The 72,089-nt window shown below is 35.8% G+C and overlaps 2 protein-coding genes, 1 long non-coding RNA gene and 2 pseudogenes across 3 annotated transcripts; 2 read left to right on the top strand and 3 right to left on the bottom strand.

Moving 5' to 3' along the window:
• Positions 1-283: 283 nt before the first annotated feature.
• Positions 284-3,667, bottom strand: LOC18110370 (terpene synthase 10). The gene is made up of 7 exons (XM_024591908.2): positions 3,415-3,667; positions 3,064-3,331; positions 2,612-2,990; positions 2,190-2,408; positions 1,915-2,053; positions 1,191-1,439; positions 284-731 (listed from the first exon to the last, which is right to left on the bottom strand). Exons 1-7 carry the CDS (start codon positions 3,640-3,642, stop codon positions 444-446), a joined length of 1,770 nt encoding a protein of 589 aa, XP_024447676.2. The 5' UTR covers positions 3,643-3,667; the 3' UTR covers positions 284-443.
• Positions 3,668-18,563: 14,896 nt separating this feature from the next.
• LOC18110372 (probable terpene synthase 6) lies at positions 18,564-21,712 on the top strand. Its single transcript, XM_024591895.2, has 7 exons — positions 18,564-18,713; positions 19,069-19,342; positions 19,659-20,031; positions 20,115-20,333; positions 20,447-20,588; positions 20,720-20,968; positions 21,214-21,712. The coding sequence occupies exons 1-7, from the start codon at positions 18,594-18,596 to the stop codon at positions 21,511-21,513; spliced, it is 1,677 nt and encodes a 558-aa protein (XP_024447663.1). The 5' UTR covers positions 18,564-18,593; the 3' UTR covers positions 21,514-21,712.
• Positions 21,713-24,039: 2,327 nt separating this feature from the next.
• On the top strand, positions 24,040-25,891 carry LOC127904749 (uncharacterized). The gene is made up of 2 exons (XR_008058166.1): positions 24,040-24,136; positions 25,054-25,891. It is a non-coding gene; the product is annotated as an uncharacterized LOC127904749 (long non-coding RNA).
• A 6,343-nt stretch (positions 25,892-32,234) lies between these two features.
• On the bottom strand, positions 32,235-41,419 carry LOC112325324 (probable terpene synthase 6; annotated as a pseudogene).
• A 468-nt stretch (positions 41,420-41,887) lies between these two features.
• Positions 41,888-44,606, bottom strand: LOC112325226 ((-)-alpha-terpineol synthase-like; annotated as a pseudogene).
• Positions 44,607-72,089: the final 27,483 nt, after the last annotated feature.

The raw sequence follows: 72,089 nt of genomic DNA, 5'->3' as shown, positions 1-72,089 counted from the left end.
ACCAGTTTGGTGTAAAATTTAGGTAATCAAAATAGTCAAGTCTTATATGGTTTCTTGTGGGTTAGTGAGTTCTATTGGTAGGAATGAAGAAGAAAACAAAACTGTCCACATAAAGTGATTATAGGGTTTTTGCCGAGTATATGTTCTCTAATTTATATCATATTAAGAATACTTGTAAATAATTATATTTTTCTTTGACACATAGAACAAATTTATATAAAGAACAAGGTAAAATCTAGATCTTAATTATATATTGATATCTAGGATATAATCAAGCTATAGGTGACTAAACTTCTAAATAAAGAAGAAATATATAGTCCTTTATTACATATTGACATTTAAGCTAGAATGAAAATACATGCTTCTCCAACTTAGTCTAATAAAACATATAGATCAATCTTATGAATTTTTTTATATCAAACTAGTCCTTTATTTTGATGAGATTATAAAGGCTTTATAAGTAAGGATTTCACCCTATCCTTAGTCTCAAGATGTCCAACACCATGTCCATCTCCATATTGATACATGCATTGCGCCATTCGTGCAAGGTTCATTGCAATTCCAATGAAAGTTTGGGAGATACGGGGATTAACAAATTGATAATCATTTATTTTCTTCCATGTATTTCCAATTAAACTTTTTATGTGTTCACGAGCTTTTTCTTCGGATACTTCGGCTTCATGCATATAACATTGAATAGATTTGGAAATATCTCCTCGTTTTAATTCATCCTATAAATAAAAAGAAATAGAAAATTAGCATGCATATACTTAAAAAAAAAAAACCATCACAAATAACAATCTTTACCAAAATGAAAATGAAAATGAAAATGAAAGATTGATATATTTACAAACTGAGATAAATTAATTGATCTAGAAATTTACTAAAAAAATACACCATCCATCTTTAGTGTCAATGGATTTTAAGATGAAAGAGGAGATACCATGTTGGAGAGCGGGCCTTTACCAACAAGTTAAAAGCAGTTTCTTGGGCCGAATAATAAGTAAAAAGTGACCCATTTATAGTTAAAGTAATGCATTATATGTTTCAAAAATCATTCCATTACTTGGGCCAGTTAGCGGCCTATGCCTAGAGAAAGAGGATCTGTGGACTAATATAATTTACCATAAAAATGAGAAAAAAAAGGGAAGGACGAGACTATGTCGAGGAGAGGGAGAAGTCTAGCATACCGTGGAGGTTCCAAGATCATCAGCAAGGCGTAAAATCATGGATGACCATCGAATTATATCTAGGTATTCCTCCATGAATTGTGAGGCCTCCTCTGTTGTTGGATTGGAAACATAAAAATATGCATGAACTAGAATCACTGGTGCTGAAATTGAAATCCATGCATTGTCCATGTATTCTTGAAGAGTTGGTGTATATCCACTGAAGTACCACTTAGCCTCCAATAAATATGATTTACATAAGTCTGCCCACTGAAAATTAACCATAGTCTTATATTCCCAAAAGAAAAAAGAGGCAAAGATGGAGAGAGCATATTTAAAAAATATCTATAGTTATCGAATCTAGCCCGATCTAATGAGTTGATCTAGTGATTTAAAATCTAACTTGAGTTGAGTTTTTTTTTAATTGGTTTTATCAAATCTAACCCAACCTAACTCATCAATCTATTGATCTAAAATCTAATTAGAGTTAGATTTTATTGTAAAATGTTTTTTACATTAACCTAACAAACTCAGACAATATAACGATTGACTTGTTAACTTAGTTAATTTGATTACATTAAAATTAAATTCAAACCTAGTCTCGTTAAAACCAATGAATTATTTTTAAATAAATTAAAAAAAAATGATAAATCAAGATTTATCCAATGACCAAATAACTCAAACTTTAAACCAAGATTGACAACTATGAAAATAACACTAAAATTAAAAAAGAAGAAGCAAATACCTCTTTTTTCAAGTAAGGAAGGATGTCAATTCCTTGATATTTAAGAATATTATAAGCCATTTCATTAACTGAATTGTAAAATGCGAGGAAACATAATTTCATATAGTCTGGAAGCCGATCCATGAAATTTAGATCCCATCTGAAATGAGAACATAAAAATATTAATTAGTTAAGGTTTTTTTTTAGTTTAAAAAAAGAAAAAAACAAGTGAGCAAATTCTAATATATAGCATTGTAAATGTGCCCTAGAGGCCAAGAAATTGGTGCTGCACAAACCTTACAACGGCATCTGTGAATAGCTCCAGCTCATCTAAGGTACCATAGACATCATAAACATCATCAATTGTTGTTATAAGTGAATTAACTTTTGTTAGCATTCTCCTGCAATTACCAAACTGAGGTTCAAATATGACCCCCACAGTCCATAAGAAATTCTCCACCAGCCTGTCCCTGGCAAAATCCAACTTTTCTCCAAGTCCTGTCCTCTTCCACCACCTGTTCATGTTAAGAAATTAAACTGTCACCATCAGAGAAAAGCTGCATAAAGTAAACTAGTGATATAGGAGGATCATCAAATCTAAAAAAGTTTAAATTATTACATACAATTTAATGAAATAATATTAATTTTTATATGCTGTTTAATTTGCTTCCAAATTGTACAAAATAAATAAATGAAGAATCTTATTAATTCTACGTACCTAGATGAATGTTTCAGATCTTCTTGGTGTATTGCTTGTACCATGTTGAAATCCAATTTAGCTAGTTCTAACAACACAGGTTCCATATCAGTTTTAGTTTCATACACATTGATGAACCAATTGGACTCCAATCTTAGCATCCTCCAAGCCAGTGGAAGCTCTAAGGCATGGCTCACCATCTTTGAAAGATATTCGGAAGGGTTGCACTTGTTGACATATTTTTCAAGATTTTTGGTGGTGAAGTCTCTTGCATCCTCCAAGATTCTCTCGCCTTCTACCAAGAAGTATGAAGCTTCATACAGGAATAGCATTCCCTTCAAATCGTCATGAATCCATGCCCTAAAGTTTCCTTGTTCGTCCTTGAAATGATTGAAAACCTCTTCAAGTGGAGAACACAACTAGTCATGAGAACGCATAGAACCATCAATATCTACATTGCTTAAGAGACTTACCTTGAGGTACCTTGTATCCATGCTGCCTTAGGAGTCGAAATTCTAGAGCAGTAGCATACAAGTCATGTACTGTCTTTGTATTCTCTATATGATTTTTATAGAATAAACTCTTCAACGTGCTCTTTATTTCATCAACAAAATGGTAAGATAACCCAAGTCTTTGCAAGGCATCGATTAGCTCAAGTTGATCCAAGGGTTTCGATGCGTTCGCCAGCATCATCCTTATGTTTGCCTTCAACTTTTCGCTTCGCGCTGTATATGGCTCTCCCTAAACAACATCAAATTCAAGAACTCAACTCAAGTTGTTTGAACAATAACATAACATGACATTATAATAGCTAGCAACTATACCTTATATTTACTAGTCAGTGACTGAACAAAATCATACTCCCATATGGAAGTTTGATAATTTGCCGACCGCCGGACAATTTGACCAGCAGCTTCGGTGGCAACCATGCATCGAACTTTGGTAGGTAGAGAGCGATAATTCTTGCTTGATACAGGTCCTGCTAAGGCGCGACTTGGAGATGCTAATGTTGGGAGAGTACAAAATGATGAAGCAAAGTGGGTAAGAGCCATTTCTCAGTGTTTTGGATTACTTGGAATTTTTGAGTTGAGGATGGAAATGACGATTACATGCCGATATTTATAGATGGATCATCTAGCCGTACCAAACGTCGACGTCAAAGGTTCCATGTTTAAATTCTTACAGCACTGTCAGCCGAAAAATCTACATCGACTTTTGCAAATCTACCTTAAGACAATACTTGAAGATGAACTCATACTAAGATAAACTTCAATCAAATCAAATCAACCAATGATAATAATTCAATATCATTGTTTGAATCGAAATATCAATTAAATTCCACCAATTTCTAACAACAAATTTCTATTCATCTAAATATAACAAAAAAAACATTTCTTATAAGATTTCTTTTTAGTTTATTAATATGACATTTAATTTAGGTAATGATTTTATAGAGTAAAAATTTTTAAAATTTTTTTAATCAAATTTGAACGGATTTTCTTATATATAGTACCTATATTTAAAATTTTATCCCGCTTAAAAAAACCTGCAAAGAACTACAATAATTAAACTCAACAAAATTCTTATATTTTATAATCATAAGTAGCTGAAGAAATACAAATTAAAACACACACACACACACACACATATATATATATATATATATATATATATATATATATATGTTTGTTATGTATAATATATCTACACTATTTTTATTTTGCATTTTTGTTTTAACTAGTTTTAAAAATGGTGGTATATGGTGACATTGTGTTGTTATGATGAACATGAGAGATAAGATCATATATATTTTTTTCTTATATATTGTGCTATCATTTGTATTGCATTTACACATGTTTAAAATGATAATCTTATTTTGTTACACTTTTATTTGTCAAAACCAAACAATGAATTCCAACAAACTTGTCCTTAATTAATTTGTTGGAACTATAAAAGTCTAGCCATCATGAATCAAACCTATCACTCTATATATTTGTTATTACAAGAACCTAAAATACATGGGAAAACCATTGTACACATGCCTAAAATCACAATGGATTATAATATTTCTTCCATTGACAAAAAAAATCAACAGAATTTATATTAAGAGGTAAAATAGATTTCTCATGAGGTTTATTTGTGATTCTATATTTGTTGAGTGGCAGCTCTATCTTTTTGCACTATTTTTTGTATAGTAAAATTACTTGAATATCTTTAAAAACAAGAAAAACACTTGCCTAAGAACATTTTCAGTTTTTTATTTTTTAAGCATGGTGTAAAGATCCAATTTCCCTTGTAATAAATTTTTTTAAAGAAATGGCTTCATAGGCTTTTTCATCATTTTATAAAGGTTTTTTCATAGTAATTATTTCGTGCTAGGAGTAATGTGATAATTTGATAAATAATTTTTTTAAAAATAGAGAAACCTATTGCCTCTTCTTAGCCTTTAAATAGCGTGTGCGACTGACTCTAATGGTTAAAAATTATTGTCCAATATGTTATTGGATTCCCTGCAACATCCTCGTTTTCAAGCGACAATGCATGTATATTGTTTTTAAACGGGTTATTGCAGACAATATTTTTATTTTTTTTCCCTTTTCTCTCTCATCCATTAAGACTCGCATTGACCATTTAATATTTTAGGGTAGCTCCCTTAGCTTTACATATTTGAGTGTCGGTCCTTATTTTTTTAATTTGTATTTTTTTGTCTTTGGCCTTTTATAGGTTTTCAATTCTTTTTCAATTCCATCCTTCATTCTAGATTTATTATTTTTTACTTATTTAATTTTGGTCCGTAGTATTTTTATTTTTTTTAATTTTTATGCCTTTTTTGTGAACTTTCAATTGTTTTTAATTTCATCCTTTGATAAAAAAAATTTATTTTTTTAGGTGATTTCTTCTTTTAATTATTTTGTGAATTTATTTTTCTTTTCAGTCTAACCCTTTAATCCAAAATTATCCATACTCTCATTTGTTATTTTTTAAAGCATTTTTTTTTTATCCTTGTTCCTATAATTGCTATGTTTTCTTTTTGATTATTTTGTATATTTTTTTAATTTTATTATTTAGCATTTAATTTATTAAAAATTAGGCTTCATGGTTTTTTCAAGTTTGGTACTTCTGATTAAATAGCATGGGTCACAGGTTTTATAAGCTAACACAGGTTGATATCATTTCCTAAAATTATTTTCTTTTCGATCTCATTACTAAATATTGATCTTTTTATACATAAAATAGGTTTTGTGGTTAGTGGTTTTGTTAGGTTAAATTGTTTTTCACTTAAAAAATCATCAAATTAATACTTTTAGATGTTTTTTTTTTTATGATTTTAATATATTAATGTGAAATTAAAAAGAATCTAAAAATACTATAATATATTTTTTAATTAAAAAATACTTCTAAAAAAAACCTTACATCAAATTACAAAAGATGATATAAATGTGAGCCAAATAATTTAAGAAACGTTAAGCTTAAGTTAAAGTTGGATCAATTAGCTACCTAATATCACAAGTGGCCCCCTCATAGTCTTCGATCAATTTGATACCTAACAACACTCTGTTTCCCATTCCAAGATTTTCCCATATCAAAGTAATTGTAGGAAAGGACAATGTCTTTTTCCATCACAAATTGATTGCACGGTTATTAGCAATTGATTAAATTAGTCCCTCCTTTTTTATGAAATTATAAAGGCTTGATAATCAAGGTTATCACTTTAAGCAAGGTTACCTCTAAAACTCTATTTTCTATAGCAAAAACATTTTTTAATTAACTTAAAAGCTAAAAATTAAAACAAATTAAAAAAAATCCGGCATTAAGCTACCTTATCAAATAAGAATCTAGAGACACCAGAATTGAAGTTGTTGGTAGCTAGAATCCAGCAACTCAATAGCTTTTTTTTAAAAAAAAAATTTTAGCGACTTTCTTGCTTCTCTCTTAATTTCTAATAACTAAAACATTATAAAAAATTGAGTTTAAAACAACAATATAATGAACTAAAATAACAAGAACTAGTTATTAAAAAAATTAAATTTTAGAAACCAGACTACAGTTATGTGCGCCTTTAATGGAAGAAGGCTCTATTTCTTCCATCATGTCAATTTTGGTCTTTCATATCTCAATTTTTTTTTAACAATGAACTAAAACTCTATCTCATGAAATTATTTGTTAATTTAATGTCAAATATTTTAATATATAAGGTAACCAAGAGAAAACAAATAAAAAAGAAGTAAATTATAAAACCATAAATGATAGAACTTGAAAGGACTAATTGAAAAAGAAAAAAAGTTCAGCAACCAAATTATAAAACAATAAAAATTTCAAGGACTTCCTAAAGGAGAAATAAACTTTTGTGAGAGGATGAACATTGGAATGTATAGTTAACACCCACCTTTTTTTAGTTGCTTTATATAATGGAATATATAGTAAAGAAACAAACCTTTCTCTTTCTAAATTCTAAGGCACTGTTATAGATGCTAACTTCAGATCTTCTACTGATTTTTTCAATGATTTAGCAGTGTACGAGAGTGTCGGCTAAGGAATTCAGGAGGATGTTAGGTTCTTTTCGTGAGTTTATTAATGGATTTATGCTAAATAAAGTTATTAATTAGTTGAATGATAAGCATTGAGAGGATAAGATTTGATCTCCTAATTACTTACTTTATATATATATTTAGCATAAATCCATTAATATATATATATAGTAAGATTGGATTTGGAGAGAGAAAGATCTGCATAACAAAAAGTGGACGAATTAATTGCTTCACATGATATCACCTAAGCTGAATATCAATTAGCACTTGAATTCAAAAACATGGTATAAATCTATTTTGACACGTGAAACAATTCATCCACCTTTTCCTTTGATTATTTTTGCCACGTTGTTTCGGTGATGGAGTTTTAAGATGTAATTCATCCTGCTTATGATGACCATCTAAGAATTATTTCTTTACAGCATATGGTGAGAAGGAGCAATGAGGTGTATAGCACTGAGGTGTAAGAACTATAAGAAATAATTGTTTATGTCCTGAAAATGAAGTTCTCAATTCTTATGAAGGGTCTCTATTAGCTAGATTTTGTAATTTTTTAAAGGGTTTCTAGTGGCTAGATTTTGTAATTTTTTAAAGGGTTTCTACTGGCTAGATTTTGATATGTTATGTGATATCATATTATATAGTTTTGTATTGATCTTAGCAAAATTGTAGTATTCATCAAACCTACAACTATCATATTAGTTTAGTTTATCTAATGGTCGCCATGTGACAAATCTCTAGAAAGTTGAATAAAAAAAAATTCACATATATAAGCTTTGGGTCATCCTAGTTATGACACTATCTAGCCAATATATTATATCATTTTCCCATCCTAAATAATAATTACTTCCAAGTTATAAAAAAAATTAAAAATTAAAACTACTTCACTGTTGTGTTCTAAAAGGTAGAAAAACACCATCTATGAGCAAATCCTTCCTTTTTATCATGAAATTATTTGATAACATCTGATTATTTGATAATTGAGTTTTTTTTTTATTATTATTATTATTAGTGGAGGAAAACAGCAATGTTGGAATCAAATCATTTTACACATTAAGCAACACTTTCAATGTTCAGAAGAGATGCAGAACGCTCTCATGAGCAATTGTATCAGACAAATCCTTCCTTTTTAATTATTATGAAATTATAAAGGCTTAATAAGTAAGGATTTGACCCGATCTTTGGTCTCAAGATGTACGATACCATACCCATCTCCATATTGATACATACATTGTGCCATTCTAGCAAGGTTCATAGCAACTCCTATAAAAGCTTGAGAGACATGGGAATTAGCAAATTGATATTCATTTATTTTTTTTCATGCATTGTTAATTAAATTTCTTATATATTCACGAGCTTCTTCTTCTTCTGAAGATTTGGTTTGATACATATAACACTGAATTGATTTGAAAACATCTTCTCTTTCTCTTTTTAATTTATCCTGTAAATAAGAAATAAAAAATTAGTATAAATACTAAGAAAAAAACCCATCACAAATAGCCATTTTTACCGGTATGAAAATGAAAGACGTAAATAATTACACCCTGAAATAACTAATTGATCTAGATATTTACTAAAAAATATACAAACCATGGATTTTTAAGATGAAAGAGTAGGTGCTAAGGTGGAGATCGAGCCTTTTACCAACATTTCGAAAGTAATTTATTGGGCCAAATGAAAACCTAATGAGTAATAAGAGACCCATTTATAATTAAAGTAGGCATAATATGCTTTAAAATTCATTGTATTACTTGGGCAAGCCAGAGGCCCAGGCCTAGAGACAGGGGATCCATGGCTGAAAATTGAGCAAAGCAAGGGGAAAGTTGCAAAACAAATATCTTCAATCATTTAAAACTCAAATAGATATTGTCAAACTATTGGAGGCAAGATTATCAAACTATTGATAATTTAATATTATTTTTCCCTCTTTTCAAGAACAAAATCATTTTCTCTATTTTTGATATATATGCTGTCTATATAATTTCATCAATGCTTTTACAATTTAATGCAAGTATTCACTAGTTTTCCGAATATAGAAGTATATATCTCAAATTGAAAATCTTTTATATCCTTAAATAGAAAAACATAATCCACTAAAAATAAAATCCTAATATACAGAATATCATAATAGGTCTCTCTTCTATTTAAATAAAATTAATTTTTTTGAGAAAATCTTAACAATTAAATAAAAATAATTTAGTCTAAAATAATGAAATTTCCATCCCCACGATCATTTTTTCCAAAAAATTAAAGCTTGGAGAGAAATTTCGAATTTTTTGTCTAGGCTTCCTTAATTGCCTTGGCTTGAGCCATAAAACAAAGAGCAGTTTCGAAATTTCCCTGTTTAAGTTTTTTTTTTAATTTCTTAATATCTTAAAAACTTTCAAAATTTCAATGATTGAATTTTTTTTTTAATTTTTTGAATTATTTCTATATTTTTAATTTTCTAATGTACTGTGTAAAAGTGAGGAAATCTCTTTCATATCGGCCACTTGTAGAATTGATTCAAACACAGTGAGCATTTGAGATAGTTAGATAGAGAGAGAGAGAAGCAGACTATCAATATGGAGTGGTACATGAAAATTTAAACTTAGGCGACTTCCCTGTTTGAAATGTAATCTATAAGGGCAAAAGAGTAGTCACAGTCCAAATGCATGTAAAACGTTGGCGGCTTCCCTGTTAAGAAAATTAGCTTATAGATGGCCATGATCAAGACTTTTGGCAATAATGTTGAATATGATTTTCGAAAAGATAGAATGTAAACCACATGTTTATATATAGGTGGGGGTATGAATCATAGACTTAGAAATCGATCAATTTTTGTTTTTGTCATTGGGATTGATTGATTTGAATTAGAGGCTTCATTAGTGTAATGTATACTTGTGTATGTATATATATGTATTTGAATGTAAGTGACATGCATGAAATAGAAGAGTCTTATCTTATCGGATAAAAACATATCTATTCTAATGTCTATATATAAAAAAATTAATTTTTTAATCTTGAAAATATGTCTTATGTATAAGTTTATAATCTTAGATACTAAAATAAAACAAAATATTTGTTTTGGTATTTTTAAAATATGGGCCTAATTCTCATGACTTTAATAAATTGGTTATTAAAACCTAAAATACACGCTAACATATATTTGTTTTGAATTTTTTTGTATGAAAATATAATATGATTTTTGTATCTTTGAAAGAATTAGTCATATGCACGAGAACAAGACTTTTATATATATATTTGCAACATTTTGAAGAATAACCGAGTATTTTAATACCGGATTTGTATCTTTACAATATAAAAATACAAACCAATATTAATCAAAATCAGTAGAAAATTCTACGAGAAAATCACAAATTTTTTGAAATTTTTTTGGAATTTTGTTGTTTTTTTTTTATATAATATTACATTATATATTATTGTATTATAATATTACATAGGGATGGGCTTGGCCCAATTATGTGGGTTGACCCCACCCTAGCTAGACTGAGATCGGCCCAGAAATAATTCGGCCAATTTTGGCCCAACAAAACTATTTCAAAGAAGATTGGGCCGGACGTGACCTGACCCAACATATTTTGGTGTGGGTCAGACCCGATCCGACCCATGAATAGTGGATTCTTCACTGTTCACATGCTACGTGAGTAGTAGAAAGTGAATTATAATTCACTCCACTATTCATTAGCAGAAGAAGGAGGAGAAAGAAGGGAAGGGGAAGCTAACCTGGGGTGGTGGTGTTGTCATTCACAGTGGCTTAAAGTGGCGGTGTTATGGCGTCAAGTGGGTGTTTCAGGTGATTGTTCTAGGCTGAAGTTCCTCTTTTTTTCTCTTTTGTTTTTCTGTTTTCTTCTTCTTTCTATTTTTGTGTTTCCGCTTCTCCTTTTTTTTTTTCTTCTTATTTTCTTCTCTCGTTTTTGTCTCTGCTTCCTCCTCTCTTTTTCTTCGTCTGCTTCCTCCTCTCTTTTTCTTTCTTTCCTTTAATTTTTTTCCCTTTTTGTTCTCTTTTTATTTCTCTATTTTTCTTTGTCTAATTGTTCTCTCCTCCTCTCAAAATGTTGTCCCCTTCACGGTGGCTTCCCTGTTTGAAAAGTAATTTATAAGGGCAAAAAAGCAGTCACAATCCAAATGCATGTAAAATGTGGAACCCTGTTAAGAAAAGTTAGCTTATAGATGGCCATGATCAAAACTTTTGATTGAGTGGAATTATAAATAAGATTGAACCTTATACAGTTTTTGGCAATAATCTTGAATATGATTTTCGAAAAGATAGAATGTAAACCACATGTTTAATGTATTGGGATGGATTGATTTGAATCATAGACTTAGAAATCGATCAATTTTTGTTTTTGTCATTGGGATTGATTGATTTGAATTGGAGGCTTCACTAGTGTAATGTATACTTGTGTATGTATATATCTATGTATTTGAATGTAAGTGACATGCATTAAATACAGAATTATATTTGAATTACACACACACTCTTGAATGTAAGTGATATGCAAGATTCTTATCTTATCGGATTTAAATCTAACTATTCTAATATCTATATATAAAAGAACTACCTTTTTAATATCGAGAATACGTCTTACGTATAAGTTTATAATCCTAGATACTAAAAGAAAATAAAATATTTGTTTTGGTATTTTTAAAATATGGATGTAGTTCTCATGATTTTAATAAATTGGTTATTAAAATCTAAAATGCATGCTAACACATATTTGTTTTGAATTTTTTTTGTTATTATTATTATTATTATTATTATTTTCTTTGGAAAAAGTTATGTTTAAGTACTAGGAATCAAAAGTAATTTGGTTCAATTCATGTATGTGACGAGTTCCATCTTATTGATAATCATTTCTACATTAAAATCATGAAAGTGACCTAAAGGGTTCATATTGACTTGGTAATGCTTTAGTCTTATCACACCTTTTGTAATTAGATATCTGCGTAATTATTCTTAATTAATCATGTAATGGTTTAGTACTTAATATTTTTTTTAATATATAATGCTTGTAATTTAATGAGTCATTAAATTAGAATATTTCATTATATTATAATTTTAAAAATTACTTAGCAAAAATTAGAAATATAATGGACCATCACATTACATCACATTACATTCCATTATATCTGATATCATTTACAATAAGGCTAAATTATAAAAAAAAAATTAAATCAATCTTTTACTCTTTTTATGATTTTTTGAAAATGTTTTGATGACTTTTCAAAAACATGTGATTTTAATTATTTTTAAAGTTAATTTTAGATTTTAATTATTTTTCTTACTTAGTGTTTTTATTGTTTTTTAAGTAGGAATTTACCTATATATCAATAGTTGATGTTTTATTTTTTTCATTAAAATTATGAATTAAAAAACCATTGAGATATATCAAAATTTTCTTTACTTTTATATAGTTTGAGGCTGTAATTATAGGGTTAAGAATTCTAATTCTATCTTTTCACTTTACATTGTGTCAATGCTCATATAAAATGTAACGTGAAAGGGATTGAGAAAAATATAAAGAAGAAAATTATCATGACTGGATTTTCGGATCCATAACCGATACATAGACAAGGTTTCCCTTCAAGGTTCCATATCTATGTGAACCCAAACTTACATACGAACTTATCCTTTAAATAATTCAATCAGAGTTCAACACAACAGTAACAACAAATTAACTTCATAATATAATTTGATTATCTTAATACAAATTCGTAGTTGTTGAGTATTAACTTGACATAAAAAAAAGTACAAATTACAACAACAAAAGTAGGTTTTGAAGGTCCAACAAAAGTTACCTACGAACAAGCTATAAGCCTAAAAAGCAAAAAATAATGAAAATGTGACTTCAACAGCTCAGTGAGTAGATAACGTTCAATATACATACACGAGGTAATACAACAATGAGGAATATATATATACAATCATGGCTCTATGTTTCTCAAATAGGCCATAACTAGAATATCATAAGGTAAAGCTTATCAGCAAATCAAAATGCAATGAACATAAGGCTCCGTATTGTGGGATGACCAGTTCACACATGTTGGTGACTTCCCCAACCAATTAAGGTTTCAGATACGATATGTACAAAGACTAACATTATCCTATTAGTATGGATATTCTAACTAGCATACCATAGGTTCATATCATATTCAAACAAATAGATTCATTTTTCGAGGTTCAACTCATGACATCAATCAAATGAGGAGCTATCAATTCAAAATATATATTGGTTCATATTAAGAATTCAGATTCAACAATTGATCGTTCTTTATCATAACAAGTATAATAATTAACATATATATATATATATATCAAGAGGCATGATCTAATTCATATTAACAACTCAAATATTTATAATATGTCTCATGCATATGAAAAATTATCCACTCACCTGACTAAAAAGAAACCAAACTCAAAAGCAGATATTGAAAATAATTCTACTGATGTCCCGCAAGTAGAATATCAAAATTATCTCAATACAAAAGGAGACATGCTAAAAAATGACTCAAAAAGAACTTACAAACCTATTTAATACACTTAACTAAGGTTTTATTCCATAACCCTATATGTTTTTGAGCTAATTAGTCATTTTTCCCAAAAACCAAAAAATTAAATGATTTTTCCAAAATTTAATTCATAAGAAAACAAATAATAAGACTTGATAATAATTCACTAAATAACCCTCAATTATTCATAACACCAATATGAAAAAGCTAATATTACATCTAGGGACCAATTTGAAATTTTATCATATTTTTAGGGGTCAAATTGTAATTTTGTCAAATTGGAGGACCAAACTAAAAATGTCATAAATTCATAACCATACTAGAATTTTGCCCATAATCTATCCTCAGTTCTGTACAGAATCTTAAATTATGCTCCAGGTACCATTATGTAATTTTAGCATATTTTTAGGGATCAAATTGTAATTTTGTAAAATTGGAGGACCAAACTGAAAGTATCATAAATTCATGACTATACTAGAATTTTGCCCATAATTTATACTCAGTTCTGTCCAGAATCTAAAATTATGCTCTAGTGACCATTCTGGAATTTTTGGCAGATTTTTAGGGTCAAATTGTAATTTTATTAAATTGGAGGACCAAACTGAAAATGTCATAAATTTATAGCTATACTGGAATTTTGTCCATAATTCATCCACAATCCTGACCAGAATCTCGAATTATCTCCAGGGACCAATATGTAATTTTTTTCCAAAGTTCGGGGACTAAACTGGAATTTTCACAAATTGAGGAACCAAATTGAAATTTCATCATCTTCAACCTCAAACCCAGATTTTTTCACAGAACACCTACTGATATATCAAGATTTCTAACTCTAATTCATCATTTAAACAAACCATAACTCAAAATCATCATTTTTACCTAAAATCTTCTAAAGTCAACTAATTAACTTAAAACCCATAACAATCAACCTATAATATTCAAATCAATTCATCAATCAAACCCAAAACAAAATCTCTAAAACTCTAATCTTCAACAAAACATAAAATTAAAGCTAAAGAAAATACATTTATACACATCAAATCATAAATCTTACCTTTTAAATTTATTTTCTCTAACTCTCTTCTCCTTCCTTTATTTTTCCCTCTTTTCTCAACTTCTTTCCCTTTTCTTATGTCCTGCCGGCCCTCACTCTGAATTTTTAGATCCCTCTTTCTTTCTATGTTTTTTTTTTAATAATAATACTCTTTATTTATTTATACATGCTTTTAAGCCTCCAAGATTTTATTACCTTTTCCTATTCTCTTTTATTTTCAAAACACCACAAAAATAACATGAATTTATATCAAATATTGTACAAAGAGTTTTGAAGTTTTGAAACGAATACTAGTGTCTTTTATCTTTTGTAATATTGAAAGAGAGTTGGTTGGGTAATATGGGAAATTGACTGTCGTTCTACTCTCTTTCATGTGTGTTCTCTTTTCTCTCTCCCTCTTTTTTTGGTGTTTTATTTTTAATATTTTCGTACTTGTTGTCGCACGTCAGAAAATCCACGCGGCGTCGGCTGGCGATCTTTTCGTTGTCGTTTGTTTTGATTGGTTCGTTAAAGTCGCCACCTAGTAATTTAATGAAGGCTACTAGGAAACCGGATGTACTGGTCTGGTCAGAGATTCGGGGGTAAGGGACTGGTTGTGGTTAGGGAAGGTATTAGCACCCCTAACGCAACCTACCTAAGGTAAGCTGCTTCGTGATTTTGACGTGTTAAAGAAGTTTTAAAATTTTGTTTTTTTCATCGAATATTAGAAATACAACTTACGTATAAGTTAATAATTCTAGACCGTGAGCAAATCAAAATATTAAATTCTTCTTTAATCTTTGCAATTTTATCATAAACAAAAACACATCCATAAAAAAAATACAAACACACATACACTTTCCCTATATTTTTTCTTTTCTTTTCTTTTCCTTATCTTTTTTTTCTTCCATGTTTACAAAATATAAATTACAAAAACTCAAAAATAAACAAATATTACATTAAACAATTTTAAAATTACAAAACAGCCATTCAAAAATCCACAACAGTGCTGGGACCAGTTCTCTGACAGCATGAACTGCGGCGGCGCGTCCTTCCACGCGCCATCACCACTGGCGGCGCGTGGGCTCACGCACCGCCGCTGGAAACTCAAAAAAACAGGGGCTCTGGAATGTTTTCTTCCCCCTCTATCCTCCTAAACCTCCGGCGACCTGCAGAATAAGAAAAGAAACGCACACTAGTCGATTTTAGTTTGTTATTTTTAGATCTGCTCAAAACCTTCTGTCCTTTGTTCTTCCCGGTTCCTTCTGCTTCTGCCGATGGCAGCTCTAGTGGTGGCGGTCTTCTGCGGAGGGGGCGGCGGCGTTGAGATGGGCTGTTGCTGGCCGGTCGGTGAGATCTGGAGAGAGGGAACACTAGAGGCGGCTGAAAAAGCAGAGGACGAAGGAGCGGCGAACCGATCTGGGTCGTTACTGTTGAGGGAAGATCTGTCGGCCGCTAGATCTCCGGTGTGGACGGCGTTGCTGGGGCTGTTGAAGCTGCGGTGAAGGAGAAGCTGAGGTGAAGATCTGTTTGGGCGCTGGAGGAACGGCTGGCAGAGAGAGGAGGCTGAGAGGCGCTGGTTTTGTGTTGATGAGAGGGAGATGGGACAATGTATGGGGCTGCTGGAGACAATGGGAGAAGGAAGTTGTGAGCGGCGGCTGGTTCAGGCGAATGGGCTGTTGGGTCGGTCGGGTGGAAGGAAACCAAGAGCTGCTGGGAGAGAGACGGTGAGATGCCCCGGGGGAATATGGGGATTTGAAATGGCGGGGTGGGTCCTTGGCTCTCTGGTCATGGGAGAGACAAAGCCAAGGACCCTGGGGGACGGCGGCCTGTGTTTCAAACAATCTCCTCAGTGGGCGGCTGCGGCTCCTTTAGCTTAAGAGGGAGCACGGCGGCTTCAGGAGAAAGGAAAAGGGTTTTTAGGGTTAGGGTTTTTTGTGTTTTTTTCTCTAAATGTGTAAAATTGTCCTCCCCCTCATGCAAGTGTTGAAAACTCCTATTTATAGACAAATATATTGCCAGGGCTTCAAAATTGGTCCCTCAACTTTTTTTTTTGTAAATTTTGATTTTTTTTATTTTTTTGTATTTTTTGAAAACGAGCAATATCAACATCGACTCAATGAGGAAAATCAATGATTTTAAAAATAATGCGTTAAAAGTTGAACGTGTTCCAAACATCTTTGAAAATTTAAATTCTTTTAAGACGATGCTAAAAATGCTAAAAACGATGCAAATGTATTAAAAACGTATTTTTTTGGATTTTCAATGTTTTCGTTATTTTTGAATTTTCCTGAAAATTTATCAAAACATGGGTCAAAAATTGGATAGCAACACTTGTAATGATTTATTATTCTTTTAATCACACTTAAACAATATTTATAACATATTTTTGTTTTGACGAGTGGAAATGGGAAAGTGATTTAATTTACTTACATATTTATGTTTCCATACTTATTCCCTCTTCTCTCTCCCCCTCTCTTTTACACTTTTTTTTTTTTAATATTTACATCTAATGATTTATTATTTTTCTTTTAAATCACACTTAAAAAGTTCAAGTCGTGACACAAAAGTTTTACTTGTGATTGATATTTGAAATTGAGGTCTTAATTTTTTAATATTTATGAATTGTTTTAATATGTTAATATCAAAAATAAATTTGATAAAATAAAAAATATTATTTTAATATATTCTTTTTAAAAAACAAACACTAATATATTTAAAAACACCATTTTAGCATCAAAATCACGTCCATCTTTTTTAATTAAGGAGTTCAATAAGAAAAGGTATTGTACAAAACATTAAAGTACTAATCTCGAGCATTTGTCTCTATTTCATTCAAGAAAATGGAAACACCAATCAACAAAACAATTATCGTCGACGGGCAAATTTCCCACCAAGCTTGTGGGGTTAGCTTCGCTTCATTTTAGATAAATTACAGTAAAAATATATACAAGTCATTGTTCACTCAATACTATAAATACAGGTCTTTAACTATTTCAAAAGTTTTTATTTTTTTCTATTTTACAAAAAAACTAAACAAATTCTTAGATTATTTTTAGAACAGTATTTTGTTTTACCATCTAATAAAACAAAAGACCTTTGATGTCTCTATTTATTAGTTGTAAATATATATTTGCTTTAAATTCAATATTAACTAGTTTGAGAACAAATAATATTTTCATGATATTGAATCTTCATATTACAAACTCACAGAATCAAAACAAATTCTCCCAACAATTTCATTTTTTTTATACATGTCCTTTCTCAATACTAATATTTTGAAAAAAAAAATCCAAAAACTCAATTTACTAGAAAAAAGTTCAGAAATCATTTAATATAAACAGTAATTTTTATACTCACTTTTATTTATTTGCAGTCCCTATCATGTTATATTTCAAGACCGGCCAAGTTTATATGGATCTACTGTATGAAAAAAAAAGTATTTGGTTATTGTTATAAAATAAAAGAGATGAAAAGAATAAATATATAAATATATTTGGTTATAGAGATGAAAATAATTAAAGAGTTTGTAATGAATGTGTTTCGGATACCATTTTAAAATGAATTTTTGTATTTTTAAAATTTTTGTATAGAAACGATATGTTTTCACGCAACCCAGATTATCTTGCAATTAAGTTTATTTTGAGGCTAAACTGTCTCAAATCATTTTTCTTAACATGTAACGTCGGAAGAATATTTTCAATGTATTTTCTGAAGTTTATTTTCGGAAGCCATTTCATGATTGAAAACAAAATTGAACCATAACTTAACATGTGAAGACAAAATTGAACCGTTTTTCTTATGCTTCAATACCAAAATCATTTTTCTTATGTAACGTCTTGATATGTTATTATAAATAGCCTTCCTTTGATGATTTAGATACTCAACCAGCAATTAAAGAACTGGCCTCTAGTTCATCTAAAAAAAAATGGAAACCCAAGCACATTTAACAGCAAGCAGTAATCGGCAAAACAATTCTCGTCCAGAGGCAAATTTCCCACCAAGCTTGTGGGGTTGTAGCTTCGCTTCATTTTCCTTCCCACAAGCGGTAAATTACTTCTCTTCTATTAGAGCCATTAGATTTGTGGGATCCATCATCCAATTCTGCTCTAAGATTGTAATCTGATGTTTTACAATTTGTTTCTAATTTTTTTAATTAAAGTAGTTACACTTTTGTCTAGCTGTTGATTGCTTTTATTTTAAACAAAGAATTCATCTTTTGATAGAATAAAATTCTTTTTTTTTTTCATATAGTTTCCAAAACTTTAATAATTGTTTATTTAGTTCAGATAAACTAGAGATTAAGTTATAACTAACTCTCTTTTTTTTTTTTTATATATGAAGTAATCATTTTAAAATCTAATTAATACGACAGTTGATTCTTACTGAATATTTCAATGCAGGAATTCGAGTCATACAGCCGAAAAGTAGAAGTGTTGAAGGAAGATGTGAAGGACATGCTGACGGCATCCAAAAAGGATCCAGTGGAACATATTGAATTCGTTAATCAGTTATGTCGGCTTGGTGTGTCATATCATTTTGACGACGAGATTGAAAACAGCCTTAAAGAAATTTTTGATGACCTTCCTAATCTTCTTGAGAAGCATGACTTTGATCTCTCCACTGTGTCACTACTATTTCGAGTATTCAGACAGCATGGATTCAAAATGCCTTGCGGTGAGCGCATACTTCCACTTTATAGCCTTTCAAACCTTAATTAATTAACATCTCCAAAACTAATTCTTTGACACTATGAGAGCATTAATTAATTTCAGAGGAAAAATTAAATCTTAACACTTCAAGAATTAATTCTGCTAAATCTTTCTTTCATTTACAAGAAGTAATCTATGGTCAAAATAAGATTATTAAAAAAATTGACTAGAACAGTAAAATTATTCCTTCATGAAACTAAATAGATATTCTTTCATAATCCACAAACATCTTTTGAAAATTGGCTAAAATTTGTGTTGTGTTTTTTTTTATGAATCATCAGTTGTGTTCGACAAGTTCAAGGACACCAATGGAGAGTTTAAGAAAACAATCATCAACGATGTTAAAGGCATCCTGAGCTTGTATGAAGCTTCATTTTTAAGTGTGCATGGAGAACAGGTACTGGATGAAGCTCTTGTTTTCACAAAGGCAAACCTGGAGTCTTTGGCTATGCAATCAAACCCACGTATAGCAGACCATATTAGGAACGCTTTGATCCGGCCCTTTCACAAAGGCGTACCAAGAATAGAGGCTAGAAAATACATCTCTTTCTACGAAGAAGATGAGTCTCGCAATGCCACTCTACTCAAGTTTGCCAAGATAGATTTCAATCGAGTTCAGTTAATACATCGACAAGAGCTATCCATTCTCTCGAGGTAATTTTTTGTTTAAGTTAGAGAGAAATATCAAACTAAGTTTCTATTGGAATTTCTTTACTCCGTTGCTATTTACATTTTAGGTGGTGGAATGATTTAAATTTTTCTGAGGAGTTTCCATATGCAAGAGATAGAATTGTAGAGATCTATTTCTGGGCAAATGGAATCCATTTCGAGCCTCAATATGCTTTCTCTCGGATGATGGTCACGAAATATACAAAAATTGTATCACTGGTAGATGATACATATGATGCATATGCATCTTCTGAAGAAATACAGCATTTTACTAATGCAATTGAAAGGTTTGTTTCTTGTTACCTCATAGTCTGTCTTTCTCTTCTAAATCTTTCATAAACAAAGAAGTCGATACAAAGATGTTCAGGAAAGGAAATGTAATTTTCTGTCTCAATTTCAGATGCAGCATGAATGCTATTGATCAACTACCTGCCGATTACATGAAAGTTCTTTATAGAGCTCTTCTGAATCTTTTCAACGAAACTGAGAATGATATGGGAAAGCAAGGAAGATACTATGCCTCATATTATGTGAAGGAAGCAGTATGAATATTTTTCCAGTCTCATGCTTTCTTTTACTATTTCTAGCATAATATATTGTTATTGTATATATATTAATTTAACTATTGCATAGGTTTTACCACACAATCTTTGTTTTATTTGTATGCTATTAGTTCAAAGAATTGGTGAGAGGCTACCATGCGGAGGAGGAGTGGGCGGATAAATGCCATGTCCCAACATTCGATGAGTATGTGCGCAATGGATTAGCCACAAGTGCTTATGGGGTAATTATGGCAGCATCCTTTCTTGGAATGGAAGAAGTTGCAGGAGGGGAGGAGTATGAATGGCTAAAAAGTAATCCAAAAATTATTAAAGCTGGAAAGATGATCGGTCGTTTGATGAATGACATTGTGGGCCACGAGGTACGATGTCGGAATTCTTAAGAATACAAATTACTAGATACATTGAGAATTGTATTCTCATATCTTATATAAGCAAGGAACCAATTTTGAAAATCATTTAAAAATTTTATCTTTTAAGTGAAAAAGTATTAGTTCAACTTATGATATACTTAATAACTTTCTTTCTTCTCAATATTTTTGTGCTCAGAAATTTTTCATGTTAAGTTTATTTTCTCAAAACTATAACATCGTTTATATGTTTGAAGGATGAACAAAAGAGAGGAGACTGCGCATCCGGTGCTGAATGCTACATGAAACAATATGATGTATCGGAGAAGAAAGCAATTGAAGAGATACAAAAGATGGACGTTAATGCGTGGAAGGATATCAATGAAGATTGCATGAGGCCAACTAATGCTCCAATGCTTCTCCTTCAACATTTTGTTAATCTTATTCGAGTTACAGATGTTATTTATGGGAATGATGACGATGCCTACACAATTCCATCAAGTTTAAAAGATTATGTCACTTTATTATATATTGAGCAAGTGCCTATGTATGAATAATGGTGTAGAATTCCTACTTTGAGCTCATGGTGGAACTCTCTATGAATGTATTGTAATAAAACGAGCAGTGACTCGTGGATATTATATGTACTAGTGGATCTAGTGTGTAATAAAACGAGCAGTGACTCGTGGATATTATATGTACTATTGGATCTAGTGTGTATTTTGGTATGTGTTGAATTTGATAGTTGAGTTTGAATTTTATTGAAAAGATTTAAACTTTGCATGCAGTGGTGCATGATCTATTCTTAATTTATATATTATTGTTATATATTTTTTTATATATTTTATATAGGATCGGTGATTCTAACACTCTTTCTCACTTGTAACCTATCTTTTAAGGTTTATCTAATAGATCAAGCTTTAAGATCTTCACTAGATTTCAAATCGTTTACAGGTCCCTTATTTTATTAAATTTGATAACTAAGTTTTGATTTTATTTTTAAAAATGCATTTTATTATTATTATTATTATTATTATTATTATTATTATTATTATTATTCATCTCCTCCTTGGTTACAATAGTCATTATATTCTTTTTGAAAATGTCATAAAAAAATATCTCCTTTTTACAAACTTCTCACTTTTACTTTTTATAAGTAAAAATTTGCCACTTCCAAAAAAAAAAACATCATTAAAGCAGCTGGACACTAAATTTGCATTTTTTCTCAAAGTTTTTCTGTTTTTTCTGTTTTTTTTTCATTTTGGATAATTTATTCATGCTTGCTTATGCTTTGTCGACACCTCTTGAGGTTTTCTTGCATGTATAATCTTAATTATAATATTTAAGTGTTTAGTTGCATCTAATATTCTTTTTGATGCCTTGATCTTTGTTTGTTGTGTATTTGCCACCTTTATTCCAATTATTTTTATATGATTCTTTTGAGCTGCAATTTTGCATGTTTTACGTTGTCTAGGTTTTTTTTTCCCCGAAACGTTGTTTTGTCATTCTTACAGTCCGTGCCAGATTTATTATTTTATGCAAGTCTTTGGTCTCCTTTGCATTCATGGATCCAAACCAATACGCTTTGCATTTTTTTTTACCTTTTTTCTTTTCTTTAGTCTCAATATTCATCATCATCCTTGCCATTAACCCAATTAGTTTATTTAGTTCTTTGTTTTATGTAAATTTCAGCTACTTTATGCCTGCGATCATACACCCTTCTCTCAGATTTATAAGTTGAGAAATTATTTTTATTGCCTTGCTTGATCATACCATAAATTAATTTATTTTGACCTTGGGATGGCCTTCGTCAGATTGCATAACACGTTAAGGGTTTTTTCCGCATGTCATTTCCCTTTTGTTCCAAGCCCACTTAATCTTTGCCCAGGCCTTTATTTCTTAATGTTTCTTTGATATCTTATTATCTTTCAGATAGAGATTTTCCCTGTTCCCATGTTTACCTTCGCCCACGAAATACCCAAAACCCCAAAAACACGCAACAAACGCACCCAAAAAGAGACAAGCCGAAGAAAAGATTACGCGCATTCAAAAGCATAAGCCATCCATCCAAAAGCCAAAACCCACAAGAAATGACAGCCTAAAATCACACAATTGTTAACATGCTGCTGTTAGACCTAAAACAAAAATCATCTGCAGTTTGAGCTAGATTATTTTCTATGTAGCTGAAGGTGTGTTTGAAAGCCCGAATCCACTGAAATAGCTGATAAAAAATTAAGTCATAAATAGACTCCTAGTCTGGCACTTTATCATCAAAGATTAACATATTACGCGCCATCCAAAATAGGCTTCAATGGAGCAATGCCACACCAACAATCCTCCCAAAATCTGGTTGTCCGCCCATTACCAGGTTTGAAACAAACGATGGAATTGAGAGTTGCATTTAATCTTGCCGAGGAAAATGAACTCTGAATAGCACGCCATGTAGGGGATAAGATGGCAGTTAAAGGATGGAAGGCCAATGCTAAACAGTGGTCTATATTTATTAAAAATAATCTCCTGCCACCTGCCAACATTTCCACCATCAAGGTGCCAAATCCACTGGAACATCAAAGCCAAGTTTTTCCCTTGTAGAGAACCGAGCCCCAATCCTCTATGATCTTTCAGTTTAATAACCTTATTCCATGCAACTTTACACATTTCACTAACGTCTGAGCTTCCACTCCAAAGAAATCTCCCCAGGATCGAAAAAATTGTCTTAATAATGCTTTGTGGCATTAGAAAAACAAACATATAAAAAGGTGGCAAATAGCTCAAAACAGACTTGATCAAGCAGAATATTCTCCGCGCCATACTCAGCAAAGATCCTTTCCATAATCCTAGTTTGCCCTGAATAGATGTTAGCAGTGGCTTCCAGGTCGATAATCTGCTCGGATTCGCACCCAAAGGCAAGCCTATGAACATAGCAGGAATGTAATGTTTTGAATTAAAAGGATAGGAAAAGGCTAGAAAGCCCTTGAAGGCTTAAAGTGTGGGTATAAATGTATGAGGGGTAGTGTGGTAATTAGATAAACATAATATATATAAATAGAAAAAAAAACAAAAGAGGGATCTGAAAATTTGAGAGAGAATCGGCAGGAGAGAGAAGGGAGAAAGAAGAAGAAGAGAAAAGAAGGAAATTAGAAAGGAAATAGAAAGGAGTTGGAGGAAATAAGTAAAAAGGTAAGATTATGTATAAATATGTGTTAATTAAGCTTTAATTTCAGTTTTGATGAATGTTAGGGTTTTGAAATTTTGTGTTTTGGGTTAATTGATGAATTAAGTTGAATGTTATGGGTTAATTGTTGTGGGTATTTGATTATTTGGATGATTTTGAGAGATTGAATTGAAAGATGATGATTTTGAGTTATGGTTTTGTTTGAATGGTGAATTTTGAGTTAAAATCAGGGGAGAACAGTAGGTTTCTGTTAAAATTCTGGATTGGAGGTTGAAGATGACGAAAATTCAATTTGGTCCCTCAATTTGCGAAAATTACAGTTTAGTCCCCAAACTTTGGAAAATTTGCAGATTGGTCCCTGGAGCCTATTCCGAGAATCTGAACAGAATAACATATGAATTATGGACAGAATTACTGTATAGATAAGAGAATTTAACACTTTCAATTTAGTCCTCCAATTTGACAAAAATTACAATTTGACCCTAAAAATTTGGTAAAATTCCAGAATGGTCCTTGGAGTATAATGAGATGATCTGGACAGAAATGAGGACTAATTATGGTCAGAATTCAGTATATTCATGGATTTATGATAAATTTCAGTTTGGTCCTTCAATTTGACAAAAGTTGCAATTTGGCCCTAAAAATATGATAAATTACAGATTAGTCTCTAGCTGTAATATTAACTTTTACATATTGGTTTGATGAATAATTGAGGGTTATTTAGTGAATTATTATCAAGTTTTATTATTTGCTTTATTATGGATTAGATTTCGGGAAAACCGTTAGATTTTGGGTTTTTAGAAAAATAACTAGTTTAGTCTAAAAACATTTAGGGTTATGAAATATACCCTTAGATAAGTTTATTAGATAGGTTATATATATTCTTTTGAGTCATTCTTGAATATGTCTCCTTTATATTCAGATAATCCTGATATTCTACCGGCGGGACGTTAGTAGGATTTCCTTCGATATCAGCTTTGAGTTTTGTTGCTTTCGAGTCAGGTGAGTGGATAATTTTCCATATGCATGAGAAATATTATAAATATTTGATTTGTTAATATGAATTGGATCATGCTTCTTGATAATATATATGTTGATTATTATCCTTGTTTTGATAAAGCATGATCAATTGTTGAATCTGAATTCTTGATATGAACCAGTATATATTTTGAATTGAATTCTGAATTGATAGCTCCTCATTTGATTGATGTCATGAGTTGAGCCTTGAGATATGAATATGTCTGTTTGATTATGATTATGAACCTATGGTATGTCAGTCAGAATACCCATGCTAACAGGGTAGTGTTAGTCTTTGTGCACATCGTATCTGAACCCTAGTTGGTCGGGGGAGTCACCAACCTGTGTGGACTGATCATCCCACAGTACGGAGCCTCATGCTCATTGCATTTTGATTTTCTGACGAGCTTTACCATATGATATTCTTGTTATGGCCTATTTGAGAAACCTTTCTATAAGAACCTAGAGCCATACTTGTATATATATTTCTCATTGCTGTATTACCTCGTGTGTGTGTATTGAACGTTATCTACTCACTGAGTTGTTGAACTCACCATCTCATTATTTATCCTTTTCAGGCTTATAGCTTGATAGCAGGTCATTTTGTTGGACCTTCAGAACCTGCTCTTTGGTTGTATTTTGTACCTTTCTTTTATGTCTAGTTAGTGCTCCAAAACTATGAATTATATTAACTCTTGTATTAAGACAATTCAATTATATTATGAAGTTGATTTTGTTGTTAATGCTGCGTTGAACTCTGATTGAGTTAGGATAAGTTTGTGTGTAAGTTTGGGTTCGCATAGGTATGGAACCTTGGAGAGGAACCTTGCCTATGTGCCGGTCATGGATCCGAGATTCGGGTCGTCACAAGGAAAATGATCATTACAACAGAAAATACTCCTAGCAATCCTTGAAGTGAAGTTCTCATCTAGATTAATGCCAATCAGAGAACTCTTGTAAAAAATAACTTTAAGCCCTGAAGTAATTTCATACCAGCGTAGAATCCTTTTGACATGTTGAAGGGATTCATAGTCAGAGTATCATCTGCATTTTGCAGATGAGTGATGAAACCATGATCAATCTCTAATCCACTGAAGTATCCGATTGAGGAGGCTCTGTTAAAAAAAACTGTCAGACCTTCCACTGCAATGGAGAAAGAGGATCACCCTGCCTCAACCCCCTCTGTAAACTGAATTCATTGGTAGGAGACCCATTGATAAGGACAACCATCTTGGAAGTGGAAAGACACTCATAAATTAAACCCCTCCAGTGGCCATTAAAACCCATGTAACCCAAAGTTTCATCAAGGTTCTCCCACGGGATGGAGTCAAAAGCCTCGTGAAAATCCGCCTTAAACAAAAAAATGTGGCCATCTCTTTTTTTAATTCCATGAACTACCTCGTTTGCTATCATAAAACCGTCTAGAAGCTGCCGCCCCGCAACAAATGTTGACTGATTCACACTTATAATATCTGAAATAACAGTCCTCAGCCGAGAAAAAAGCAGCTTCGCCATAGTTTTGTAAAGACCATGTATGAGACTGATAGGCCTGCACACAGAAAAACTTGCAGGATTTTTATTCTTAAGAATTAAAGCAACAAAAGAGGAGCTAATATCTTTAGGTAACTTACAGGTTCTGAAGAACTCTGTCACCATCAAGAAAATCTCTTTGTTGAGTAAATGCCAAGTCTTTTTGTAGAAAGCAAAATTGTATCCATCAGGCCCTGATCTGGAGCTCGGTCCAACCAATCCGAAACTGCCAAAGATATTTTTTGAACCCCAAGCTACCCACAGAAATTCTAGGCATGGTCGGCTTTGTGAAGAGATTAGAATAAAAATCCACAACAGCATCTTTGATTCCTTTAGGAGTAATCAAAATCCTTTCTTCATGCTCAATCTGAGAAATCTTAATCCTAGCCTTGCGCATACTAGCTGATATATTGAAAAATCGAGTGGTTATTTCACCCAATTTACACCAATTCAGACGAGATTTCTGCCTCCAGATATCCTCCATCCCCCTACTGATATCCCAACGCTCTGAAGAAATAAACTTAATCCTTTCTTTTTCGGACTCAAAAGGAGGCCAGTTATCACCTAACTTTTCAAGAGACCTGAGTGCTTGCTCAACTCCAACAAGCTTGAGATTCTGATTTCCAAACACTGTTTTGTTCCAGATACACAAACTTTTACCCATAACAGCAAGCTTCATAATCAATCTGAAATCCCCAGGAAAATCTCTGCAACTACCACCCCAATAATTCTCAAAGTCCTTCATAAAATTAGGATGAGAAAACCAACTATTGAGAAACTGAATAGGTTTCCAGCCTCTCAATATGTCTTAATCAGTTCCATATTCACCCAATGTATCTGAAACAGTTACTATGTCAGCCACAAATTTGGTCTTACGGTATTTACTTCGGGTAACTATAGGATGCTCCACTGATGTATGTTCAGGCTCATGTTGAGAATTTTCAGCACCCACCGCCGGCTCTACTGAATGTTCTTGATTGTCCACATCCAACTCCCCTTCTATAGCAAAATCATGTTCCACTGCCACTCTCACATCTCCTGTAATTTCTGGAAACATTAATTCAGCATCACAACATTGTTCATTTGAATCGTCTCTGTTTATAAAGACAATAAAATCATCTGAACACCCATCTGATTGCTCACCACAGGTATCATCATGTGGTCTAGATTCTAGAACTGATTCAGCAACTATGTCTACCTCTACATCCTGTTTCAAAAATTCAGAATCATCCACATCCTCAATCCATGGTCTGAAGGAGTTCAAATTGAAATTAATATTCTCAAGGTCAGGGGGCTGTTCACAAATTATTTCCTCCACATGTAAATGGTATACCTTGTCATCTAATTTGAGATCAAGGTCCTTCTCAATCTTCGGAGCTAGCCTAGTTGCAATTAACAACCTTATTCTGTCAAAATGACAAAGGTATTAACTTTTTCTATGAAACCCACTATCTTCCCAAAGTCTACAATCAGTCTCTTCAAACAAGCCATATTCCATCATAGCAAAGGCAACCCGTCCATTCTTTTCCAAGGAAACCTGTCAATGGGGCAATATGTGGGCAACCAAGGGCGTAATTCATCAAAATAGGTGGTCCATAATTGGTATTCTTCATAAAAGGCATCCATCATATCACTCTCAGATTTGAAAACGATGAGAACTTGAGTAGCCCCCAAGAAACAAAAGCCATTGAATTGTATTCCATCATCAATGAGGGACTGCCTGATGGATGAAAAATTAACATCTTCAGAGATTGCACCAATGACACTACACTTCAGCCAAGACATGTCTTCGTCACCCACCTTATCCAATATAACAGGTGTTGATATAATTGGTATAGCTAATTGGCAAGATACAGCTGCCCAATATTGGCCGATCATCATTTCTGCAAGCCACTTACAACCATGGCATCACTTCTGGTTCCCATCTCTTTAATTGTCACTGGTTTGGGTGTCACTGACTTAAAAATCTTTGGTATAACCCTTGGAGAAGAATCATGGCGTGCTAGATTAGCTCTTAGTTTGTATTCACCAAACCAGATTCCATTGAAATTTTGCAGCAGAGATTCTGAATCACAAAGGATTGTCAATGTGACAAAACCAAAATGCCAATTCCTTTTGTTCTTCCGGCATGAAACAAACAAATTTATTACAGTACCATATATGTTGATGTTACAACTTCATTGTTGAAGTTTCAGTGATGGTTCAAATGCTAGCTGGCAGTACGCATTGATACACGTGCTAAGAAGTTGTCAGAGTTAGTTAGCAACAAAATAAATCGTGTCATACATGTTAGAGGAGTATATAACCGCTGTCAGGATTACATAAAGGCACGCAAGAATACACAAAACCATTTATTCTTTCATTTCTCCGTCTCATTCTCCTCTTTCCCCTGTTATCCTTCTCTTCTGCTTACTTGTTAAGCCAAGCTTAACAATTGGTATCAGAGCCTGCACTACGTTAACAATTGGCCGTGCAATTCACTAAACCATGGTGGAGAATAATAAACTGAAGGTAGTTGAAGAACACTGCAAAAAGTTTGATAATCAGCTACAAAACCATCACTTAAAATGGAAAAAAAATCTATGGAAGAAAGTAAAGAACGTTGGCTGGAGCAAGGTAAGAAGATTAATCAGTTGGTTATACAGATGGAATCGTTGTTCTCACAGTTCCAAAATTTCTTTGCTGATCAAATAGCGAGAAAGGAGACTGGAGCTAATTCAAAAGGTGTTCTGGCTACACTAGAATTGGTAGAGAAGCAGGGATGAATACCTTGTATGGAGGAATATCACTAGGAAACAAGAATCAGTATAAAGGAGATCAGGTGATAGGATAAGAACAAAGTAGGACAAGATATAACATACCACTACCTAGAGTAGAACTGCCAATTTTCGCGAGGGAGGGGGGATCCTCGCGGATGGTTGAGGAAATATATAAAATATTTCAAGATCAATTCGGTACTTGTACATCAGTGGGTAGAATTGGTCTCATATTATCTGGAAGGAAGGGCAGATGTTTGGTTTGAGGGGCTAACAAGAGGGAATGAGTCATTGATTAGTTGGGAAGAATTTTCTTAGTCTATTTGCAAAAGGTTTGGTAGTAAAGATGACATTGTTGAGGAATTCAACAAACTAGTACAAGACAGAAGCATGGATGATTATGTAGAAAGGTTTGAAGAATTGAAATCATTGATGACTGCTCTTAATCTATCATTACCAGAGTCATACTATGTCTCTAGCTTCATTAGTGGGCTGAAGAATGTATCAAGCCAATGTTGAAGATCTTGAAATTATTAAATGTGTTAATGGTATTTGAACTGGCCAGATGGCAAGAAGAATCTAACAATGCATTAACCAAAAAGACCAAATCGCTACAACGAATCAACACTCCATTCAACAGTGGGAGAATAACAAGTAATGTTCCAGCCAAAACTTTTAGTCAATCCAGGACTGAAGGTGTGAAGCCAATTCCAGATAGTTTGTTCGAACAAAGAAAAAGACTTAGACAGTGCTTTAAGTGTGGTGATAAGTATATGGCGAGGCACAGATGCAATGCTAAAGGCTTACACATGATAGAGGGAATAGAGGAAGAAGAGAACGAAGGTATGATGGAACTAGAAGAAACAATGCAAGATGGAGATAAAGAGATTAACAAGATAATGAATTTGGGCTATCATTAAATTCCCTAGCTGGTAGTGGCACCTACAATACTATCAGGATTAAAGGAGATTGTCAGGGAAGAGACCATGTAATCCTAATAGATAGTGGTAGTATGCATAGTTTTTATTGATGAAAACATGATTAAGAAGTTGAATATTGTTACTGGTAAAACCACATAGTTAGCAGTGATTGTGGCTAACGGAAATGTCATGCTATGTAAGGATTACCAAGGTCAGAATGAAGAAATGCTATTATGGTGGTGGTTGGTAGGCTCACTAAATATGGGCATTTCATTGCGCTAGCTCATCCCTTCATAGCACAAGATATTGCACAGTTGTTCTTATATTACTTTTACAAGTTCCATGGTTGCCTGCAACTATTGTCACGGATAGGGACAAGGTCTTCAACGGTATATTTTGGAAGGAATTGTTCAAAAAGTTAGGGTTCGATTGATGATGAGGACGGCCTATCACCCACAAACGGATGGTCAATTTGAAAGGGTGAACTAGTGCTTAGAAACATATCTTCCATATATAACTATACATCATCCATAGTGATGGTATCATTGGTTATCTTTTGCATAGTGATGGTATAATTCCAGTCATCACCTAGCCTTGAGAATGAGTCATTTTCAAGCTCTTTATGGCTATGCTCCTCCCTGGAGAGAATGGATTACTCAAGAACCTACCCCAGTAGTTGTAGTAGAGGCACAAGATGAAGCAAATGGCAGACAGAAACAGAACTGAAAGGGAATTCTCAAAGAGTGATTGGGTTTTCCTGCTTCAACCTTATAGACAAAACAGTATTGCATTGGGGAAGAATCTTAAGCTTAACCCCAGGTATTATGGTCCTTAATTACCAAATTAGCGAAAAGATTGGGAACGTGGCTTATGAGTTAAGGTTACCGGAGGGAAGCTTAGTGCATCCTTACTTAAAAAGAAGATTGGAGACGAAGCAGTAATATCTTCTAGATTGCCGGTGTGAGATAAAGAAGGAAGAATGCAAATCGTTCTTGTAGCTGTGCTGGGTAGGAAATTGACGAGGAAAGGCAACTAGGCAGTGATAGTAGGTTTGATTCAGTGGTCCAATCTCTTTCCAGAAGATGCAACATGGGAGGATCTTGAAGAACTTCAAAAGCCATTTCCAGAGTACAATACGCAGCTCATGGCTGGAATAAATGAGCGTTCTTGTGGATCAGAATGCATTTAAGGAGGGAGTATTGTTACAGCTTCATTGTTACAGTTTCAGTGACGGTTCAAATGCTAGCTGGCAGTCGACATTGATACACGTGTTAAGAAGTTGTTAGAGTTCGTTAGCAACAGAATAAATCATGTAATGCATGTTAGAGGAGTGTATAACTGCTGTCATATAATAAAGTGACATAATCTTTTAAACTTAATGGGATTGTGTAGGCGTCGGCGTCATCCCCATACATAACATCGGTAACTCGAGCAAGGTTTACAATATGTCGAAGGAGAAGCATTGAAGCATTAGGTGGCCTCACGCAATCTTCATTGATGTCCTTCCATCCATTTACGACCATCTTTTGTATCTCTTCCATTGCTTTCTTGTCCGAGACTCGTGATAGGAATTAGGCTTCATCAAAAAAAATTCTAATTAAAAAAAAAAACCTAAAATAAAAAATTAGAGTTAACCCGTCAAACTCTATTGAAATAAATAGTGTTCAATGAAATTCAATCTCTAATAAATTATATATTAAAATATGAAATTAATATATATATATATATATATATATATATATATATATATATAGATTTTAAAAAATATTATTAAAATAAATAATGTTTTGTAAGATAATGAATAGTAAAATAACCGCCAGTTTAAGTTTATCGTTAATATTGTTGAACTATACGAGTTAACTGAAAGATAGAATTTGTGAATACTTTTCGTAATAGGTTCTATATTTATATGGTAAATGCGAATTCAATTATCAATATATCTAATAATTTATTTATTTTTTAGGGATTTAAATATCATACCTCATGGCCCACCATGTCAAATGGTGGGACATGGCCTTCATCTGCCCACTGCGCCTCCACTTGGTAGCCTCTCGCCAATTCTTTGAACTAATAGCATACAAATAAAAAAGAATGTATTTTGCTAAAAATAGAAAAAGAATGCATGAGCTGGAGAAATATTCTTGCTGCCTACTTCACGTAATATGAGGCATAGGATCGTCCTTGCTCTCCCATATCACTGTCAGTTTCACTGAAAAGATTCAGAAGAGCTCTGAAAAGAACTTTCAAGTACTCGGCGGGTAGTTGATCGATGGCATCCATGCAGCATCTGAAATTGAGACAGAAAATCACATATCATTTCTTGAACATCTTTGTACGATTTAGAAGAGAAAGGCTATGAGGTAACTTAAAAATCACAGTGGATGTCCATATCTAGTGTTTTTGTTCTTCATAAAAGGTAACCCAGTCTCTCCTCTTCCATTCTTTCGACACACCCTCCATGTTATTGGAATACCATATTGGAATCTAGAGCAAACTATGAACATATGAAACCTTCCAAGATTGTAGAGAAAGCCACGCATACAGAAGACTCAACATCCACAGAAGACTAAGCAGATTGGCCATTCTGTCATTTCTCATATAAATTGTTAAGTTAGTTAAAAGTTAGTTATAACTGTTAAGTTAGTTAAACGAAGTTAATTAGGATATGTGTATATATATGTATTCATGTACTCTGAGAAAAGTAAGAAAAATAAAGAGAAGTAAATGCTGCATGCAGATTGCAGATTTTCTAAAACGTGTAATTCTTCTTCTTTCTCACAAAGAAATTCATTCTTTTCTTCTTTCTCTACTTCTGCATTATTCAACTTTTCTTCTGCAGAAAATTCTTCATGATATCAGAGCTATATTTCTGAAAATATAAACTTATCCTTCATCATCATTAGAAAGATTCAAAATCTTTGTAGTTTTAAAAACCTTTCTGTCATCATCTTCTTGATTCTTTCAAAACTTCAAAATGTCTGATCATCTTGAAGAAAATGCTTCTATAGCATATAAAGATTCATTCAATACCACTACTCTAAATCTTTCTGATGATTCTTCCAGCTGCTACTACTTCCACCCTTCTGATAATCCTGGTGCACTTCTAGTTTCTGAAATTTTCACTGGTGAAAATTATATTGCGTGGAGTAGAGCCATGACAATGTGGGAATGAATTCAAGGCGCTATGGGATGAATACATCAGTTATCGTCCAATCCCAAACTGCAAATGTGGAAATCTTGATTCATGCTCATGCAACATTTTAAAGCATCTAACAGATCGACAACAATCAGATTATGTTATGAAATTTTTGGTAGGACTTCATGATTCTTACTCAGCAGTCAGAAGCCAATTATTGCTTCAAACTCCTTTGCCATCCATGGGCAGAGTCTTTTCCCTGCTTCTACAAGAAGAGAGTTAGAGCTCCCTGACAAATGCAGTAGGGATTCCCATTGATTCACAAGCAATGGTTGCCGAACAATACCATAATCCAAATTCCAGATCAGGTTCAACATATACTACACGCTTTGCTAAACAAAAAGGAAAAACTGAGGCAACCTGCTCCCACTGTGGATATCCTGGACATGTTGTTGATAAATGTTTTCAAATTATTGGATACCCTCCTGGATGAAGGGGCCAAGAGGGAAAATATTTGCCAACATGCCACATGCCAGCAGAAATTTTCAAAAATTACCCACTGCACATAACACTGTTGTCTTGGAGCAACATCTTGACACTCCTAACATTGTTTTCTCTCAAGAACAGATGCAGAATCTACTCACTCTCGCAAATAGCATTTCCAACTCAAAGATAAATAATGCTATTAAAGAAGTATCTATATCAGGTATATCTTTTTCATGTCATACAGTATCTTCACCTCAAAATAGATTTTCTTGGATTCTTGATACAGGAGCAACAGATCACATGATCTGTAGCCCCCTTCTTTTCGAATCCATTATTCTGCCTAAAACTCAGTCCAAAGTTCATCTGCCAAATGGTCAACATGTACCAATTGTTTTCACTGGGATGGTTAAATTCTCTCCTGACATTATTTTGTACAATGCACTTTATGTTCCAGCTTTTAATATCAATCTGATTTTTGTTTCAAGATTAACTGCTGATAACACTGTTGGCTTATTCTTCCTTCACACGAAATGTATCCTGTAGGATCTTAAGCAAATGGAAGATGATTGGGCTTGCTGAAGTTGAATCTGGTCTGTACAGTCTTCTCAAACCCCCTGATCAAACTACCAAGGGCTTACCTCCTAGATCAATAATCAAGTCCTGTATTGTTGCCACTGATCTTTGGCATTTACGTTTAGGCCACATCCCTACTTCCAAAATCAATCTTTTGAACAAAACTGATCCTTTTGTTACTATTAGCAACAATACCATCTGTGAAATTTGCCCCCTAGCTAAACAAAAACGGTTGCCCTTTTCCTTGTCTGTTAATAAATCCATAGAGGCTTTTCAATTAATTCACATTGACATTTGGGGACCCTTCTCTGTGACTTCATATTCTGGTTATCAGTTTTTCCTTACCATTGTCGATGATTACAATAGATTTACTTGGTTATTTTTAATGAAATCTAAATCTGAAACATGAAATCTTCTTAGCAACTTTCTAGCCTATGTTCATACTCAATTCAACACTAAAATTAAAACTCTCAGATCAGACAATGGACAAGAGTTTAATATGCCTACTTTTTACCAAAAACATGGCATCATTCATCAATTAACCTGTGTAGAAACACCTGAACAGAATGGAAGGGTTGAAAGGAAACATCAACACCTGCTAAATGTAGCAAGATGTCTAATGTTTCAATCCCAACTTCCTTTAACTTATTGGACAGATTGCATTCTCACAGCCACTCACCTAATCAATTGCACCCCTTCTCTCATTCTTCAAAATCAAACACCTTATCAGGTTCTTTTTAACAAACCACCACATTACAATTACTTAAGGGTGTTCAGGTGTTTATGTTTTGCTAGCACAATCACACACAATAGAGGAAAATTTCAACCACGAGCCACAAAATGCATTTTTCTTAGCTACCCTCCACACATTAAAGGATACAAAGTGCTTGACTTATCAACCTGCAAAACTTTTGTGTCTCGTAATGTTGTGTTTCATGACTCCATATTCCCACCTATTCCAAACACAGTTCATACACCCCTTGTGTTTCCTAACTATCCTCAAATTTTTGACTCTTTTCCTTGTATCCCAGCACAGTCACCTCTAAACAATTATGTTGTTCCTGCAACATTACCTTTACAACCTTCTGTTCCTCAAACTTCTCCCCTAACTCATAATAATATTTCCCAACTCAGAAGGTCTGAAAGAAATAAGCATCCACCTAATTACTTAAAAGCAGTATTATTGTGGAAATATGACTAAGATTCCTTCAGCAACTCCAAGCTCTTCAGATTGCTCCCTTCCTGGTAAGCCATACTCTATTTTTTCTTACTTATCTAATTCCAAATTATTTTTACAACAATGTGCTTTCACCTCTTCTGTTACATCTGTTTTTGAACCAAAAACTTACAAACAAGCTTGCTCCATTCCTCATTGGCAAAATGCTATGACAAATGAAATCTTAGCTCTTGAGCAAAACCAAACTTGGGATTTAGTACTTCTGCCACATAATAAATCTGCCATTGGATGTAAGTGGGTATACAAAGTGAAGTTCCAAGCTGATGGAAAGGTTGAACGATATAAGGCACGATTGGTAGCAAAAGGATACACACAACAAGAGGGCATTGATTTCTTTGACACTTTCTCGCCTGTTGCAAAGATAACAATAGTTAGAGTTCTTCTTACATGGTGACTTACATGAGGAAGTATATATGCAATTACCACCTGGTTACTCCAATCCAAATGATCCTCGAGTCTGCAAACTCAAAAAGAGCATATATGGCCTAAAACAAGCTTCAAGACAATGGTTTTCCAAGCTATCTAAATCTCTATTACACTTCGGATTTCTACAAGCAAAATCAGATTCTAGCCTCTTCATCAGGAAATCTACCAACAACTACATTGCAGTGTTAATCTATGTTGATGATGTACTCATCGCTTCCAACACTCTTACAGCACTCAACAAAGTCAAGGAGTACCTTCGCACGATCTTCCCTATCAAAGATTTGGGAAACTTGAAGTACTTTCTCGGCATTGAGGTAGCTACATCTGCCAAAGGCATTGTTCTTTGCCAAAGAAAATATGCCTTAGAAATATTTGCAGACAGTGGTTTTTCTGGAGCTAAACCAGTAAGTTTTCCAATGGAATCTACACTGAAACTCAACACTCATGATGCCAGCCCTTCCTTGTCCGATCCTGCATCTTATCGTAGACTCATTGGCAGACTTCTCTATCTCACACTCACACGTCCAGATTTATCATATGCCATCCAAACTCTCATCCAATTCATGTCCAACCCGCATACAATGCATATGCAAGCTGCAGAGAGAGTCCTTCGGTATCTTAAAGCAACACCAAGTCAAGGATTACTTCTCAAAGCTGATTCTACTTTTCATTTAAAGGCTTATTCTGACAGTGATTGGGGAGGCTGCATTGATACTAGAAGAAGTGTAACTGGATATCTGGTTTTTCTTGGAGATTCCCTCATCTCCTAGAAATCAAAGAAACAACCTACTGTAAGTAGGTCCTCAGCAGAAGCTGAATATCGGGCTTTGGCAACTACATCGTGTGAAATTCAATGGCTGACTTATTTGTTGGCAGATTTCCATATACCTCACTCCCAGCCTGCCTTGCTATACACAGACAGCAAACCGGCCTCAGAAATCGCCTCCAACCCAGTCCATCATGAATGCACCAAACATATACAACTTGACTGTCATCTTGTACACGAAAAACTACAGGAAGGACTACTAACCATCATTCACATTCCTTCCAGATTTTAATTAGCTGACGCACTCACAAAACCACTTGGTTATCACACACTTAATCCTATTCTCGGCAAGATAGGAATGGTGAATAGTCATTCCCATCTTGAGGGGGGCTATTGGAATCTAGAGCAAACTATCAATACACATAAGGAACATATGAATCTAGAGCAAACTATAAGATTGCAGAGAAAGCCACGCATATAGAAGACTCAACATCCATAGAAGACTAAGCAGATTGGCCATTCTATCATTTCTCATATAAATTGTTAAGTTAGTTAAAAGTTAGTTATAACTGTTAAGTTAGTTAAACGAAGTTAGTTAGGATATGTGTATATATATGTATTCATGTACTATGAGAAAAGTAAGAAAAATAAAGAGAAGTAAATGCTGCATGCAGATTGCAGATTTTCTAAAACATGAAATTCTTCTTCTTTCTCACAAAGAAATTCATTCTCTTCTTCTTTCTCTACTTCTGCATTATTCAACTTTTCTTCTGCAGAAAATTCTTCACATGTGTTCGACTAAATGACCATTAGAGAATCAAAACTTTTCTTTTTTTATTTCTTCCTACCTGCCAACGTCCTACCCACAAACCACTCAAACCTCAACCAGCTTCTGTTATTATCCTGTAATCTTAGCCATCACAACCTTTACAAAAGCTTAGAACCATCTTTAAAATTCCAGCTCTTCTTCGTCTTCTTCTTTTTAAGGCCTACTATCTACAGCCTACTATCTAAAGCATTCAAAAGAACCCACCCATATCCCTCTCTAATCCTTTCCAATACCATCACACAACGACTCATAACCCAGAAATGGCTCTCAAATTCTACTTTGAACGATCACATAGCTAACCTATAGAGATTTGAAGAAGGAATTTCAGAAACATGGACAAGTAATTGCCCTTTTTCTCTCCAGAAGGAAAACAGCAGATTGGAGGGTGTAGCAGATTGGAGTAATTAGTACCTATAACGTGTTATGCTACAATAACTATTATTGTATAATTCTTTGTTTTGCTAGATTTTCATCCACTAGATGGCCAGCTTAATATAATTCTTTGATATTCATAAAAAAGAGACTATGAGGTAACAAGAAACAAACCTTTCAATTGCATTACTAAAATGTTGTATTTCTTCAAAAGATGCATATGCATCATATGTATCATCTACCAGTGTTACAATTTTTGTATATTTCGTGACCACCATCGGAAAGAAAGCATATTGAGGCTCGAAATGGATTGCATTTGCCCATAAATAGATCTCTACAATTCTATCTCATTTTGAGATTGATATTAGAAGGGAAAGATAAATTGTCTAAAAGTAGAGTCAAGTCTTGTAGTTTGGCTCCTAAACTCAATATTGTTGAACAAGAGAAGACACATATTAATAAATAAAAGAAAAATTTTGCAGTCAAACGAAGGGAAATGCTAAAACATTTCATGGAAAATGATTCATTTGCAACAAGATTAGATACCAAGTTAATGATTGCAAAAATAGAGCACAACAAGACTTGTAAGCGTAGAGAAAATGATGTTTTTCACTTACGAAGAAGTAGATAATGAATATTTGTATATAAGAATTCCATCAACTCTAAGGTATTGGCTTTGAGAAGGTTATACTAAAGATGAATTTCGAAAAATTTCTCATCTAACTTCATGTTCTGACATTAAAAAAGAACTTAAAGTCCGGCTTATTATTGAGTAAAGATACTTTAATGATGTTTTTTAGACAAATTTACCGGGATTTAAAGACATACAATATTGATATTTGGAAGGGTGTTTCCCCTTCATAAACTGAGTTTATTCTTTGGTTAGCTATTTATAACAGGTTATGCACTCGCTTCTTTTTTATTACAAGAAAAGTTATAATGATGTATGCAGATATATGTCGACTTTGTATTTCTGAGTCAGAAACTACAACTTACATCCTTTTTCGTTGTTTGGTGTCTTGAAAATTTTGGAATAAAATAGTTAGTTGTTGGGGTGTTTCATGACGCATACCTCTTACCTTGGACGATTTGTTTCATCAATGGCAAAGATTGATTAAAGAAAACTTTAAGCAACAAGTTTGGCAAGGACTATTCTATGGAATAATTTAGATTTTCTAGCATATAGGGACAAATTCATATTTGATGTAAGTATACTGGATTGAGAATTTTTTTTCCACAATTCTGTATCTTGGATTCATTCTTATAATTCAAGTTTTTTTTATACTGTGTTTGAAAATAATATAAATCATATCTTGGAACTTTACTTAATAGTTTATGTTATTGGATTGAGATGATTCTTTGATATGGTATCAGAGCCTACATGACCAAGTGATCATGAGTTCGAATCTCACCATCCCTATTTATTTGATAAAAGTCAAGCACAAGGTAATGTGAGTCTATGCAAGTTTTCAAGCCTAAATGACTTTTACTTAAGGGAGTACGTTAGAGAATAATTTTACCTAATAGTTTAAGTTATTGGGTTGAGATGATTCTTTGATATACTGATATGAATTTGTTAAGAAATATGGAGTGTATAGCAGATTGGAGTAATTAGTACTTATAACTTGTTATTCTACCATAGCTATTATATTATCTTTTCTTTGTCTCCCTGAATTTCGATGACCAGCTTAATATAATTCTTCGGTATTCATAAAATATATATATATATATATATATATATATATATATATATATATATATATATATGAGATAACAAGAAACAAACCTTGCAGTTGCATTAGTAAAATGTTGTATTTCTTCAAAAGATGCATATGCATCTTATTTATCATCTACAAGTGATACAAATTTTGTATATTTCGTGACCACCATCCGCGAGAAAGCATATTGAGGCTCGAAATGAATTGCTTTTGCCCAGAAATAGATCTCTATAATTCTATCTCTTGCATATGGAAACTCCTCAGAAAAATTTAAATCATTCCACCACCTAAAATGTAAATAGCAACCGAGTAAATAAATTCAAATAGAAACTTAGTTTGATATTTCTCTCTAACTTAAACAAAAATTACCTCGAGAGAATGGATAGCTCTTGTCGATGTATTAACTGAACTCGATTGAAATCTATCTTGGCAAACTTGAGTAGAGTGTCATTGCGAGACTCATCTTCTTCGTAGAAAGAGATGTATTTTCTAGCCTCTATTCTTGGTACGCCTTTGTGAAAGGGCCGGATCAAAGCATTCCTAATATGGTCTGCTAGACGTGGGCTTGATTGCATAGCCGAAGACTCCAGGTTTGCCTTTGTGAAAACAAGGGCTTCATCCAGTACCTGTTCTCCATGCACACTTAAAAATGAAGCTTCATACAAGCCCAGGATGCCTTTAACATCGTTGATGATTGTTTTCTTAAACTCTCCATTGGTGTCCTTGAACTTGTCAAACACAACTGATTCATGAAAGAATAATTTTCTGTTCTAGTCATTTTTTTAATAATCTTAATTTGACCATAGATTACTTCTTGTCAATAAAAGAAAGATTTAGCAGAGTTAAAGTACTGTCCAAGAATTAATTTTTGAGATGTTAAGATTTAATTTTTCCTCTGGAATTAATTAATGCTCTCATAGTGTCAAAGAATTAATTTTGGAGATGCTAATTAAGGTTTGAAAGGTTATAAAGTACTGGAAGTATGCGCTCACCACAAGGCATTTTGAATCCATGCTGTCTCAATACTCGAAATAGAAGTGATACAGTGTATCCCTTTGGGAAGATCAGGAAGATCATCAAAAATCTCTTTAAGGCTGTTTTCAATCTCGTCGTCAAAATGATATGACACACCAAGCCGACATAACTGATTAATGAATTCAATATGTTCCACTGTATCCTTTTTGGATGCCGTCAGCATGTCCTTCACATTTTCCTTCAACACTTCTACTTGTCGACTGTATGACTCGAATTCCTGCAGTGAAATATTCAGTAAGAATAAACTGTCTTATTAATTAGATTTTAAAATGATTGCTTTATATATAAAAAAAAGAGTTAGTTATAACTTAACTAATTATTAAACAATTATTAAAGTTTTGGAAACTATATGCTTAATCCAAAAAAAAAAAGGAATTTTACTCTATAAAAAGATGAATTCTTTGTTTAAAATTTGAAAATTTTAAGTTGAAAAAAGGTTTTCCTTGCAGGTAAGGGATACTTTGTCATACACGAGCATCACGATCATTGTTAAAAAAAAAATAGTAATTGTGATGTTCAGGTGTGACAAAGTAACAGCCATGAGAACAATGTGAATTCATATATTAGGGCACTTAATTTAATCAATGATGATGTTGCAAGATTTGAAAGTGTATTTACCATTTCAGTCAGTTTCCCATTACTATGTATCCTCTGTGTGAAGCCTCAATCTCACCCTCTGTGTTATTAAATATTTCAAATGGATATTTTAATTCCAAGTACATGAGTTAAAGTCACCCATATTTGTTATCATTATGTCAGGATTGTTGAATTTCAATATTAATTAGGATTTAAATTTATAAAATTTAAAATTCGTAAGAATTCTAATATTATTAAGACTTTACAGTATTTAGATTATTATCAGTTGGAGTTTTAACAATTTTCATCATAGACTTGCGATTTGGAGTTTAGGCTTGCTTCCCTCGTGGCGTCCAACTTGCACATTACCTTGTATGACTTTTTTTATGAAATTATAAAGGCTTAATAAGTAAGGACATCACCCGATCCTTGGTCTCAAGATGTTCAATAGCATGCCCATCTCCATATTGGTAAATGCATTGTGCCGTTCGTGGAAGGTTGACTGCAACACCAATGATAGTTTGAGAGATATGGGGATTAGAAAATTGAGAAGCATTTAATTTTTTCCATGCATTGCTGATTAATTTCTTTATATGATCACGAGCTTCTTCTTCAGAAGCTTGAGTTTCGTGCATGTAACATTGGATTGATTTGGAAACATCTCCTCTTTTTATTTCATCCTGTAAATGAGAAATAGAAAATTAGCTTATATTCTTAAAAAACTAAAAACAAATAACCATTATCTCCACCAAAATAAATAAGGAAGGACGAAACTATGTCTCGGAGTGGGAGAAGTCTAGCATACCGAGGAGGTTCCAAGATCATCAGCAAGGCGTAAAATAATGGATGACCATCGAATTATATCTGGGTATTCCTCCATGAAATGTGAGGCCTCCTCTGTTGTTGGATTCGAAGCATAAAAATATGTATGAACAATAGCCAATGATGTTGCAATTGAAATCCATGCGTTGGTGTATATCCACTGTAGTACCACTTAGCCTCCAACAAATATGATTTACTTAAATCTGCCCACTGAAAATTAAGAATGGCACAGAAATAAATCAGCTTGATAAATATTTACAAGTACAAAACAATTTAGAAGAAAAGAATTAAATCCTTAATTAGGACAGATGTACTTATGGATCATATAGACATGACAAAACTCAAAAAATAGTTCAGACATGCCAAGCAACTAGTCTAACAATTAAACATCTATAATTTTAGATTATAGTTAGGAGATGTAACCTTAAAACTTAACAAACTCTAATTCTATCTTTTCACTTTGTATTGCATCAAAGATAATCTTATATTCCATTTTTTTTTTTAAAAAAGGCTAAAATTGAGATAAAATATTTTAAAAATATCACTAAAATTAAAAAAGAAAAAAAAAACAAATACCGCTTTCTTCAAGAAAGGGAGGCTGTCAACTCCTTGGTCTCTTAGAATATCGTAAGCAATTTCGTTTATCAAATTGAACAATACGAAAAAACATAATTTCATATAGTCTGGAAGATGATCCATGAAATTAACGTCCCATCTGAAATTTGAACATAAAAAAGTAAAAAAAAATAATAATAATATAGCATTAATTATAAATGTGCCCTATAGCCCAAGACTTAGGTGCTGCACAAACCTTACAATGACATCTGTGAATAGCTCAAGCTCATCTAAGGTACCATGGACATCATAAACATCATCAACTGTTGTTATAAGTGAATTAAGAAATACACCATTGGCCTGTCCCTGACAAAATCCAACTTTTCTCCAAGTCCTGTCATCTTCCACCACCTTTTCATGTCAAGAAATTAAACTGTCACCGTGAGAGAGAAGCTATATAAAGTAAACTTGATTAAATTTTATAATATTAGTGAACCCTCAAATCTAAATATTGTTTAAATTAATAACATTGGAGGATAATCAAATCGAAAAGTTTAAATTGTTACATACAATTTAATTGAATAATATTAGCTTTTATTTGTAGTTCAATTTGCTTCCAATTTATAAAATAATATGAAGTATCTTCTCAATTATACGTACCTAGATGAATCTTTCAGATCTTCTTGGTATACTGCTTGTACCATGTTGAAATCTAGTTTTGCTAGTTCTAACAAAACAGGTTCCATATCAGTTTTAGTTTCATACAAATTGATGAACCAATGGGCCTCCAATCTCAGCATCCTCCAAGCCAATGGAAGCTCCAAGGCATGGCTCACCAACTCTGAAAGATATTCGGTAGTGTTGCACTTCTTGACATAGTTTTCAAGATTTTTGGTGGTGAAGTCTCTTGCATCTTCTAATATGTTCTCACCTTCTACCAAGAAGTATGAAGGTTCATACAGGTTTATCATTCCCTTCAAATCGTCATGAATACATGCCCTAAAGTTTCCTTGTTCGTCCTTGAAATGATTGAAAACCTCTACAAATGGAGAACACAAACCTTAACACAATTATTCATGAGAATGCATATAACCATCGATATCTACAATGATTAAAAGACTTGCCTTGAGGCACATGATATCCACGCTGCCTTAAGAGTCGAAATTCTAGAGCAGTAGCATACAAATCATGCACTGTCTCTGTATTCTCTATATGATTTTCATCAAATAAGCTCTTCAAAGTGCTCTTCAACGTAATGGTAAGATAATCCAAGTCTTTCCAAGGTATCGATTAGCTCAAGTTGATCCAAGGGTTTCGATGCATTCGCCAGCATCATCCTTATGTTTGCCTTCAGCTTTTCGCTTCGCGCTATGTACGGCTCTCCCTAAACAACAACAAATTCAAGTATTCAACTCAAGTTGCGTGACACTAAAATAACATGAGATTACAAGGACAAACAATTATACGTTATATTTACTAGTCAGTGACTGAACAAAATCATAGTCCCACATGGAAGTTTGGTAATTTGCCGACCTCCGGACAATTTGGTCATCATCTCCGGTGGCAACCTTGCAGCGACCTTTAGAATTCTTGCTTGATACAGATTCTACTAAGGGTCGACTAGGAGATGCTAATGTGGGGAGAGCGCTAAACGATGAATCCAAGTGGGTGGGAGCCATTCCAAAGTGTTTTGGACTAGAAAATTTTTAGTGATGAAACCTCTTTATATTTATACAACATTCACACGTGTTTGTATATACACTACATTTACACCTTTTTTATAAAATTTTTATAAAATGATGGCATGTGTTTCTTATTATTGTCCATAGACTAGGTCGTCACACTATTCCTAAAATTTAAGATTTTATTGGAGTTGTTATGTAATAATAATTTAAGGGAACAAAAATTTTAAATTAGATATTAATCCTAAAAATTCAGGTTCTAAATTATTTATGATTAAAAATAATAAACATTACTCTTAAAACATACTTTCAAGAGAAAAATTACTCTAATATGTATTTTTTTTCTATTTTTATTCAAATATTATAATATTTTGAGCTTGTTTATAAAATAATATTAATCTCTAAAAATAATAATTAATTATTTACTACAGTATAAACTGTACACTAGAGTCCCCACCACCAACCTCCGCCACCAAGTCACCAACCTCCCACCAACTCCTTGTAACTTCTTCATAGTTTCACACTACAAGATTTCACAGTTTTACCGACAGAACAATTCCGTCGGTGTATGATTAGAAGTTCGTCAGTGATTTTTTTACCGACGTCATCACCGAAGGAATAAGTCCGTCAGCTTTACCTTCGTCGGTGATTCCCCATTCCGTCGGTATATCAGTCGAAAAAACAAAAAAACCATTTATCGACGGTTTTACAGACGGAACGTGCGCGACAAAAAAAAAAAGATTCTCGCTTGAAATATACCGACGGGTTTTCATTCCATCGGTGACATTGTCATTGTTGTAACCCATTTTTGGATCCTCATAAAAATAAAAAATAAAAAGAAAAAAAAGAAAAAAAGAAAAACCCCAAAATAGTGTAGACACCATTCACCCCATGTGCATGCCGCTGCCCGAGACCCTCAGGAGTGGGGAGCAGCGCAGGCTGTCCTGGCTTGGTGTCCCCTGCTCCCCATGCGCATGCTGCTGCCCCGCTCCCCTTTGACGCAGCTGCAAAAGGGGGGGGAAGAGTTTTTTGAAAAAGAGGGAGGGCTGGAAAATTAGAAAGGAGGAGGAGAGTTTTTGAAAAGGGGGGAAGAGTTTTTGAAAATGGGAGAGAGGGCTGGAAAACTGAAAGAGGGGGAGTTTTGAACGAAGGAGATGGCAGTTAAAGGAGGAAAACAGAGGGGAAGAGAAGGACGGTAACCTCTCTCTCTGCTCACTCCCTCCACCGTTTGGAAGCACACCGCCACCTTCCTGACCACCGCGAGGCATCGTCGGCTTCCTCCCAACACCACCAGATTCTCCCCACGATCCAGCAGCTTCTCTTAAGACCAGCCTCCACCGAACCCCACAGCAGCAGCAACCATTTTCTTCTCAGCAGTTCCTTCTCCTCCAGCGGTGCAACGAAGCAGCAGCCCACGGGAAAACAGAGAAGGAGCAGGAACAAAAACAGAGGGAAGAACGCCATCGCCAGCTCATCATATTCTTCATCCCAGCAGCCACGCCAAGAACTGTTGAGAGGGGAATACAGAAGAGAAGAACAGGAAGGAAACGGAGAAGGGAGGAGAACATGAAAAATAAAAAGGAATGGAGGGAGACATGAAGGGGAATTGGGCAGCGTAGGAAGAAAGAAACAGAGAGTTGGGAAACCTTTCGAAAAAAACGAAAAAAGAGACAGACAGGGTTCGTAAGGAAGCAGAGGAGAGATTGACAAATAGTGAGAGAGCAACAGGAAGAGGAGGAAACAGTTCCAGCTGCGGATTATGCACTCCCTCCCACTGACTACGGGATTTCTGCTAGGGAATGGAGTAGCACTATAGCCGATAGCCAATGGACAACTGATGTAGCCCAACAATCCATTCCTGCTGCCGACTTATGCCCAGAGCAAGGTGGACTTTCTGTTTGATTGGGGTGCAGCTCCCGCTCCTGCGCCGGCCCTTCACTCTCCCTTCCTCTTCGCTGCTAACAGCAGCTCATTACAGAGATGGAGAAGTAAGAGGGGAGGCCAAAGGACAGTAAAGGAGCAGAAAACCGAGACTCCAAGGGCGCCGATCCTTTGCCATGCCAGCAGAAGACTTTCTTCCACCCGTGAAGGAGACGACCACTGTGAGCAGCCATAAGCAAGAGCAGCAGCAACACCAGAGAGGAGGAAAAGCAGTGGCAGCAACACCACCAACCGCACCAGCTCATCATTCCTTCGTCCCAGCAGCCACACCAGGAGGAAGAGCAGCCGCAGCAACACCACCAACCGCACCCGCAGCTGCACAAACGAGGAGGAAGGGCAGCCGCAGCAACACCACCAACCGCACCAGCTCATCATCTTTTTTGGTCTTTGCTTTCATTTTCTTGCATATAAAACCTGCAGAAACAGGGAAGAAGAAGTGCAGAAAACCAGAAGAAAGAGAGAGGACCGAAGATTGTAGAGGAGGAAACTCAGAAGAAGAACGCCAACAGAGAATAAAGGGGGGAAAGCTGAAGCGGACGGCAGCACTGATCGACCAGCCAGCAAGCCTTCGCCACCGTTATCCGTTCGTTCCCAGGTCTGTTCTCTTCACCTCCCGCACCGTGAGCATTCTTTGCTTTGTGTTTGCACTGTTCAAGTGAAATTTAATTCACTTGAACAGTAACGTGGTCTTTTGCATGCAGTTTGCTTTGTTAAGGTGAGAATAATAATTACCCGGTTACTGTGCATGTGCACAGTAACCGGAAAATTAATTAACGTGTTACTGTACAGTGAACAGTACCAGTCATGTGGTTTGGGCTGGGCTGAGTCCAGCCCTGTAGAAAGTAGGCCCATTTTATTTTTGGGCTGATTTCGACCCATTTTCCTTTTGGGCCGGGTCTGGCTCATTCAAAAAGTTTTCTTCAAAGATGTATTTAAAAAATCTGTGATTTTCTGCAAGGTTGTATTTTTGTACTATAAAGATACAAGTCCGGTATGAAAATACCCGGTTTTCGTCGAGACATCAAAAAAAAATATAAAATAAAAAATGTTTTGTTTTCCTGCATACGGCCAATACCCTAACATTGTTTTTATGTTTTTTTATATAAAAAACAAATATTTGAAGCTTTGAAAATGTGTTTTCGCATGGATTTCTTAAACACAACAAAAGTCATTTTTCTTGCATTTCTGGATTTTACAACATGTTTGTAAAACTCCAAAGGGTATTGGCCAATATTCCAAAAAATATAAAAATCTTATTTTGGGGGAATTCATCTATTATTCACCGCTAATGTTTGGATAAAGAAATCTTTAAAGGACGAATATCCAAAATATTATTGGGAATAATTTGTTATTATTCACTGTTAATATTTGGATAAAGAAACCCGGAGTGGTAAATATCCAAAATAATTTTCTAGGAATAATAAATCCGCACAAATCCTTGAAAGAAGCCTTGATTATAATCGAGGACATTTCAATTTTTTTACTCCACGGTTTACGAGACAAAAAATAGGTTTTTTAAAGCACCCTAGATTTCGTTCATCAGAGCAGACTTATCCTAGGAAACTGATGGGATTAGAGAACATCAACACCATAACAATTATAAGGCAAATCAAACACCAAGCAGCTTACCTTAGGTAGGGCGTACTAGGGGTGCTAAAACCTTCCCTTTACGCAACCAGTCTCTTGCCTTAGAATCTCTGAAAGACCAGTTAGGTTTCCTAGTGACCATAATACTAGGTGGCGACTCCCTTTTTCACAACAGAAAGACCCCAACATCGAATCCCCGCTACGGAGGAAGTGTCGCCGCGACGTCGAGCTCTCGGGAGGGTGCGACAGGATGGCAACTCCGCTGGGGACCCTTGGACTAAGCTTGGTAATTGTTTTTTTTTGTTATGCCATGTGTTGTTGTTTTTTTTTTACTATGAATGATACTTTGTTTAAAAGCTTTAGCATGCATCTTTACATCCTATCATGCATGGTATATCGGATATGGATATAGATTTTATTGCAGAGCCTATCATGCATCACTTGTATTATTACTATCTTGTCGAGAGCACACACATTAAACTTTAAGTTAGGTGGGGGACTAGCAGCTTGCCTTATGACTTGAGTCAAGGTTTAAGTTTGTGTAAACCCCAACTCTTTGCTGAGTGTTTAGACTGATAGTGATTGGTACATGTGCCATCCCACTATCTGCTGAACCCCCATATTGCCTTTACAAGGGCGATCACTGGGACAGCAAGAGACCCTTTTTTAGAGACCAAGTAGTAAACCTACCCTATGTCTCACGTAAAGGAACTAGAACCTATCCTTAAGGTTGTATGCTCCATAATATCTTTTGCATCAAAACAAGTCTAAACCTAAGGCATTTTGAATCCCAGGACTTGTGAATGAAATGGCCACCATTGCTAAATTTTCCATCATAGAATATGAAAAAAATTCTGAAATGTCACAATTGACTGAAAGAGATTGCCTTAGAAGCGATGCCAAGAAACTGTCACCAATCAAGAACCTGAATTGCATTATGAATGAGGTGAACAAGTTAACGACTCACTTTCAGAATGTGGATAAGGATGCATTTTTAGTAGATACAGACGTTTGATGGAAATTGCAAGGGTAGAAGTTTTAAGCCCAGCTGTGCGAGTCTTAGTTCATTTGGAGATCTAGACTACCAGTGTTTTTCTTTTGGAAGCATAGACCTATGTCCCACTATGAAGGAATATAGGATGTTGATTGAGTTTCCAAACAATTTGTATAGGATTTATTTTCCTTTGAGATTTGACAAGATAATCCCCGAATTGTCAAAACTGCTTAGAATCTCCAACTTGGAAAAAGTTTTGGGAAAGAATGATACCAGTCTGAAATGGAGGATGCTAGAAATTGAGCTGGAAAAGAAGTCAGGATCAGAACAAGAGAGATTGATTGCCTTGGGCATTTTTGGCCTTGTGTTGTTCCCAAGTCAGACAGGTTTAGTGAGTTTGGAGGCCGCTGCTGCTTATGTAGAGTATGAGAATACACAAATCAATCCAGTGGCTATTAATTTAGCTGAAACCATCTTGACATTTAACCACTGTAGGAAGACAAGAAAAGGAGCAATGAGATGTTGCATGCAGTTGTTGTATATCTAGATGGTTAGCCACATCAAAACAAAAAAAACATGTCTTCAATAATTTTTGGTGGTTCACCCAAAGACCCCTGAAGTTGGTAGAAGAAGAAGAATGGGAAGATGTAGACAACCAGGGTTGGATTGACAAATTAGAAGGTTTGCCTAATAGTGATTTCAAGTGGAGAGCCCTGTGGGTAACGGCAGTGAAAGTCCTCATGAGTTGTGGACAGAAACGTTGGGCGCCTTTGGTAGGGATCACATGTTATGTAAGTTATGCTCCTGCCCTTGTGGTAAGGCAACTTGGGGGCATGCAGTTTGTTCCAAGGACTATGGGAATTGCTTAATTCTTTGGTTTGTTCAAAGATCCCATCGCACAAGAAGTTGTGGAGATCATCACACAAGATTGGAAGCATCTGGTTTTGGTTGAGATAGAAGGTTTAAAGGATCCAAGTGCAAGTGAAGGATATGCAAGATCGAGAGACTTAGCTGCTTCAGCCATGCCTTGTGTAGGAGTCAAATCTCCTCAAATTATAGAAAAGCCTATCAAGAGAAAAAGGGACAATAATGAAGAGGAGTTGAGAAGACAAGGCAATGTTGGAAGAAATGATTGCTGGAAGAAGATAAAAGAAGAGCATTTCTAGATGAACAAACACAATCTAGAGACGCGAGAATAACAAAACTTGAGTTAAAGCTAAGTGAAGAGAAGATTGCTAGGAAAGAAGTGAGAAGGAGCTAGGAGGGATTAGTTTGGATTGGATGCAAAGTTGCTTTGAACTTGAAGCAATGGAGGTTGACTTTAAAGATTGCCAAGGAAGCACAAAATATACCCAAGAAAAATTTGCACAAGTTCAATTCGAACTGATGGATAGGATTAGGAAGTATGAGGATTTGAATAAGAAATATATAGAGTTGGAAAACCGTTTGATGGAGATTGTAAAGGAAGAGTAAAAGGAAAGGTTTTAAGGCTATTAAAGCGGAGTTAGCGGTTAAGAAGAATGAGATAAAAAGTTGTGAGGATAAAAACTTGACAAGAAGCGTGAAAAGGATAAAAAGTATTTGGACAATAAGCTAGCAGCAATGGAAAAATACAAGGATCAAATCGACGCTAACAATGCTGCTTTAAACAAAACCAATATGTTGCTCATAGAAAAGCTGACCAAGACGGATGAGCAAATGGACGAAGTTGCTGCACATACTCGAATTATTAGAATCAATGCATGAAAAGTGGGAAGGGACATCATTCGCTATCGCCGAAGCCTAGCTAAAACCGATGCCTTTCTAGGGAAGATTGAGAATCGCGGTTTTGCCTTTTTACCTTTGGCTAGAGAGTTTGTGGAGGAAAAGTAATAAACTTATCAAGCATCAATGAAAAGGACGTTGACCCATCTTCTTATGCAAAATCTGTCTCTTGGTGAGCATGATTCAAGCAAACGACTTGAAAGGCAGTACTCCTAGCAATGTGACAAGAGAGCCTATGTTTATAAGGTGGTCGCTGTTATTCGTTCACTAGAAGGCTGCATCCATACCCAATATACAAAGCATTCTTATGACAATCATGCATTATGTCATGCATTTTCTTATACATCTATGCACGCATCAGACCTAGAAACATAGATCCCCCTTCTAGAATCCACAACACTCGACAAAGAAAAGGATGGAAAGTGAAGAAAGGTTAAACCCAAAAGCTCAGTACCAAAGAAAGCTTGAAGGAGTCTGGAATGATGTTGCGCACCTAACCGATTTGCTCAAGCAAATGTTTTGAGACAATTTTTTTCTTTAATGAGATCATGCATTTTCAAAAGTTCATCTTGATGTTTTTACACATCACTTTCCGTTTTCAAATCGGATATTTTCAAAACAAACATTTACACTTTACACCGAGAATGAATGGCCAAACTCTAGAATACATAATAGCTATAGAAGAGGAAGAAGTGGATGAAAATAGGACAACATGAACAAGCTTGGAAACCCGCCAGAGAGGAACTTGAAACCATAGATGCGGACGATGAAAAAATAAGAGAAAAATTGAAGATATGGACTATGATCACTCCTAAAGAAAGAGAAGAGTGGGTTACTTCGAGATTATATAGATATTTTTGCTTGGTCCTATAAGGATGTGCCTGGTTTGTATATGGTACCACTAGTAGAAGGATACAAATCGGTTAAGAAAAAGTAAAGGTAGAAATTGAAAAGTAGTGGAACACCGGTTTTTTAGAGGTAGTCAAATATCCACAATGGGTGTCCATCATAGTGGTATTACACAAAAAGAAAGATAAAATCAAGGTTTGTCTACCACGCATAGAGATGTTAGTTGACAATGCAGCATATAACTCCATATATTTTGATGGATTTCTGGGCTACAATCAGATAAAAATGGCGTAAGAGGATAAGTAAAGACAACACCATGGGGAACCTTTGTTACAAGGTCATGCCATTTGGGTTGAAGAATGTTAGGGCCACCTGCCAAAGGGCCATGGTAACTTTATTTCACGACATGGTGCACAAAGAGATTGAAGTATACGTGGATGACATGATTGCTAAACCTAGAGAAGGAGAGAATCATGTCCAAATCATAAGTTGAGGCTTGACCACACAAGGTGTTCATTCGGGGTGAAATCTGGAAAGTTATTGGGATTTATGATGAGTGACGAAGGGATGGAAGTGGATCCTGGTTAAGTAAAGGCTATTCAATCTATGCCACCTCCCAAGACTGAGAAGGATGTAAGGAGGTTCTTGGGAAGGTTGAATTACATTGCTCGATTGATATCCCAATTAACCATAACTTATGACCCCATCTTCAATTGTTAAGGAAGAAGAATCTTGGAATGTGGAATAAGAGTGTGAAGAAGCTTTCGAGAAAATCAAGCAGTACCTACTAAATCCACCCCTATCTATCAAGCCAATTTGCAAAATGGCAAGTTATACTAGCTGAGTACAACATAGTATATATGATAAGGAAAGCCATGAATGTCATTGTCGATCACCTAGCTGACCATGCTAGAGAATATTATGAGTCATTAAAATTTGATTTTCCTGATGAAGATGTGCTTTCAGTTGAGGAAGGGAAATTAGATTGGTGGACTATGTACTTTGATGGTGATGTAAACGTATGTGGTAACAGAGCTGGTGCAATGATAATCTCTCCTAATAAAAAGTAGTATTTGGTTTTAGTTAAGTTGCAGTTTTGGTGCAATAACAACATAGGAGTATGAAGCTTGCATTCTCGTTTTAGAGGTGGCATTGGAGCTGAATATTAGAAAAATAAATGTGTATGGGTGCGATAACAACAATATCTTATTTTGATTGTTTGCCAAGTGAAAGGAAAAGGGGCAAACCAAGGACTAGAAGTTGGGACCTTACCAAGAATACATTTAGGAATGGAAGGAAAACATTTTGCTGATGCTTTGGTCACATTAACTTCTATGGCTAGAATAGACTTTAGGCACAAGGTACAACTGGTACACATTGATATCAGAAATAACCCAGCTAATGGTTGCTCAGTTGAGAGGGAAATAGATGGAAACCCTTGGTACTATGATATCAAGAATTTCATCCAAAAAACCAGACATATCCCATGGGGGCATCCAAAATCAACAAGAAGACTTTGAGAATGTTGGCAATGGATTTCAATCTTGATGGGGAAAATTTGTATAAGAAATCATCTGACAGAACTTTGTCGAGATGTTTGGATGATGTAGAGGCAAAAAGTGGTGAAGAAATTTATTAAGAGAGATTTGATTTGTCAGTATGGTCCACCAGAAAAAGATTATAATTGATAATGCCCAGAAATTCAATTGGCAAGATGATAATAGAACTCTGCGCTAAATGGAAAATCATGCATCCCAATTCCTTGCCATGTAAGCCAAAGATGAATGGTGCGGTAGAAGCTACAAACAAGAATGTCAAGAAGATTATTTAGAAGATGGTAGTCACGTACAAGTGTTGGCATGAAATGTTACCATTGGCCCTTTACACGTACCGTACCGCAGTCTGAACCTCAATAGGAGCCACCCTATATACGTTGGTATATGGAATGGAGACGGTGATGCCTTTAGAAGTGGAAAACCCCTCATTAAGAGTATTGGTAGACTCTAAGTTTAGAAGAGGTGGAATGGGTAAAAGTTAGATATGAATAGTTGAATATGATCAGTGAAAAGAGATTAGCTGCAATCTGTCATCATCACAGATGGCCTAATCATATGATAAGAAGGTCCGACCTCGAGGATTCCATGAAGGAGATTTTGTACTGAATATAGCCTTTACCAGAAGAGGATCAAAGTAAATGGGCACCAAACAATGAGGGCCCTTACCTGTTAAAGAAAACATTCTCGAGAGGAGCTTTATTTGTTATCTAGAATGGATGGAGAAGATCTAGTTAAATCTGTGAAGGTTGACTCTATAAAGAAATACTATGCTTCCCGGTCAATAAAAAAGGGTTCAGCCATGAATTCTCTTTGTAAAGAACCTTTTTTTCATAAAACGTATGATCTCATAGCATTTGAAATCTTTTACTTAAAAGAACTGTTTTAATGCATGACTAAGGAGATGACTCCATCAATTGGAGAGAACCAAATCAAATCAAAACTTGACATATTTTTGCACACCACACTGGGGGCAAGGAGCGCACGAAGTGCACATAGGGGCCCAAAGTTAACCAAAGCCCAAAAGGGGTATCATCATAAAAACTTCTCAAAAAGCATCTTTTTTGGGAATTACTAATTGCATTGAAAGTTTCAGTTTTCATGAACAAAACCAAATCTTTTGAGTTTTCCTTTTAAAATAATAATAAAAGACAATACTCAATGGAGCAATAAAGGGCCCTAGAAGGAACCAAAGATCTCTTCACCAAGAGGATAAGAAGTGTAGCGCGTGGAGCATATTCTGGTTCGAAAAGGACAGGACATGCAAATAAATGGAAACAGTAGCTCAAAGAAGGCTACAACGGAAAGGGGAACCTATGTTTCCAAAATAGGTAACAAAAGCATGCATACTATACTGTCATAAACATTAACCTGGCAGGAAAGGTGTGGCGAAAGCCAAAATGATTCCAAGTTTTTGGGAACCGCTGAGATACTGAATCTCAGTTCAATAGAACTGCGGAGGACATTTATGAACTAGCACTGCTTCATTCCTTGAGGTAAGATGATTTCTTTTGAGATTCAAAACGGGCAGGTCACCCGACATTGAGACCACCTTTTAGAAAAAGCATGGAGTTTTCTAAAAATCTTAAGATGGGCAGGTCACCCGATATTGAGACCATTCCTTAGAAAAGCGTGGAGTTTTCTAAAGATTTTTAAGAGGGGCTGGTCACCCGATATTGAGACCATTCCTTAGAAAAGCGTGGAGTTTTCTAGGAATTTTAAGAGGGGCCGGTTACCTGATATTGAAACCGTTTCTTAGAAAAGCGTGGAGTTTTCTAAGAATTTTAAGATGGGCCGGTCACCTGATATTGAGACCGTTTCTTAGAAAAGCGTGGAGTTTTCTAAGAATCTTACAATGGGCAGGTCACCCGATATTGAGACCATTCCTTAGAAAAGCGTGGAGTTTTCTAAAGAATTTTAAGATGGGCAGGTTACCCGATATTGAGACCATTCCTTAGAAAAGCGTGGAGTTTTCTAAAGAATTTTAAGAGGGGCCGGTTACCTGATATTGAAACCGTTTCTTAGAAAAGCGTGGAGTTTTCTAAGAATTTTAAGATGGGCCGGTCACCTGATATTGAGACCGTTTCTTAGAAAAGCGTGGAGTTTTCTAAGAATCTTACAATGGGCAGGTCACCCGATATTGAGACCATTCCTTAGAAACGCGTGGAGTTTTCTAAATAATTTTAAGATGGGCAGGTTACCTGATATTGAGACCATTCCTTAGAAAAGCGAGGAGTTTTCTAAAGAATTTTAAGATGGGCCGGTCACCTGATATTGAGACCATTCCTTAGAAAAGCATGGAGTTTTCTAGGAATTTTAAGATGGGCAGGTCACCCGATATTGAGACCATTCCTTAGAAAAGCGTGGAGTTTTCTAAAGAATTTTAAGAGGGGCCGGTTACCTGATATTGAAACCGTTTCTTAGAAAAGCGTGGAGTTTTCTAAGAATCTTAAGATGGGCCGGTCACCTGATATTGAGACCGTTTCTTAGAAAAGCGTGGAGTTTTCTAAGAATCTTAAGATGGGCAGGTCACCCGATATTGAGACCATTCCTTAGAAAAGCGTGGAGTTTTCTAGGAATTTTAAGAGATCGCCAGAAGGGATCTCATCTTTCAGCTTTGGTTAAAGGGAATCGCCAGATGGGATTCCAGGTTGACCGAGCTGCAAAATAGTTTTTTTGGGTTTTGGTTAAAGGAGATCGGCAAAAGGGATCTCAGGTTAACCCAACCGCAACACAGATATCAGCTTTGGCTAAGGGAAATCGCCAGATGGGATTTTAGGTTGGCCAAGCTGCAAATATAAATTTTTTGGTTAAAAGATATTGCCATAAGGGATCTCAGAATGGAATTCCAAGTTAAATTAATCAAAGTTAGAAGTCAGAGGATCGCCAGATTGGGATCTCAAGATGACAAAGTTTTGATCGTTGTTTCGGGTTGAAGGGGAATAGCCATGAAGACAAAGTTTCAGATCGATCAAGCTTCAACAATATCAGTTTTAGAAATTCAGTTTTATTTATCTTTATAAAACTTACTACGCAAAATCTCTGCTCTGTAAGTATTATAAAGAGGGGGCATCTGTTGTAACCCATTTTTGGATCTCCATAAAAATAAAAAATAAAAAGAAAAAAAAGAAAAAAAGAAAAACCCCAAAATAGTGTAGACACCATTCACCCCATGTGCATGCCGCTGCCCGAGACCCTCAGGAGTGGGGAGCAGCGCAGGCTGTCCTGGCTTGGTGTCCCCTGCTCCCCATGCGCATGCTGCTGCCCCGCTCCCCTTTGACGCAGCTGCAAAAGGGGGGGGAAGAGTTTTTTGAAAAAGAGGGAGGGCTGGAAAATTAGAAAGGAGGAGGAGAGTTTTTGAAAAGGGGGGAAGAGTTTTTGAAAATGGGAGAGAGGGCTGGAAAACTGAAAGAGGGGGAGTTTTGAACGAAGGAGATGGCAGTTAAAGGAGGAAAACAGAGGGGAAGAGAAGGACGGTAACCTCTCTCTCTGCTCACTCCCTCCACCGTTTGGAAGCACACCGCCACCTTCCTGACCACCGCGAGGCATCGTCGGCTTCCTCCCAACACCACCAGATTCTCCCCACGATCCAGCAGCTTCTCTTAAGACCAGCCTCCACCGAACCCCACAGCAGCAGCAACCATTTTCTTCTCAGCAGTTCCTTCTCCTCCAGCGGTGCAACGAAGCAGCAGCCCACGGGAAAACAGAGAAGGAGCAGGAACAAAAACAGAGGGAAGAACGCCATCGCCAGCTCATCATATTCTTCATCCCAGCAGCCACGCCAAGAACTGTTGAGAGGGGAATACAGAAGAGAAGAACAGGAAGGAAACGGAGAAGGGAGGAGAACATGAAAAATAAAAAGGAATGGAGGGAGACATGAAGGGGAATTGGGCAGCGTAGGAAGAAAGAAACAGAGAGTTGGGAAACCTTTCGAAAAAAACGAAAAAAGAGACAGACAGGGTTCGTAAGGAAGCAGAGGAGAGATTGACAAATAGTGAGAGAGCAACAGGAAGAGGAGGAAACAGTTCCAGCTGCGGATTATGCACTCCCTCCCACTGACTACGGGATTTCTGCTAGGGAATGGAGTAGCACTATAGCCGATAGCCAATGGACAACTGATGTAGCCCAACAATCCATTCCTGCTGCCGACTTATGCCCAGAGCAAGGTGGACTTTCTGTTTGATTGGGGTGCAGCTCCCGCTCCTGCGCCGGCCCTTCACTCTCCCTTCCTCTTCGCTGCTAACAGCAGCTCATTACAGAGATGGAGAAGTAAGAGGGGAGGCCAAAGGACAGTAAAGGAGCAGAAAACCGAGACTCCAAGGGCGCCGATCCTTTGCCATGCCAGCAGAAGACTTTCTTCCACCCGTGAAGGAGACGACCACTGTGAGCAGCCATAAGCAAGAGCAGCAGCAACACCAGAGAGGAGGAAAAGCAGTGGCAGCAACACCACCAACCGCACCAGCTCATCATTCCTTCGTCCCAGCAGCCACACCAGGAGGAAGAGCAGCCGCAGCAACACCACCAACCGCACCCGCAGCTGCACAAACGAGGAGGAAGGGCAGCCGCAGCAACACCACCAACCGCACCAGCTCATCATCTTTTTTGGTCTTTGCTTTCATTTTCTTGCATATAAAACCTGCAGAAACAGGGAAGAAGAAGTGCAGAAAACCAGAAGAAAGAGAGAGGACCGAAGATTGTAGAGGAGGAAACTCAGAAGAAGAACGCCAACAGAGAATAAAGGGGGGAAAGCTGAAGCGGACGGCAGCACTGATCGACCAGCCAGCAAGCCTTCGCCACCGTTATCCGTTCGTTCCCAGGTCTGTTCTCTTCACCTCCCGCACCGTGAGCATTCTTTGCTTTGTGTTTGCACTGTTCAAGTGAAATTTAATTCACTTGAACAGTAACGTGGTCTTTTGCATGCAGTTTGCTTTGTTAAGGTGAGAATAATAATTACCCGGTTACTGTGCATGTGCACAGTAACCGGAAAATTAATTAACGTGTTACTGTACAGTGAACAGTACCAGTCATGTGGTTTGGGCTGGGCTGAGTCCAGCCCTGTAGAAAGTAGGCCCATTTTATTTTTGGGCTGATTTCGACCCATTTTCCTTTTGGGCCGGGTCTGGCTCATTCAAAAAGTTTTCTTCAAAGATGTATTTAAAAAATCTGTGATTTTCTGCAAGGTTGTATTTTTGTACTATAAAGATACAAGTCCGGTATGAAAATACCCGGTTTTCGTCGAGACATCAAAAAAAAATATAAAATAAAAAATGTTTTGTTTTCCTGCATACGGCCAATACCCTAACATTGTTTTTATGTTTTTTTATATAAAAAACAAATATTTGAAGCTTTGAAAATGTGTTTTCGCATGGATTTCTTAAACACAACAAAAGTCATTTTTCTTGCATTTCTGGATTTTACAACATGTTTGTAAAACTCCAAAGGGTATTGGCCAATATTCCAAAAAATATAAAAATCTTATTTTGGGGGAATTCATCTATTATTCACCGCTAATGTTTGGATAAAGAAATCTTTAAAGGACGAATATCCAAAATATTATTGGGAATAATTTGTTATTATTCACTGTTAATATTTGGATAAAGAAACCCGGAGTGGTAAATATCCAAAATAATTTTCTAGGAATAATAAATCCGCACAAATCCTTGAAAGAAGCCTTGATTATAATCGAGGACATTTCAATTTTTTTACTCCACGGTTTACGAGACAAAAAATAGGTTTTTTAAAGCACCCTAGATTTCGTTCATCAGAGCAGACTTATCCTAGGAAACTGATGGGATTAGAGAACATCAACACCATAACAATTATAAGGCAAATCAAACACCAAGCAGCTTACCTTAGGTAGGGCGTACTAGGGGTGCTAAAACCTTCCCTTTACGCAACCAGTCCCTTGCCTTAGAATCTCTGAAAGACCAGTTAGGTTTCCTAGTGACCATAATACTAGGTGGCGACTCCCTTTTTCACAACAGAAAGACCCCAACATCGAATCCCCGCTACGGAGGAAGTGTCGCCGCGACGTCGAGCTCTCGGGAGGGTGCGACAGTCATTACCGACAGAAAATATCCGTCATCGGTCGGTGAATGTATGAAATACCGACCGAATATGTCCATCTGTAAATTCATCGGTACTGGTGGAAGCTACTGTCAAATGCCTACGGATTAATTCCGTCGGTAAGTCTGTCGGTGAACGTTTAAAATACCGACCGAATTAATCCGTCGGTAAAATCATTGGTAATAGTTTTTTTCTTAATTTGTTTTTAAAAAATTATTTAGGATATATAATATAAAACTATATAAATTAATTGTTATACAAACCAATTATGCAAATAAAATTTTTATTAAACATAAAAAAAAAACAAAGTTAAATAATATTCATTACAAACTAAATATGTTTCAAGAAAAATATTAAATGAAGTTTTAAAGGTAAATAATGTTGATTACAAATGAATATAAATGTGGAGATGGAGGAGGAGGAGGAGATCCTGGAGGAGGCTGGTGGTTATACGGCCAAAAAATATTAGGCGTACATGTTCCACTATTTGACATGTTCATGATTATTTCGCGAAGCTGTTCATAAGCCGCTTTTTGTTGTTCATGAGCCGCTTCATACTCCGCTTTTTGTTGTGCTTGAGACGCTTTGAGCTGCTCAGACTCCGCTCTTTGTTCCGCTCTGAATTATGCGTACTCCGCTTGTAGGTTATCGTATTTCTCGGTGAGCTGAGCAGTGTGTTGCTGCAAGGCCACGAACTCCTTAGATTGGGAGCTCGATATTGATTGGGAGCTCCCAATGGTTGAAACACTACGGGTCGACCGCAAGTTGTCGGGCGTAGTGTTGGAGAGTCTGTAAACCCGATTTTTATCGGGTCCACCTGACGAGCCAACCTCCATCCACAAATCCGGATCGAATTCTGGATGGGTCAAAGTATTGTCCCCGTATCTCTCCCTCAACCGATTATTATACATCTCCTGAAAATAAAATAAAAAAGTAATCATCATATTCAATACAATAAACATAATAACTTACATAATAACTTACAAAATAAAATGGTTGAACAAACATACCATGAAATGCTGAGCACGGTTATCAACAAACTGCTGCGCCCCCTTCTGGCGGTCTTGACTCCACATATGCGTCTCCACAAACAGCTCCATCGGGCTCGGCTCACGTCCAAGAGACGCAACCTATAATGAAAAAAGATATATTAATAACAATTGAATTTAACGATATATTTCATTTAAATTAATCTTACCATCCGTTTTGCATGTGCAGCAAACGGAATGGAGCCGCCAGTGTGCGTTGTCACCCCACCAGGAATTGGCCGATTCCGGTTGCCAGCACCGGACTGTGAGCGTCGTGTGAACCGCTCAGACGTCACGTGCTCAAGATAGTGCGGCCATATATCTTCCGGGATGTATATCGGTTTGAAATCCCTCCAAACCGCAACATCGTTCCAGCCTTCGAAACCCCTATCCCTTACGGTTTGTTTTGCCTTTTTTTGTGCCTCATACCAAAAATCACACAACTTACTTCACGCAACCAAAAATTACATTTCGAAACATAAATTTTTGTCTAAAAAAAATCCTGTATTGTTTTCGATCTTACCTAGTTGCCGCTTGATTTTCCCACACCCTCCTCACAACAGTGTTATGCTCACTGTCCCAGCAGAATTTGTGTTGTGTATAAATAAACAAGTTTAAATAAAAACAATAATTTATTTACAATTATATTAATAATTTATTAGAAATAAGCTGAAAATTATAAATTAACACCAACCTGAAATCTGCCAAACCATGCATTGATTTGAGGCATCCATTCAGGATGCTTGGATATCTGACTCCATTGAAACAATGGAATCTCCATTGACGATTTAAACGCCGATGATATTACTCGGGCGGCTTCAATGTTTGTGAACCTGAAAATAAATGAAATAAATTCAATAGTGATTACTTCATAAATTATGTTGTAATTTAAAAAAAAAAAACTAAAACCTTAACAAACTTACATTGAAAGGTCGTCCTTCCACTGTGCCTCGTACTTGCGGGTAAATTGATTCTGCTACAAAGGCACGCCGCCTCTATGCTGTGAAGTACCGCTGGAAGAGGCAGCATCGGTTGACGGCGCAAGTGGTGTAGGTGCCTCTTCTTGAGAGGCACCTAAGGAAATATCATCCTCGCTGCTAGACGAACTAGCTGCGACCCTACTTGAGCGACCAGCTCTGGTTTTCGTTCTACGCATCTACACAATTTTATACAAATACTTATATAATTAAATTCAAATGTCAAAAAAAAATTCGACAGCACCTCCCCTATACCGGATACTACCCAAATTCACAAACCTGCACATATTAACAATAGCCACAACCAATTTACCCAATCTATACTACTTATTCCAACATATTCAATTACTAATCCTAAGGTAAATTCAACATTAAGAATTACAATTCAAGTAATTATTCAATAATTATGCCAATACAACAAAACAATAAATTAAAAAAAAAACTCTAGAATAACAATCAAAATAAATGGAAAAAATTAAACACAAATCATGCAATAATAGAGTAAAACTAATAATTATTCCAACATATTCAATTACTAATTCTATGGTAAATTCAACATTAACAATAAATATTCAACAAATTAACTACTAATAATTATGCCAATACAACAATAAAAATTATTCAATAAATTCAAAAAAAAAAAAAAACTATAGACATTAGCAATGAATTATGCAAAAAAAACTATAGACTTTATCTACATTACAAAAAATACACCAAAACCAAAAAAAATAACAAAAAAAAAGCAAAAAAATACCATTAAAGTAAAATAAAATAAAGGAAACACTAACCTTTTAAACTAATGAAGATGATGAAGAAAACTTGCTAGAGATTGGAGATGAAAGCTTTGAAGAATTGAGAGGAAAACAATCAAAATCTTAAGGTGAGAAACGAAGGAGAAGAAAAAATGAACTGAACGAGCGGTCAGTTGAACTTATATGGCAGTTTTACCGACGGATTCACCGACGGATATAAAATTAATTATTATTTTAATTTATTCGTCTGTACACAACCCAAGACGCACATTCCTTAATTCAGCTGAAAAGTGATGATGAACACTGTTAAAGCGTTTCCACGCTTCGCCGTTAGAAGGATGAACCATCACTCCATCAACCGCATGGTGTGCTTGGTGCCATGTCATGTGCTCAGCAGTCCTTGGTGACATGAATAACCTCTGCAGTCTAGGTGTGATCGGGAAGTATCTAAGTTTTTTATATGCCACTAGAGTCTTTTCCCTACCAGTTCTAGGTTTGTAACGGTAATGCCCACATGTCATGCACTCGGTCATCTCAGCATTTTCAAGGTAGTATAACATGCAGAAGTTAGGGCACATGTCAATTTTTTGGTATCCTAAACCGAGGGGTTTCATCATGGACTTCGCAGCATAGAAGTTCTCTTTCAGCCTGTTCCCTTCAGGTAAAATGCTTCTTGCCCATTCAATAATCTTGTCATACCCGGCCTCACTCAACCCGTGATCTGACTTGATGGTGAACACCTGTGCTACGCCCGATAATTTACTGTGGTTCGTGCATCCATCCCATAATGGTTCGTCAGAATCTTTCAACAAATCAAAAACCTAGCTGCATCTGCATTAGGTTCTTCTTCTACGATTGGACATTGACTGCCATTACCTTGATTCATTCTCATTGCATCCATAACCATATTTCTGTAAGGATTAGTGGTCATTTGCCGCTTCATGCACGTCGTTGCTAGCACTAGAAGTAGACCCAACCACCGTTTCTTCCATTCTCCTCTTACTCTCGCTAACAAATACTTCTCCATGTGCATACCAACACTGGTAATTCTCCATAAACCCTTTGTGTAGAAGATGCATCATTACAACATCTTGATGCAGATACTTTTTATTTTCACACTTCCTGCATGGACACCTAATACCGCCTCCAGTAAAATTTCTAGGAATAGATGTTGCGAAATTAATAAAACCCTGAACCCCGTTACAATAATCCATCCTCCGCAATCCTTGGGGTGAATCTCGATACATCCATGAACGATCATCCATGATTTATATCGAACCTCTATAAAATTATGATGACATAATGTATTAATTAACTAAGTTAGGTAAATAAACTTGCAAAAATATTACTTTACCTCGAGATTATCCAACAAACCAATCACAACTTCTCATAAATATTAAATATTCATTATCATTTATCAACGTCCATACAAATTAAAATATATAAATTTACAGAAATTACCACTCCGCAATACCATTGACAAAACTTTAAACGGACCCATTAAGTAAGCTATTAATTATTTCAAAACAGCACATGTACTTTGGTAGTTCCATAAAGTTTTAACAGTTTACTACAAGTTTGTTTGAGAAATAACAATAAAACACGTACATTTGCTAACAAAATACATATACTAAAAAAACAATAAAATTGATATTTAATTAAATGTTCAAATTTAAAAAGAAAGAATTACTTACAAAAATTGATATGAGGAAGACTTTTGTGCTGATATGAGGAAGACTTCGGTAAATCAGAAAACGGATGCTGTGACCACAAAACTTCAAGAAATATAACTTGTTGTGCTGATATGAGGAAGACTTTTTTTTGGGGGGAGGGGGGCTGGTTGTTTGCAGATGGGGAGAGTTGGGATTAGGAAAGAAGAAGGAGAAATAGGGGAGGAGAGGGTCGGCAGAGCTGACATATATTAACTTTTCCAGACGGATTCACCGACGGATATTCCGTTGGTGAATCAGTCAGTGATCACGTCTATGATTCTGACGGAAACATAGACACGTCACCGTACGGATCTGCCATTTCAAATCCCTCGGTGAGTCCGTCGGTAATGTAAATGGCGCACTGGTCACGTCATTGTACGGGCTGTCGTTTTTGAATCCGTCGGTGATGTCGTCGGAAAAAAATGACCCGCCAAAACCTCCACGTCAGCGAACCGCCTTTTTTTAATTCGAAAACTTTTCCGTCCGTAATTCCGTCGGTAACTACTGACGAAAATATTTCCGTCGGTAGTTATCGATGGAAGTACGGACGGAAAAGTTTTCGTCGGTAATTACCGACTGAATTACGGACGGAAAAGTGTCTGTCGGTAATTCTGACCTCAAATTACCGACCGAAATATTCCATCAGTAAAGCCGTTGGTATTTAGCGAATTTCTGGTAGTGTCACGTGTAAGAAAATATTTACTTTTTAATTTTATTTAATTTAAAATTGAATATGTGATATGTCAAAAATAGAAAACAACAAAATGATATCAATCATTAAAAATAAAAAACTCATATAAAATGTTAACATTTAACTGTGATAAAGTGAATTGCAGTTTTCATATTCGTGTAGATGAATAATATTTATTTTAAAAAAATTTATATTGTTATCACTAAAATTAGGCATAACTCATATTTGAGAATTGATTGTTGGACCACACGCGATGACAGGATAAATGGATGTTGAACCCACATCATTATTCTTTTTATATTTATTTTGGGCATTTTATAAAATACAAAAAGAAATACATGTATATAAAGAAATACCCATAAAAGTACCTAAAACTACGAAAAAGACTGAAATACCCCTGGACTTCTCATAAAATTACGAAATTGACCCAATGGCGCGTGTAGCCCAGCGCAGCCATTGTTGGAAGGCGACGAAATTATTCGGCCAGATCACGGGCAAAAGAGGGCAGTTTCTAGCAGATCTAGAGGAGAGGATTCTGATGATGGTGGTCGTACTCGCCGTTAATGGCTGATGAGAGAGAATCGACGGCTTGAAGCTTCTGTTGGCCAACTTTTCACGGCCTTATTCCAGCCAGATCCTCGGTATTTGGCGACAAAGACCGCCTGGGGTTTTCTCGTGAGAAGTAGGGGAACGTTTCTGTGCTAGTCCGGCCTCTTTAGGTGGCCAGAGTTGGGAGATCGGTGTTGAGAGAGAGTCGTCGAGGAGAGAGAGGTGCTGGCAACACTATTGCGTCGACACGTGTATGTAACTTCGGTGGACACGAATATGTTGGATCGCTGTATCCATTCTGAAGTGATCCAACGGCTACGCTTAGCTTGATCTGACAATTGAGGAACGATCCTGATTTCCCGATCTTTGGTGCTATGTAGTGAGATACATCAGTTGACGTGGCACAAAGGATTAAAGAACATATTGTTATAAGGGCTGAGATGGATTTGTGTTTAATCCAGTGTGGTAAGCCTATTAGATCCTATCAAATTCACGAGGATATGACACGCCAAGCCGACATAACTGATTAATGAATTCAATATGTTCCACTGTATCCTTTTTGGATGCCATTAGCATGTCCTTCATATTTTCCTTCAACACTTGTACTTTTCAGCTGTATGACTCGAATTCTTGCAGGGAAATATTCAGTAAGAATCAACTGTCTTATTAATTAGATTTTAAAATGATTGCTTTATATATAAAAAAAAGAGTTAGTTATAACTTAATCTCTAGTTTATCTGAACTAATTATTAAAGTTTTAGAAACTATATGCTTAATCCATAAAAAAAAAGAATTTTACTCTATAAAAAGATGAATTCTTTGTTTAAAATAAAAGCAATCAACGGCTAGACAAAAGTATAACTACTTTAACATCAACTTTGACTTGAGAGGAGCGGAGACATAAGATATATATCAGTTAAAAAAAAACACAGAGAATTAAAAAATAAAAAAACAAATTGTGAAACATTAGATTATAATCTTAGGGCAGAATTGGATGACAGATCCCACAAATGTAATGGCTCTAAGGGCTTGTATATAGTTTTGAAACTTAATTTTTCTTAATACTGCTAGATAGATAGAAGAGAAGTAGTTTACCGTTTGCTAGACATAGATAGAAGAGAAGTACTTTTTCTTAATACTGCTAGACATAGATAGAAGAGAAGTAGTTTAATTACCGTTTGCTAGACATAGATAGAAGAGAAGTACTTTTTCCGGGTGGCGGCGCGTCTTCCCACGCGCCACCGCCACTGGCGGCGCGTGGGTTCACGCGCCGCGGCGAGAAAGGCCGGAAAATAGGGGGGTCTGGCTCAGCTTCCTTTCCTTTTCCCTTCTCTGCCGGTGGTGACACCCACCGTCACCTACAAAAGAACAAAAACCCAACAAACAGTCGATTTCACTCCATTTTAGTCTAGATCTGCTTCTCTCCCTTCTCATTTTCAGATCTACTCCTCTCTGCATGTTGTTTTTGTTTCCTCTTCTTCTGTTTTAGATGGCCGGCGGTTGTGGGGGGAGCTGTCGGTGGTGGTCCTGCGTTGATGGTCTTCACTCATGTTGGTGGCAGCGGTGGTCGGCTGGTTCTCGGTCTTCTCCTTCCTCTGATCTGGTGGCTGTCGTTTGTGGTCGCTGAAGTCGCGGTAGAGATGAGCTTGCTGGCGGTGTTGAGGCGGAGGAATGGACAGATCGGTGCTGGTGCTGGTGCTGAGGAAAGGAAATGCTGGAGGCGGCTGTTCACGGTGGCTGATAGGGCGACCGTGGGCTTGTGGCTGATTGAAGAGAAGCTAGGAGTCGCCGGGTCTGTAAGGGTGGTGGCTGTTGTTGGGGGTTGTCTAGGGTGAGAGAACGGCTGAGGGGGGGCGGCGTTCTGGTTTGTAGGAAAAAAGGAGATGAGGGATCGGCTGAGAGAGGGGAAAGTGCAGGTGGCGGTTGGGAGAGGAGAAGGGGAGCTCTGGTTTCTGTCGTGTGTGTGGCTGAGGGAGAAGGAGTTGGAGACGATGTGGAGGAGGGAAAGGACTTGAACGACTGGTTTCGGAGAGCAAAAAAATCCAGCCAGGTGGGGGGCAGCTCTTTGGGTAGATAGGTTTAGGGTTAGGTTTTCTCCCCTTTTTTTTCTTCTTTCAAAATTGCCCCCCTTTTTGTGTGTGTTGAAGGTTACTATTTATAGGCAAAATGTTGCTTGGGCCTCAAAATTGGTCCCTCAACTTCTTTTTTTGTAAATTTTGATTTTTTCTTATTTTTTTGGATTCTTCTTATCAACATCGTCTCGAGTGAGGAAAATCGGTGATTTTTAAAAATAACGCGTTAAAAGTTGAATGCGTTCCAAATATCTTTGAAAATTTAAATTCTTTTGAGATGATGCTAAAAACGCTAAAAACGATGCAAATGTATTCAAAACACATTTTTTTGGATTTTCAATGTTTTTCGCTGTTTTTGAATTTTTTTCTGAAAATTTATCAAAACATGGGTCAAAAATTGGGTAGCAACATGATGAATCGGAAATAACCAGCAATACTTTGTGAAATGATCCACAAATAAAGCATAATATCGATAACCATCAATGGAAGTTGATGCTGCTGGCCCCCATATATCTGTGTAGATGTATTCTAGAGGATGTGTACTTATAAGTGATGTTTTGGAAAAAGATAGTTGATGACTTTTATTGCATTGACAAGCTGAACACAGAGATGATAAAGTTTGGCTGGAGCCTAAAACTGGAAGGGAAAAACAACTAATTAGAAAACGACATATTTTGGTGGAGGGATGACCAAGTCGTGTGTGCCAAAGATCAAAGGTAGTTCTTTCACCGACAAGTGCAAGTGTTGGAGGTTTCTGGATTGATGATAGCTGTGGCAGTGGATAGACACCATCCTGGCAGTCACCTCGAAGTATTGTTGTCCCCGTGTTCCGATCCTTCACAAGAAAGTAGAATGGATGAAATTCTATGTAGACATTATTTGAGCGGGTAAAGTTATGAACAGAGACTAAATTATTGTGTATGTTTGGAACACGGAGAGTATTATGCAGAAGAAAAGATTTTGACAATGAGCTCAATGACATAGAGCCAACATATGTTACTTTCAAACCTGAGCCATCACCAATGACTATTTCATATGTTCCATCGTATTCAGAGTGAATTGAGAGGTTTGTAAGATCAGAGGTAATGTGATGTGATGCTGCTGAGTCCATGAGCTATTTTTTCTCCCGTGTCCCATTTGTAGCTGCACAATTTGCAGATTTCAGTCGTGGTACCTTGCGACATGTCTTGGCTGAGTGCCCTTTGGTGTCACATAGTTGACAAATCAATGGAGGCTGACTGGATTTGTCTCTGGGAACGTATCTACGTTGGTTGGATCTGTAGTAACCAACATGAGGGTTTGAAGATCGTGTTGGTTTGAAGTATCTGCTGTGTTGAGCTGCATTGACAGTGGCTATCAATCTAGAGTTGGAGGCATCAATACGTTTGAGATAATTTTCATGACTGATTAAAACATCATGGAGTTCTTCAAATGTGAGGGATGTTTCTCTAGTTCGTATTGTGGTTGCTATATCACGAAATTCTGCTCCTATTCCATTGAGAATATATAACGTAATGTCATCTACACAGATGGGAGTATCAATGACAGTGAGTTCATCAACTAGTCTTTTGATAGTGTTGAGATAATCTGAAACTGGCTGGCTTCCTCTTTGTATAAGGGTCAATTCTTCTTTGAGTTGCATGACACGCGTGCGTGATCGATTTGCATACAATCGTTGTATTTTTACCCATGCATCACGAGCAGTGGTGGAAGTGGCAATTAGTGGCAGAAGTGGTTCTGAAACAGATGCAAGGATTGCATGAAGGAGCAAGTTATCTTGCCGAAACCAACGCCAGAAAGCAGGATTTGAATTATCTACAGAAGATGATCATGTAATGTTTGTGATGGACAAACAATGGTTCCATCAATATATCCTTGTAGGTTGTAGCCTATGAGCAAGGACATAATTGAGCACGCCAGGAAGAAAAATTTGAGGGTGTTAGTTTCAGGGGAAGTTGAGAACTAGCATTGAAGGCAATGAGATGAGTATCACCATTGCCATGTGTTTTAGAGTTTATGATGACAACGTCTGTAGTTGAGGCCATGTTGGGAGTCTCGTGAGAGAAAGGGTAGGCTCTGATACCATATAGAAATTTGTTGAACATAGTTTCTTTATTGACGTGAACTCCTTTTATAAGGCTCTGTACAAGTTGCATGTAATATAAATATGTCGCACGTCAAAATCCGCGCGGCGTCCGCTGGCGATTTTTTATTATTTGTGTTTTGCTTGGTTCTTTGGAGTCGCCACCTAGTATTATGGTCACTAGGAACCTATGATCTGCGAGAGTCTGAGTAAGGGGACTGGTTGTGCAAGGGGAAGACGCATCACCCCCAGTGCACCCTACCTAAGGTAAGCTGCATTGTTGTTTGATTATTCTTTCTAGGTCAAAATTCTATTCGTTGGTCTTTTCTAAGGTTCAAGGCAGATCTCCCTTCATGAGGGAGTCTCTACCTCATTGGGTTAAATCCTAACCATTCTAAAGTCTGAATTTTAAAATTGCTTTTATTTACACCTTGTATCTTTAATACCCGAGAGTGTACTTTATCGTGTAATTTTACACCCCACAAATATTAAAGTCTACATCTGAATCCTAAAAAAGGTTGAAATAAAAGTTTTTGACATTTTGGCCAAACCCTAACAGATGATCATAAACTAGTTATGATATCCATTTTTGGATTTTTAAAACGTGAGAAAGATGCAATTTTTTTATTTTGAAAAGAAAACATGCTTGGAAAATTCTTTAGGACTTGGCCGTATGCAATAAATTTTTTTTTTGTTTTTGAATTTTTTTGAGAAAACCGGGCATTTTAACACCGGACTTGTATCTTATCATGTAAGTATACAACCCAATATTAAGCAAACTTGGTAGGAAAATATTTAAGAAAATCACAAATTTTTTGAAATGATTTTTTAAATTTTTTTGAATTTTTTTTTGAATTTTTTTTTGATTTTTTTTTATACATAATAATTAATTAAATTTATTAAATCTGTGGGCCGGTCCGGCCCAAACAGTTGGTCCGGTCCAGGACCCTTGGGTTGGGCCGGTCTCGGCCCAACAGGTCCTTCTCTCTTTTTTCCGGGCCGGGCCATAACCGGCCCGGCCCAAGCAAATGGCTAATTAATTAGCCGCTGCATGCAGAAACGAATTCTGCATGCAACCACGGTGAAAGGAAAAAGGAAGGCGTAGCAGGGGAGGGGCGAGTTACCTGGCGTGGAGAGAGTCGGCGGCCTAGCTGGTGGTGCACGGTGTAACTGAAGGTGGTGAGGCCGGCGGCTTGCACTGTTCACGGCTGGAAGAAGAAGGAGCAGTTTCCTGTAGAGGAGAAGGAAAGCTCACGGCCGGAGCTGTTGGTGTGACTGGGGAAGGAGATGCTACTCTGGCTGCTGCTGGTAGGAGTGAAAGCTTCTGGGCAAGGTGGTGGTTGCTGGCTCTGCTGTCGCCGCTGCTGCTGGAGTCCCGGTGGCAGAGGAGGAGATTTTACAGAGGAGAGAGAGAGAGAAGTGGTGCAACTGTCACGTGAGATGGTTTTGTGGCTACTGGAGGTGGGGATGATGGCGAGAAGCTAGGTGATGAAGGTGATGGTGGCTGAAGGCCACGGTGGAGAGAGAAAGCAGAAAAAATGATTGTTTGCAGAAAAATGGGTACAGAAGGCTGGTTTTCGGCCAACTTTGAGCTCGTTTTTCTCCTCCCTCTGAGCATGAAAATTGCTCCTATTTATAGGGCTGGAAAGAGGGCAATCTTGTCTTCAATGGGGGAAACATATCAGCCCTTGATTCTACCTGAGCGATCCAAACCGTTGGCTCAAAATGGGCACCTCGAACTGCCAAATTTGCAGACTGCCCGAGGTGCACACTTTGGGCCAATAAACGAAGCCGTTTCAAACCTTTTCGACCCGACCGGACCACTCCCCGGGATAGAGGAGTTCCAGGTGGACATTTTGGTGCATGCTTTGTCGGATTTGGGGGCCAAACGAGGTAGAAAACACGGCCTGAAGTCGGCCACTCGGGCAGCTTAGTGGGGAAGAAGATGAACAGTATTTTTTTTTTATTATTATTCAAAACGGCGCCGTTTGGATAAAAAATAGGGAATTTTGCTGAATTTCAATTTAGTCCTCCGACTTTCAATTTCGTTCGATACTATTCCCTAATTGACCCTGAAACGTCTGATTTGATGCAATTTAGTCCCGGCGTAACTTCATCTTCGGCCCCAGAGTTACGCGCCTTTTGCAATATGGTCCTTGGTCTCGGATTTATGCAATTTCGTCTCTAATTGACCATTAAACTTTCAATTTCTTCAATTTGGCCCCCCGGATTTTGTCAATTAGGCCCCTGCAGTTTGGCGCCTCTTGCAGTTTGGTCCTTGGCTTTGGATTTTGTCAATTTAACCCCTAATTGGCCCCAAAACTTCAATTTTCTTGCAATTTGGCCCCCTAATTTCAATCAATTAACTTGGTAAAAATTAAATTTGGTCTCTTAAAATTCCAATCTTCTCCATTAAGCCCAAATTAGGCTCCCAAACTTAATTTTTCACTAATTAAGCCCCAAATAAAATTAATTTGACCCATTTAAAGCATAATTAAGTCCTTGCACTTAATTAAATCCTTCATTTGGACCTAAATTAATTCTTAAACATAATTAAAATTTAATTTGGCCCATGATTAAATCAAATTGGCCTATTAAAAATTTAATTATGTTATTGGACTTAAGTTTTATGCAAATTTGTCCAATAATCATTTAATTTGACCTTGAATTTGCATTTTTTCTTCGATTTTGGGCACAATGGGGTGCCGAAAGGCCTTGAATTTCCTCCGAAAATTGCAGATTTTTTTTTGCCTATTTTGCCTATTTTTCTTGATCAGCTTTCTCCACATTGCCAGCCTGTATTTTATTTTTTGATGATTTTTTTTTTTTGAAAAAAAAATGAATTTTGGGGAATAACCCAGAATTGGGTTATGACAAAATACAATGACTAGAAGTTTGTTTCAG

The sequence above is a fragment of the Populus trichocarpa genome, chromosome 19 (assembly GCF_000002775.5).
Source record: "Populus trichocarpa isolate Nisqually-1 chromosome 19, P.trichocarpa_v4.1, whole genome shotgun sequence".
NCBI classification, from domain to species: Eukaryota; Viridiplantae; Streptophyta; class Magnoliopsida; order Malpighiales; family Salicaceae; genus Populus; species Populus trichocarpa.
Note: the sequence above shows the minus strand (reverse complement) of the source record. Positions and strands in the feature narration are given on the sequence as shown.

Bases quoted from the DNA above. Each gene is read 5' to 3' on its own strand.
- LOC18110372 (XM_024591895.2), top strand. From the start codon at position 18,594: ATGGAAACCCAAGCACATTTAACAGCAAGCAGTAATCGGCAAAACAAT. The intron at 20,334-20,446 runs GTTTGTTTCTTG...TCTCAATTTCAG, and splicing joins TTTACTAATGCAATTGAAAG to ATGCAGCATGAATGCTATTG. The intron at 20,969-21,213 runs GTACGATGTCGG...ATATGTTTGAAG, and splicing joins ATGACATTGTGGGCCACGAG to GATGAACAAAAGAGAGGAGA.
- LOC18110370 (XM_024591908.2), bottom strand. From the start codon at position 3,642: ATGGCTCTTACCCACTTTGCTTCATCATTTTGTACTCTCCCAACATTA. The intron at 3,332-3,414 runs GTATAGTTGCTA...GATGTTGTTTAG, and splicing joins CACTGACTAGTAAATATAAG to GGAGAGCCATATACAGCGCG. The intron at 2,991-3,063 runs GTAAGTCTCTTA...CTCCACTTGAAG, and splicing joins TGGATACAAGGTACCTCAAG to AGGTTTTCAATCATTTCAAG.